Below are 72089 nucleotides of genomic sequence, written 5' to 3' on the forward strand. Positions count from 1 at the left end.
CGGGAGTGACCGCAGCACGTGCACCTCCCCCGGGGCGAGTCGACCAGGTCACTACGCCCGACGGAGCCGCTGGCCCTCAAGCGCCTTCGCCACGCCACCATGCCATCCAGGTGGCCGCCCCGCAATAGCGGGGACGTGGTACTGTCGTTGTTGGCACCGTGCCAAGTACGGCTACGGAGGCCATGGCGCGGGCTCAGCTGCTGCTAAGGTTTTCGCCAGCAGCCGAGCAGATGGACGAGTGGCGTGCCACCATCCCGAGTCTGCTCGTTTTCGCCGAGGCTGGGGGCTCACAGCGAGCTGGCCCGCCACGGCCTCCCCAAGCGATGACAACGGCTCATGATGTTGGTTGTACGGAAGGGGCCACCCCCACGGTGCAGTCCCCGCCATGGCAGCCATTGCAAGTGTAGCAGAATCAAGAACCTGATAACATCTTGATGGCCTCTTCTGACCCTCAAGCGCGTCCAGACCGGTGGCGAGCCCTGGAGGATAGGCAAAGGGGAGACGCGCACATTGTCATTGAGCGACGCCGCGACGACCACCGCCAGACCAATGGTTGCGATGGTCCTGATGTCGATGAGCCTGCGCTCGATATTGGCGGGTGCCTATCTTTCGAGGTTGGGTGCCCTTCCTTTACTCGTGAGCTGCGGCAAGTCCGTTGGCCGTTTGTCCGCACGTTCAAGCTAGAGATACCCGAGAAGTATGATGGAAGGCTGAACCCGGCAGAGTTTTTGAGCATTTACACCATCGCTGTTCAGGCTGCTGGGAGAAGAGATGAGAACGTGCCAACTACTTCCCTTTGGCCCTCAAGTCCAATGTGAGGTCCTGGCTGATGCACCTGCCGGGAAACTCCATTTCGTCATGGGCTGACCTGAGCCATGAGTTCATTGGTGCCTTCACTGGCGGCCATCAAGAACCAGGACGGCCCAGCGATTTGCAGCTTCTCCAATAGAAAGAAGGAGAGGATCTTCGGAAGTATTTGCAGAGATTCAGTAGAGTCCACAGAAACATCCCTAACATCCATCCGGCAGCTGTGATAGCCGCCTTCCAGTCCAATGTGCGCAACCGAAGGATCCGTTCCAAGATGAACGTGCGGTTGCCCAAGACTGTGAAGGAGCTCTACGCCTTGGTGGACAAGTGTGCTCGGATGGAGGAAGGTAGGAAACTCCCAGGAGAAGAGGATTGCATCAACATCGACTCAGAGGACGACGACGAATCCACCAGTCAGAAGAAGAGCAAGAAGCGCAATAAGAAGCACAAGAATAAGGTAGTGATGTTTGTTGAAGGATCGGGTACACCTAGTACCGGCAAGAAGGCTAAGGCCGAAGCCCCCGGCAAGGAAGCTGCCGTGTGCGTTGACTGCCGGGAGGCTGTGGCTGCCTAGAAGGCCGGGAAAGGTGATGACCACGACCTTCAAGAGTGTTATCAGGTTGAGCAGCTTGTTAAGAGGCAGAGAGCAGAATATGAGAAGCATGACAAGGAAAAGGGTCAGAACATCGCTGGCAGTAAGGGTCGAGGCGGTGAAGTAAATCACCACGGCAAACCCCTCCGGAACAGAGGAAAACCCACCAGAGATCGAGAGAAGGAAGCCTGTGATGATGAGAGTGATAGAGGGGATGACGAGGAAACTAGTGAGCAAGAGTTTTAGAAGGCCACTGACGCCCTGTGCATTGACGGGGGTGCATCCCTGCACACCTCTCACCGCCAACTCAAACGGTGGGCGCGTGAGGTCAATGTCGTGGAACCAGCACCAGAGGCCCGGAAACCACTCAAATGGTCACGCACGCCCATCATCTTTGACAAAGAGGATCATCCTGACCGTACCACTGTGGTAGGGTGTTTGCCATTGTTGGTCTCTCCAACAATTCGCAACCTCAAGGTCACAAAGATGTTGGTGGAAGGCGGGGCCGGGTTGAATATGATTTCCCCAAAGGTTATCAGCAAACTTCAGATAGCAGAGGAAGAGTTAAAGGTCACCGGCACGTTTCAAGGAGTTAATCCCGGCAGGAGTTATCCTAAGGGAAAGATCACGTTGCCTGTGACATTTGGAGGGGAGTTGAATTATCGGACTGAAAAGATTGTGTTCGACGTGGTCGAACTCCCCTTGTCGTACAATGGGATCCTTGGACGCACAGCCCTAGCTAGATTCATGGCAGCATCCCAATATGCCTACAACACCTTGAAGATTCCTGGGCTAGTTGGAGTCCTTTCCATCCCATCAGATGAGAAGGACACAATCATTTGCGTGGACAAGATGTACCGGGACGCAGTCGCGGCAGAGGCAGCGGCGGCAGCAGTTCCCGCCAAGGAGAACAAAGGAAAGAAGAAGGACGGCAAGGACACTGGCAAGGAATCTGGGAAGCGTACCTCTTCAGAGTACGCTGCGCCTATTGATGACTTGCCGGAGAGTTCCAAAAACAAAAGGTCCAAGGTTACTGCTCCACAAGTGAAGAAGGTCCCAGCAGGGCTGGCTGGCGTTGATGGTACCTTCACTATCAGCGCCACCCTTGATGACAAATAGGAAAGCGCGCTCGTTTCCTTCCTGCGGGCGAATATCGATGTGTTTGCCTGGCAACCATCTGATATCCCCGGTGTTCCTAGGGAGGTAATCAAGCACCACCTTGCTGTCTGCCCACATGCCCGACCCATCAAGCAAAAAGTCCGGAAGCAGGCCTTGGAGAGGCAGCAGTTTATTGCAAAGGAGATCAAGAAACTTGGAGCAGCTAGTTTGGTCAAAGGAGTGCTACATCCCACATGGTTAGCAAATCCAGTGGTGGTCCGGAAGGCTAACGAGAAATGGAGGCTTTGCATAGACTACACAGATCTCAACAAGGCTTGCCCGAAGGACCCATTTCCTTTGCCGCGCATCGATCAGATCGTGGATTCCACTTTGGGCTGCGATTTGCTTTCCTTTCTGGATGCATATTCTGGGTATCACCAGATCTTCATGTCCAACGAAGACGAAGAGAAGACCTCGTTCATCACCCCATGTGGTATGTACTATTTTATCCGCATGCCATTCGGATTAAAGAGTGCCGGGTCTACTTTTGCAAGGGCAGTCCAGATTGGTTCCGAGCCATAGCTGCACAGAAACATTGAAGCTTATATGGATGACATTTGTGAATCTGCGCAAGATCAACTTGAAGCTCAACCCGGAGAAGTGTGTTTGGTGTTCCCTTCGGCAAGCTACTTGGGTTCTTTGTGTCCCATCGGGGAATCGAAGCCAACCCTGACAAGATTAAAGCTATCGAGCAGATCCAAGTGCCAAGGACAGTCAAGGATGTGAGGCGTCTGACAGGGTGTGTTGTCGTGCTAAGCAGATTCATTTCCATGTCTGCCGAGCACGCCCTACCGTTCTTCAAAATCCTGAAGAAGGCAGGACCCATGAAGTGGACCCTAGAAGCAGATGCGGCCTTGCAAGAGTTGAAGGCCTACTTGTCCTCTGTGCCCACCTTGGTTGCTCCCAAGCCACAAGAGCCGTTGCTGTTATACTTAGCGGCAACCAACCAAGTGGTTAGCGCAACCTTGGTGGCGCGGCGGGAAGTGGACGAAGCAGAGAGTGAGCAAGGACCGACAAAGCCAGATAAGGATCAGGACAGAAGTGAGCACGGCAACGAGAGCAACCCCAAGGACACGGCAAGGAAGAAAGTGGTGCAGCGTCCAGTTTCGTCAGTTCCTTACTACAGGGGGATCGATCGAGGTACTCTGGCATGCAAAAGTTGATCTTTGGTCTCATCATGGACTCAAGGAAACTGCGCCACTAATTCCAAGCCCATGAGATCACGGTTGTCACTCGCTTCCCGTTACAAAGGATACTCCGAAACCCTGAGGCTACTGGCAGAATAGTGGAGTGGGCTTTGGAGTTATCCAGTTTTGGTCTGAAGTTTGAGAGCACATCAATGATCCAAAGCAGGGCATTGGCAGGGTTTATTGCGGAATGGACGCCAACCCCTGATGAGGAAGTGCCAGGAACAGTTATCCCCGGCAAGGAGGCGCCCCAAGAATGGATTATGTATTTCAATGGTGCCTTTTCCCTACAAGGTGTAGGGACTGGCGTTCTTCTCGTCGCCCCCTCCGGGGAGCACTTGAAGTACGTCGTTCAGATGCATTTTGCCCGGGAAGAGGCAACCAACAATACAGCAGAATGTGAAGGGCTCCTTGCTGGGCTCAGGATTGCCGCAGAGTTGGGAATCAAGAAGCTGATCATTCGAGGAGACTCACAGCTTGTGGTGAGACAAGTCAACAAGGATTACCAAAGTCCATTGATGGAGGCATACGTTGAGGAAGTGAGGAGATTGGAGGAGCTTTCTGATGGATTGCAAATAGAGCACGTACCCCGTGCGGAAAATAGCATTGCTGATCATCTGTCAAAGTGTGCTGCGCAAAAGCTTCCTGTGGAACCTGGGACTTTTGTTCTCCATCTTACTCAACCCTCCATATCCCCAGCAACAATGGCCCAGAAAAGGAGGGAGATGTACTCCGGTAAGCCTCTCCTGGTAGAGCCTTTCGCTCCTGGCAGGGACCCTACTGGAAACAACTCCTCACAACTTGCCGGACAGCGCCCTCCAGCCGGGCCCATGGTCCTCGCGAACGAGGAATGTGCCCCCGCAGTTGAGGAGGTGCCGCTAGTCCTTGTTGCCGAGCCCCAGGCTCCAACTTGGGCAAGGCACATTGTCCACTTCCTCCAAACCGGAGAACTCCCCAATGACCAAGATGAAGCTGAAAGAGTAGCCCGGAGGGCCAGTATGTATCAGTTTATCGAGGACACTCTGTACAGAAGGAGGCCCAACGGTGTGAAATTGAAGTGCATCTACTGGGAAGAAGGAAAGGAACTGCTGGCTAAGATACACAAAGGCATGTACGGCTCCCACATTGGATCAAGGGCATTGGTTGGGAAAGCATTCCGACAAGGATTCTATTGGCCCATAGCCCTCCAAGATGTGGTTAAGCTAGTCACCAAATGTAAAGCCTGCCAGTTCCATTCCAAGAACATCCACCTGCCTGCCCAAGCTCTTCAGACAATCCCTTTGTCATGGCCATTTTCGGTATGGGGGCTCGATATCCTCAGCCCTTTCCTCCGAGCAGTCGGGGGCTTTGAATTCTTGTTCGTTGCTATCGACAAGTTTACAAAGTGGCCGGAAGTGACTGCCGTCGGCAAGGTGACTGCTCAGTCAGCTATCAAGTTCTTGAAAGAACTGGTGTGCCATTTTGGAGTCCCGGCAAGGATCATTACCGACAACGGCACTTAGTTCACGAGCCGCGACTTCATGCAATATGTTCATACCCTCAGAAGCAAGATCTCATTTGCCTATGTTGCACATCCCAGAAGCAATGGGAAAGCTAAGAGGGCAAACGCTGAAGTGCTGCGGGGACTCAAGACAAGAACCTTTGATAAACTGTAGAAGCACGGAAGGCGGTGGATCGATGAGCTATCGGTAGTCCTTTGGTCCCTCAGAACGACACCAAATCGAGCTACCGGGCAGACTCCTTTCTCCCTGGTCTATGGGGCAGAAGCATTTATCCCCATGGAACTCATTTACGGGTCACCTCAAGTGCTTGCCTACGATGAAGTAGCGCAAGATCAGCACCGGCGTGACGACATTGTGCTACTCGAGGAGAACCGTCTCCGGGCTGCTTCGCGTGCTGCACGCTATCAGCAAGCCATGCATCGCTATCTTAGTCGCAGGGTTCATGCCGGTGTTTTGAGGAAGGCGACCTTGTCCTTAGGTGCGTTCAGTCCGCCAAGGGTACAAACAAGTCAACGCTGAAGTGGGAAGGCCCTTACCGGGCAGCACGAGTCACCAGACCTGGCGCACTCCGTCTGGAGACCGGAGATGGCATTCAATTGCAAAACTCATGGAATATTGAGCATCTCCGCAAGTTCTACCCATAAGGCTGCTACCTCTTGAGCACTGCGTTGGTTTCCCTTGAAGAGGAAAGGGTGATGCAGTAAAGTAGCGTAAGTATTTCCCTCAGTTTTTGAGAACCAATGTATCAATCCAATAGGAGACCACGCGCGAGTCCCACGCACCTACACAAACAAATAAGAACCTCACAACCAACGCGATAAAGGGGTTGTCAATCCCTTCACGATCACTTACGAGAGTGAGATCTGATAGATATGATAAGATAATATTTTTGGTATTTTTATGATAAAGACTAAAAGTAAAGAAAGCAAAATAAACGGCGCCAGAAATAGCTTGTTGACGGGAGATTAATATGATGGAAGATAGACCCGGGGGCCATAGGTTTCACTAGTGGCTTCTCTCAAGATAGCATAAATATTACGGTGGGTATACGAATTAATGTTGAGCAATTGATAGAATTGAGCATAGTTATGAGAATATCTAGGTATGATCATGTATATAGGCATCACGTCCGTGACAAGTAGACCGAAACGATTCTGCATCTACTACTATTACTCCACACATCGACCGCTATCCAGCATGCATCTAGAGTATTAAGTTCATAAGAACAGAGTAATGCTTTAAGTAAGATCACAGGATGTAGAGGGATAAACTCATGCAATATGATATAAACCCCATCTTTTTATCCTCGATGGCAACAATACAATACGTGCCTTGCTGCCCCTGCTGTCACTGGGAAAGGACACCGCAAGATTGAACCCAAAGCTAAGCAATTCTCCCATTGCAAGAAAGATCAATCTAGTAGGCCAAACCAAACTGATAATTCGAAGAGACTTGCAAAGATAACCAATCATACATAAAAGAATTCAGAGGAGATTCAAATATTGTTCATAGATAATCTTGATCATAAACCCACAATTCATCGGATCTCAACAAACACACAGCAAAAGAAGATTACATCGAATAGATCTCCAAGAAGATTGAGGAGAACTTTGTATTGAGATCCAAAGAGAGAGAAGAAGCCATCTAGCTAATAACTATGGACCCAAAGGTCTGAGGTAAACTACTCACACATCATCGGAGAGGCTATGGTGTTGATGTAGAAGCCCTCCGTGATCAATGCCCCCTCCGGCGGAGCGCCGGAAAAGGCCCCAAGATGGGATCTCATGGGTACAGAAGGTTCCGTCTCTGATGTTTCCAGGGTATATGGGTATATATAGGAGGAAGAAGTACGTCGGTAGAGCAACGAGGGGCCCACGAGGGTGGAGGGCGCGCCCAGGGGTAGGCGCGCCCCCTGCCTCGTGCCTTCCTTGTTGATTGCTTTACGTAGACTCCAAGTCCTCTGGATCACGTTTGTTCCAAAAATCATGTTCCCGAAGGTTTCATTCCGTTGGACTCCGTTTGATATCCTTTTCCTTCGAAACACTGAAATAGGCAACAAAACAACAATTTGGGCTGGGCCTCCGGTTAATAGGTTAGTCCCAAAAATAATATAAAAGTGTATAATAAAGCCCAATAAACATCCAAAACAGAATATAATATAGCATGGAACAATCAAAAATTATAGATACGTTGGAGACGTATCAAGCATCCCCAAGCTTAATTCCTGCTCGTCCTCGAGTAGGTAAATGATAAAAATAGAATATTTGATGTGGAATGCTACTTAGCATAATTTTCAATGTAATTCTCTTATTTGTGGTATGAATATTCAGATCCGAAAGATTCAAGATAAAAGTTTAATATTGACATAAAAATAATAATACTTCAAGCATACTAACTAAGCAATTATGTCTTCTCAAAATAACATGGCCAAAGAAAGTTATCCCTACAAAATCATATAGTCTGGCTATGCTCTATCTTCACTACACAAAATATTTAAATCATGCACAACCCTGATGACAAGCCAAGCAATTGTTTCATACTTTTGGTGTTCTCAAACTTTTTCAATCTTCACGCAATACATGAGCGTGACCATGGACATAGCACTATATGTGGAATAGAATGTTGGTTCTGGAGAAGAACAAAAAGGAGAAGATAGTCTCACATCAACTAGGCGTATCAACGGGCTATGGAGATGCCCATTAATATATATCAATGTGAGTGAGTAGGGATTGCCATGCAACGGATGCACTAGAGCTATAAGTATATGAAAGCTCAACAAAAGAAACTAAGTGGGTGTGCATCCAACTCGCTTGCTCAAGAAGACCTAGGGCATTTTGAGGAAGCCCATCATTGGAATATACAAGCCAAGTTCTATAATGAAAAATTCCCACTAGTATATGAAAGTAATATCATAGGAGACTCTCTATCATGAAGATCATGGTGCTACTTTGAAGCACAAGTGTGGAAAAGGATAGTAGCATTGTCCCTTCTCTCTATTTCTCTCATTATTTATTTGGGCCTTTTCTCTCTCTTTTTTATGGCCTCTTTTTTTTGTCCGGAGTCTCATCCCGACTTGTGGGGGAATCATAGTCTCCATCATCCTTTCCTCACTTGGGACAATGCTCTAATAATGATGATCATCACACTTTTATTTACTTACAACTCAAGAATTACAACTCAATACTTAGAACAAAAATATGACTATATGAATGCCTCCGGCGGTGTACCGGGATACGCAATGAATCAAGAGTGACATGTATGAAAATTATGAACGGTGGCTTTGCCACAAATACGATGCCAACTACATGATCATGCAAAGCAATTATGACAATGATGGAGCGTGTCATAGTAAAGGAAACGGTGGTAAGTTGCATGGCAATATATCTTGGAATGGCTATGGGAATGCGATGATAGGTAGGTATGGTGGCTATTTTGAGGAAGGTATATGGTGGGTGTATGATACCGGCGAAAAGTGTGCGGTATTAAAGAGGCTAGCAATGGTGGAAGGGTGAGAGTGCGTATAATCCATGGACTCAACATTAGTCATAAAGAACTCATATACTTGTTGCAAAAATCTACAAGTTATCAAAGCAAAGTATTACGCGCATGCTCCTAGGGGGATAGATTGGTAGGAAAAGACCATCGCTCGTCCCCGACCGCCACTCATAAGGAAGACAATCAATAAATAAATCATGCTCCGACTTCATCACATAACGGTTCACCATACGTGCATGCTACGGGAATCACAAACTTTAACACAAGTATTCTTAAAATTCATAACCACTCAACTATCATGACTCTAATATCACCATCTTCATATCTCAAAACAATTATCAAGCATCAAACTTCTCATAGTATTCAACACACTCATAAGAAAAAAAATACTAATCTTGTATGCTTATCATATTAGAATTAATTTTTAGGATTAAAGCAAATTACCATGCTGTTTTGTAGGACTCTCAAAATAATATAAGTGAAGCATGAGAGAACAATAGTTTCTATAAAACAAAACCACCGCCGTGCTCTAAAAGATGTAAGTAAAGCACTAGAGCAAAAACTATATAGCTCAAAAGATATAAGTGGAGCACATAGAGTATTCTAATAAATTCCGAATCATGTGTGTATCTCTAAAAAGGTGTGTACAGCAAGGATGATTGTGGTGAACTAAAATAAAATACTCAAATCATACAAGACACTCCAAGCAAAACACTTATCATGTGGTGAATAAAAATATAGCTCCAAGTAAAGTTACCGATGGACGAAGACGAAAGAGGGGATGCCTTCCGGGGCATCCCCAAGATTTGGCTTTTTGGTGTCCTTAGATTAACTTGGGGTGCCATGGGCATCCCCAAGCTTAGGCTCTTGCCACTCCTTGTTCCATAATCCATCAAATCATTACCCAAAACTTGAAAACTTCACAACACAAAACTCAACAGAAAATGTCGTGAGCTCCGTTAGCGAAAGAAAACAAAACAGCACTTCAAGGTACTTTATTGAACTCATTATTTATTTATATTGGTGTTAAACCTACTGTATTCCAACTTATCTATGGTTTATAAACTCTTTTACTAGCCATAGATTCATCAAAATAAGCAAACAACACACGAAAAACAGAATCTGTCAAAAACAGAACAGTCTGTAGTAATCTGTAACTAACGCAAACATATGGAACTCAAAAACTTCTACCAAACTAAGACGACCTAGAAAATTTGTTTATTGATCTACTGCAATTGGAATCAGTATTTTATCACGTTCTGGTGATTTTTAACAATTGTTTTCGTGAACAGAAAGTTTCTGGAATTTTCAGCAAGATCAAATAACTATCATCCAAGAAGATCCTATAGGTTTAACTTGGCACAAACACTAATTAAAACATAAAAACAAATCTAACGAGAGGCTAGATCAAATATTTATTCCTAAACAGAACCAAAAAGCAAAAAAATCTAAAATAAAATTGGGTTGCCTCCCAACAAGCGCTATCGTTTAACGCCCCTAGTGCTCACATCAAAGACAAGATTAAAGCACGAAGAGAGCATCATGAAACACGTGACAAACACATCTAAGTCTAACATACTTCCTATGTATAGGCATCTTATAGGCAAACAAATTATCATAGCAAGCAAAAACTAGCATATGCAAGGAAGCGGAAAGAAACAATAGCAATCTCAACATAACAAGAGGTGATTTAGTAACATGGAAATTTCTACAATCATATTTTCCTCTCTCATAATAATTACATGTGGGATCATAAGCAAATTCAACAAAATAGCTATCACATAAAATATTTTCAACACGATCCACATGCATGCAAAGTTGACACTCTTCCAAAATAGTGGGATTAACATTAACTAAAGTCATGACCTCTCCAAACCCACTTTTATCAAAAATACCATAAGATTGAACATTCTCCAAATATGTGGGATCTAAAGTTGACACTCTTCCAAACCCACTTTCAATATTATTGCAAACACTATTATCAATCTCATATTCATCATGGGGCTTAAATAAATTTTCAAGATCATAAGAAGAATCACCCCAATCATGATCATTGCAACAAGTAGTAGACATAGCAAAACTAGCATCCCCAAGCTTAGGGTTTTGCATATTATTAGCACAATTGACATCAAGAGAATTTATAGTAAAATCATTGCAATCATGCTTTTATTCAAGGAGCTATCGTGAATCTCTTCATAAATTTCTTCATCACAATTTTCAGATTCACGAATTTCAAGCAAAACCTCATAAAGATAATCTAGTGCACTCAAATCACTAGAAATTGGTTCATCATAATTAGATCTCTTAAAAAGATTAGCAAGGGGATGAGGATCCATAAAATTTTAGCAAGCGAAGATGCAAGCAAAAAGAAGGCACATGGAAAAAGAGGGAGAATAAAACGACAAAGGTGAAGTGGGGGAGAGGAAAACGAGAGGCAAATGGCAAATAATGTAATGCGAGGGATAAGAGTTTGTGATGGGTACTTGGTATGTCTTGACTTGTGCGTAGACTCCCCGGCAACGGCGCCAGAAATCCTTCTTGCTACCTCTTGAGCACTGCGTTGGTTTTCCCTTGAAGAGGAAAGGGTGATGCAGTAAAGTAGCGCAAGTATTTCCCTCAGTTTTTGAGAACCAAGGTATCAATCCAGTAGGAGACCACGCGCGAGTCCCACGCACCTACACAAACAAATAAGAACCTCACAACCAACGCGATAAAGGGGTTGTCAATCCCTTCACGGTCACTTACGAGAGTGAGGTCTGATAGATATGATAAGATAATATTTTTGGTATTTTTATGATAAAGACTAAAAGTAAAGAAAGCAAAATAAACGGCGCCAGAAATAGCTTGTTGACGGGAGATTAATATGATGGAAGATAGACCCGGGGGCCATAGGTTTCACTAGTGGCTTCTCTCAAGATAGCATAAATATTACGGTGGGTAAACGAATTAATGTTGAGCAATTGATAGAATTGAGCATAGTTATGAGAATATCTAGGTATGATCATGTATATAGGCATCACGTCCGTGACAAGTAGACCGAAACGATTCTGCATCTACTACTATTACTCCACACATCGACCGCTATCCAGCATGCATCTAGAGTATTAAGTTCATAAGAACAGAGTAATGCTTTAAGTAAGATGACATGATGTAGAGGGATAAACTCATGCAATATGATATAAACCCCATCTTTTTATCCTCGATGGCAACAATACAATACGTGCCTTGCTGCCCCTGCTGTCACTGGGAAAGGACACCGCAAGATTGAACCCAAAGCTAAGCAATTCTCCCATTGCAAGAAAGATCAATCTAGTAGGCCAAACCAAACTGATAATTCGAAGAGACTTGCAAAGATAACCAATCATACATAAAAGAATTCAGAGGAGATTCAAATATTGTTCATAGATAATCTTGATCATAAACCCACAATTCATCGGATCTCAACAAACACACAGCAAAAGAAGATTACATCGAATAGATCTCCAAGAAGATTGAGGAGAACTTTGTATTGAGATCCAAAGAGAGAGAAGAAGCCATCTAGCTAATAACTATGGACCCAAAGGTCTGAGGTAAACTACTCACAGATCATCGGAGAGGCTATGGTGTTGATGTAGAAGCCCTCCGTGATCAATGCCCCCTCCGGCGGAGCGCCGGAAAAGGCCCCAAGATGGGATCTCATGGGTACAGAAGGTTCCGTCTCTGATGTTTCCAGGGTATATGGGTATATATAGGAGGAAGAAGTACGTCGGTAGAGCAACGAGGGGCCCACGAGGGTGGAGGGCGCGCCCAGGGGTAGGCGCCCCCCCTGCCTCGTGCCTTCCTTGTTGATTGCTTTACGTAGACTCCAAGTCCTCTGGATCACGTTTGTTCCAAAAATCATGTTCCCGAAGGTTTCATTCCGTTGGACTCCGTTTGATATCCTTTTCCTTCGAAACACTGAAATAGGCAACAAAACAACAATTTGGGTTGGGCCTCCGGTTAATAGGTTAGTCCTAAAAATAATATAAAAGTGTATAAAAAGCCAAATAAACATCCAAAACAGAATATAATATAGCATGGAACAATCAAAAATTATAGATACGTTGGAGACGTATCAAGCATCCCCAAGCTTAATTCCTGCTCGTCCTCGAGTAGGTAAATGATAAAAATAGAATATTTGATGTGGAATGCTACTTAGCATAATTTTCAATGTAATTCTCTTATTTGTGGTATGAATATTCAGATCCGAAAGATTCAAGATAAAAGTTTAATATTGACATAAAAATAATAATACTTCAAGCATACTAACTAAGCAATTATGTCTTCTCAAAATAACATGGCCAAAGAAAGTTATCCCTACAAAATCATATAGTCTGGCTATGCTCTATCTTCACTACACAAAATATTCAAATCATGCACAACCCTGATGACAAGCCAAGCAATTGTTTCATACTTTTGGTGTTCTCAAAATTTTTCAATCTTCACGCAATACATGAGCGTGACCATGGACATAGCACTATATGTGGAATAGAATGGTGGTTGTGGAGAAGACAAAAAAGAAGAAGATAGTCTCACATCAACTAGGCGTATCAACGGGCTATGGAGATGCCCATTAATATATATCAATGTGAGTGAGTAGGGATTGCCATGCAACGGATGCACTAGAGCTATAAGTATATGAAAGCTCAACAAAAGAAACTAAGTGGGTGTGCATCCAACTCGCTTGCTCATGAAGACCTAGGGCATTTTGAGGAAGCCCATCATTGGAATATACAAGCCAAGTTCTATAATGAAAAATTCCCACTAGTATATGAAAGTAATATCATAGGAGACTCTCTATCATGAAGATCATGGTGCTACTTTGAAGCACAAGTGTGGAAAAGGATAGTAGCATTGTCCCTTCTCTCTTTTTCTCTCATTATTTATTTGGGCCTTTTCTCTCTTTTTTATGGCCTCTTTTTTTTGTCCGGAGTCTCATCCCGACTTGTGGGGGAATCATAGTCTCCATCATCCTTTCCTCACTTGGGACAATGCTCTAATAATGATGATCATCACACTTTTATTTACTTACAACTCAAGAATTACAACTCAATACTTAGAACAAAAATATGACTATATGAATGCCTCCGGCGGTGTACCGGGATACGCAATGAATCAAGAGTGACATGTATGAAAATTATGAACGGTGGCTTTGCCACAAATACGATGCCAACTACATGATCATGCAAAGCAATTATGACAATGATGGAGCGTGTCATAGTAAAGGAAACGGTGGTAAGTTGCATGGCAATATATCTCGGAATGGCTATGGAAATGCGATGATAGGTAGGTATGGTGGCTGTTTTGAGGAAGGTATATGGTGGGTGTATGATACCGGCGAAAAGTGTGCGGTATTAAAGAGGCTAGCAATGGTGGAAGGTGAGAGTGCGTATAATCCATGGACTCAACATTAGTCATAAAGAACTCATATACTTGTTGCAAAAATCTACAAGTTATCAAAGCAAAGTATTACGCGCATGCTCCTAGGGGGATAGATTGGTAGGAAAAGACCATCGCTCGTCCCCGACCGCCACTCATAAGGAAGACAATCAATAAATAAATCATGCTCCGACTTCATCACATAACGGTTCACCATACGTGCATGCTACGGGAATCACAAACTTTAACACAAGTATTCTTAAATTCATAACCACTCAACTATCATGACTCTAATATCACCATCTTCATATCTCAAAACAATTATCAAGCATCAAACTTCTCATAGTATTCAACACACTCATAAGAAAAATTTACTAATCTTGGATGCTTATCATATTAGAATTAATTTTTAGGATTAAAGCAAATTACCATGCTGTTTTGTAGGACTCTCAAAATAATATAAGTGAAGCATGAGAGAACAATAGTTTCTATAAAACAAAACCACCGCCGTGCTCTAAAAGATGTAAGTAAAGCACTAGAGCAAAAACTATATAGCTCAAAAGATATAAGTGGAGCACATAGAGTATTCTAATAAATTCCGAATCATGTGTGTATCTCTAAAAAGGTGTGTACAGCAAGAATGATTGTGGTGAACTAAAAGAAAATACTCAAATCATACAAGACGCTCCAAGCAAAACACTTATCATGTGGTGAATAAAAATATAGCTCCAAGTAAAGTTACCGATGGACGAAGACGAAAGAGGGGATGCCTTCCGGGGCATCCCCAAGCTTTGGCTTTTTGGTGTCCTTAGATTAACTTGGGGTGCCATGGGCATCCCCAAGCTTAGGCTCTTGCCACTCCTTGTTCCATAATCCATCAAATCACTACCCAAAACTTGAAAACTTCACAACACAAAACTCAACAGAAAATGTCGTGAGCTCCGTTAACGAAAGAAAACAAAACAGCACTTCAAGGTACTTTATTGAACTCATTATTCATTTATATTGGTGTTAAACCTACTGTATTCCAACTTATCTATGGTTTATAAACTCTTTTACTAGCCATAGATTCATCAAAATAAGCAAACAACACACGAAAAACAGAATCTGTCAAAAACAGAACAGTCTGTAGTAATCTGTAACTAACGCAAACATCTGGAACTCAAAAACTTCTACCAAAATAAGACGACCTAGAAATTTGTTTATTGATCTACTGCAATTGGAATCAGTATTTTATCACATTCTGGTGATTTTTAACAATTGTTTTCGTGAACATAAAGTTTCTGGAATTTTCAGCAAGATCAAATAACTATCATCCAAGAAGATCCTATAGGTTTAACTTGGCACAAACACTAATTAAAACATAAAACAAATCTAACCAGAGGCTAGATCAAATATTTATTCCTAAACAGAACCAAAAAGCAAAAAAATCTAAAATAAAATTGGGTTGCCTCCCAACAAGCGCTATCGTTTAACGCCCCTAGTGCTCACATCAAAGACAAGAATTAAAGCACGAAGAGAGCATCATGAAACATGTGACAAACACATCTAAGTCTAACATACTTCCTATGTATAGGCATCTTATAGGCAAACAAATTATCATAGCAAGCAAAAACTAGCATATGCAAGGAAGCGGAAAGAAACAATAGCAATCTCAACATAACAAGAGGTGATTTAGTAACATGGAAATTTCTACAATCATATTTTCCTCTCTCATAATAATTACATGTGGGATCATAAGCAAATTCAACAAAATAGCTATCACATAAAATATTTTCAACACGATCCACATGCATGCAAAGTTGACACTCTTCCAAAATAGTGGGATTAACATTAACTAAAGTCATGACCTCTCCAAACCCACTTTTATCAAAAATACCATAAGATTGAACATTCTCCAAATATGTGGGATCTAAAGTTGACATTCTTCCAAATCAACTTTCAATATTATTGCAAACACTATTATCAATCTCATATACATCATGGGGCTTAAATAAATTTTCAAGATCATAAGAAGAATCACCCCAATCATGATCACTGCAACAAGTAGTAGACATAGCAAAACTAGCCTCCCCAAGCTTAGGGTTTTGCATATTATTAGAACAATTGACATCAAGAGAATTTATAGTAAAATCATTGCGATCATGCTTTTCATTCAAGGAGCTATCGTGAATCTCTTCATAAATTTCTTCATCACAATTTTCAGATTCACGAATTTCAAGCAAAACCTCATAAAGATAATCTAGTGCACTCAAATCACTAGAAATTGGTTCATCATAATTAGATATCTTAAAAAGATTAGCATGGGGATGAGGATCCATAAAATTTTAGCAAGCGAAGATGCAAGCAAAAAGAAGGCACATGGAAAAAGAGGGAGAATAAAACGACAAAGGTGAAGTGGGGGAGAGGAAAACGAGAGGCAAATGGCAAATAATGTAATGCGAGGGATAAGAGTTTGTGATGGGTACTTGGTATGTCTTGACTTGTGCGTAGACTCCCCGGCAACGGCGCCAGAAATCCTTCTTGCTACCTCTTGAGCACTGCGTTGGTTTTCCCTTGAAGAGGAAAGGGTGATGCAGTAAAGTAGCGTAAGTATTTCCCTCAGTTTTTGAGAACCAAGGTATCAATCCAGTAGGAGACCACGCGCGAGTCCCACGCACCTACACAAACAAATAAGAACCTCACAACCAACGCGATAAAGGGGTTGTCAATCCCTTCACGGTCACTTACGAGAGTGAGATCTGATAGATATGATAAGATAATATTTTTGGTATTTTTATGATAAAGACTAAAAGTAAAGAAAGCAAAATAAACGGCGCCAGAAATAGCTTGTTGACGGGAGATTAATATGATGGAAGATAGACCCGGGGGCCATAGGTTTCACTAGTGGCTTCTCTCAAGATAGCATAAATATTACGGTGGGTAAAGGAATTACTGTCGAGCAATTGATAGAATTGAGCATAGTTATGAGAATATCTTGGTATGATCATGTATATAGGCATCACGTCCGTGAAAAGTAGACCGAAACGATTATGCATCTACTACTATTACTCCACACATCGACTGCTATCCAGCATGCATCTAGAGTATTAAGTTCATAAGAACAGAGTAATGCTTTAAGTAGGATGACATGATGTAGAGGGACAAACTCATGCAATATGATATAAACCCCATCTTTTTATCCTCGATGGCAACAATACAATACGTGCCTTGCTGCCCCTGCTGTCACTGGGAAAGGACACCGCAAGGTTGAACCCAAAGCTAAGCAATTCTCCCATTGCAAGAAAGATCAATCTAGTAGGCCAAACCAAACTCATAATTCGAAGAGACTTGCCAAGATAACCAATCATACATAAAAGAATTCAGAGGAGATTCAAATATTGTTCATAGATAATCTTGATCATAAACCCACAATTCATCGGATCTCGACAATCACACCGCAAAAGAAGATTACATCGAATAGATCTCCAAGAAGATCGAGGAGAACTTTGTATTGATATCCAAAGAGAGAGAAGAAGCCATCTAGCTAATAACTATGGACCCGAAGGTCTGAGGTAAACTACTCACACATCATCGGAGAGGCTATGGTGTTGATGTAGAAGCCCTCCGTGATCAATGCCCCCTCCGGCGGAGCGCCGGAAAAGGCCCCAAGATGGGATCTCACGGGTATAGAAGGTTGCGGTGGTGGAAATAGGGTTTTGGCTCCTCTCTGATGTTTCTAGGGTATATGGGTATATATAGGAGGAAGAGGTACGTCGGTGGAGCAATGAGGGGCCCACGAGGGTGGAGGGCGCGCCCCCCTGCCTCGTGCCTTCCTCGTTGATTGCTTTACGTAGACTCCAAGTCCTTTGGATCACATTTGTTTCGAAAATCACGTTCCCGAAGGTTTCATTCCGTTTGGACTCCGTTCGATATCCTTTTCCTTCGAAACACTGAAATAGGTAAAAAAAACAGCAATTTGGGCTGGGCCTCCGGTTAATAGGTTAGTCCCAAAAATAATATAAAAGTGTATAATAAAGCCCAATAAACACCCAAAACAGAATATAATATAGCATGGAACAATCAAAAATTATAGATACGTTGGAGACGTATCAAAGGCGCGGCTGTCGGGCCCTGCCCGGCAGCCACCCTTTTGTACAGGCCTTGCCTCAGCTGCATGTACCCCTTTTACAAAGCCAGGCGATGACCCTGAGCAACAGAGAAATAAATGAAGTGTTGGGGGCCCCCGACCAAGTTGCATGCATGCATTAGCATTTCAAGAGCATTGCATAAGCATTCCATGAGGATTTGCATATGCATATAGATAGGATCGCATCCTGCATCATTCTCATCTGCCTGAAGCTGCAGGTTCCTGCCGTGAACTTAGCTTCTACAAGGAGTTGGGGAGATGCACTAGCACTGTGATCCCTGGCAAGCCAAATAGATTAGTTCTACCTCTTGTCCATAAGTGTTCTGTAAGCTGAAACTTGTGCATGAGGAAACCCAACCGCTTTTTGAAACTTAGGTGCTCCCATCCTTGGCTCGAACGTTGCTTCAGCCAGGATGGTCGAAGTGGCCTTGGGTGAAAATAGATTGGCGGGGGGCTGGTCCCTTTGTTTTTTACCCAGTAGACTCAGTTCTCTGGCAACAAAATAAAAAGGGTGCCGGCAGGATAGCCTGCCGAGGAAAACTCGTTTGTTTAAACAAAGAGGCATTTGCACCTCTGCATCGGCATGTACATGCACGAGTTCCCAGCAAGGTTCATCTTTTCCATTAATATGCTAATCATACAAGTACAAGCCTTACAGAACACAGACATGGACTCGAGAGATTAGATTATTTGAACTAAAATTTGGCAAGTGCCTACAGATTTAAGATTGAAAAAAGATAAACGCTCCGTAAACTCATCTCCTTGTCCCTCTTATCCCAGGTAGTGCGGTGGGAAGAGAAGAATGTAGGCGACACGCTGGCACAACGCCACCCCGATCCCCGTCAGGAGCTGCCAAACACAGCCTGACAAGATCGGGAGTGGCAAGGCTACGAAGGAGGAAAACAGATGGAGCACCTTAGCGGCCCCCTGGTCACTGCTTACAGGACCAGGCAGAAGGCTCCAGCACAAGCACCGGCAGGAAAGGCCGTCAGGACCCAGCCAGCAGGCCGCCGGAGGAAGCGGAAGCGCCAGGAGGGCGACCCCGGCAACCGAGAAAATGATGATGACGGTGCCGGGGAAGGGAAGGGGAAGGCAGAGGGATGAGGCAACATGTCGCCAGTACGAGACGAACGCGTCGATGCAGTCGTACTCCGACTGGACGGCCTGCCTCCCGCCTTCTCAATCTTCCCTGGCTTCATCTTCATCAACACTGCTCCAGGGAGGCACCGACCTCGCAGCCTGGCGCCTTCTCTGGAGAGACAGCGAGCGACCAAGACGACCAGGGGGCTCGAAGCGCGTCATTCCCCACTTCGGCGGGCGGGAAGGCGAGCCTCTCGTGGACATCAACCCCAGGACCTCCGGAAGGGGCGGTGCTGCGATTACCAACGATCCCCAGCCCTGCCTCCCAGACAAGCTCCGAAGACGCCGAGGACCCGATCGCCCGGCCACGGGCAGCAGTAGCCCGGAGCTGGGCACCGCACTACTCAACAGACAGCCAATCGTGGCGGAAGGAGGAAGCGATTCCCCACAACGAGGAAGTTTCATATCTCCCGTGCCACGGGCGATTTGTCCACGGCGCCTTTTGCACACATGGACCGGGCTCACTCCCTAAGGGCCAACACAAACATTCGACAACTCTAAACACAAGCTGGAGCCCGGGGCTTGTCCCTAGACTCTTTTATTCAACATGACCAGCAAGAGGTAGAAGCCAGGGAAGAGAAGGGATGCGGAGATGGAGCTCAGCTCCCCCTTCGCCCCTCCTTATAAAGGCGGGCCGAGGAGGGAAGCCGCTCCCTCGACGAGCGACCACCGCCCTCCTTCGCCAATTCAAGAAGACCGGGCCCTCACCCTGATACTCTCCCGTGCCACGCACCTCCGTGACCTACCCTGCGCGATGCATGCAACATACGTGGATAAGGATGAGGACATGGTGGGAAGAGTGAATTGGCAGTTTCTACCCCGTGCGTTAAAGTCATTCACGGGCCATTCCAAGAGCGGCCCCACCACTATTGGCTTTACACGACGCGTGGAGAAACCAGAAACTGGCCCAGGCTCAAGATTAATGAAGAAGCAAAAAAGACTCCAAGAGACCAGCCTCTTCGGTGCCCCTGCCTGTGCACTTATTAGGGCCTACCCCGACGACGCTCGGCAGCGCGATCAGGGCAGGCCCGGGGGCTTCTGTTGGTGCAACAAACCCTGGCTCTATTGCCCAGACTTTGCACAGGCACGTGAACAAGATTGCAGCACCAAACCAAGTCAAAGCACAAGAGATCAAGATCTTCAAAGAACCAACATGCAGACAAAGAAGACCAAGACCAAGCTAAAGAAGCAGGACACCGCCAGGAGAAAATTCTCCCTTGCCGGGCAGCTGAGCCTGGCAAGGACGGGGGCTCCCCCCGGAAGAAGACCCCCACGCCTCCTCGGCAGGGCCTGGCGGGGCTCGCGGAGGCAAAACCACCTCACCAAGCTGTTTCACCACAACCCACGTCGTTGATTAATGCGGTGTCAAGCAGCAAAGTGACTAAGTGGCAGTCATTCGCCACATGGCGGCCTCTTTCTATAGGAAATACCTACAGGCGGCACCCGTCCTGCGACGTGTCGAACGAGCAGGCGTGGAGCTGGCAAAATTGCCCGGCAAGGCTTGCCGGACGAACGATGATGTGACGTTGAGCGGTGCATTTAATGCGCCTTGTTAGCCTGTGGAGTTAGGTATGATAGCACTGTTTGCTATCTTATCAGTGCATAATGGTTGTTTTGCCATTGTGGTGACCCCTTAACCTATAAAAGGAGGCTCATGGCAGCCATAGAAAGGGTTAGAAGGTCGAACACCCACACTCTCATACGCGCGTAGCCACTGCCTCCCCCGAGGCGCCCCTGCCGAGCAAGTGTACTACGCTCCACCACCATTCTTCCACCATCAATCCACCAAAGCAAGAGTAGGGTTTTACGCCTTGCGGCGGCCCGAACCTGGGTAAAATCGCCCGTGTGATTTCTGCCGTGCTGCCCCGCGTTCTTCTGCTCTTTGTGCAACGTGACATCCCCCCTGCCGAACCAGCAAGGGACCCTTTGTCCCATAGGTGGCCGTGGTTTCCAACGACAGCATCTATGTCTATCGTGCTGCGAAACTACCGCCTCTTCAACCTGCGCCTTGTTACCCCGAAATTTTAAGATATCTCTTTGTCTCGTTGTGCTCCGAAAACTCCCTCCATCTCAACCCGCGCCTTGCTATCCCAAAATTAGGACGCGCGCGAAAACTCCCACCTCCTGCGAAATCCCGACACGCGAAATGCTCATGATACCCCTGAACCGAAGAAAACGCCTAGCTCAGATCGGTGGGGGTACTTTTGTAACTTACCCTACATTTCGGACAAGCACGTCCCTAAGCCATGGTTCCCCCCTCCCATCCCATCCGCCCACTCATTCATACACCGAGGCCGCGAAAACCCGCGAAGCCCCACACCCACCTTCGTCCGCCACTCAGTCGGAGTCTCTTCCCCAAAGACGTCGTCCACAGCAACACCTCGACGTCCCTCATCCACCATACCGGATGAGGATCCGTCGTCGATCTCGTCATCCCACCGGTTCAGCCACCCCGTCCTCCACCTCCAAGGAGCTGCCTCGATGTTCCCCTCATCTTTCGCACCACCTCCATTCCCACACCGCCGTCTTCACCTGCACCACCGGAAGAGCACCATCATCACCGATTCCTCGGATGAAGCCGAGGCCTAATCGGCGCCACCAAAGAGGTTCTACACTAATTGCTGCATTTTCTTCTTGATTCGATCTCACGATGCTGTCGGCGCTTGGTCCCGAGCCGACATGGCGCGGCTCCATCTACGGCGGCGGCGCCGACCACTTCCTCCACGGCGTCCCTCCCTCGGGGGCAACGTCCACATCAGTAGGAGCTTCTACTGCTTTGGCTCTCGCTCGCGCTGCTGCTCTACTCTTGCTCTCGGTCCCCTGCCTGGTCTGCTCTTGCTCGCGCTGCTGCTCTCACTCTTGCTTGCGCTGCTGCTCTACTCTTGCGCGCGCTGCTACTACATGAGCAGCCTATCCTACTCTCGGTTGAGCCCCTGCAGCTGCTACCCAAGATGCTGCTACACGACTAGTTGCCCTGACTCTCGCACGTGCTGCTTCTGCTGCTACTGCTTTTCTGCTAGTAGTGCGTTCAGTTCGACAGTAAAATTCAGTTTCAACTACAAAATTCAGTTTCGATAGTTAAATTCAGTTCCGACAGTTAAGTTCAGAGATGAGTGGCTGATGTATTTTACATCTAGAACTTTGTGGTTATGTATTTTACATCATCTATTGGAGATGCTATTAGAATTCCACTCAGGTTTACGTTGTCTCTCTTGTCCTGCTTCAGCCTCGCCACCGTACAACTCACCGGAGCTGCTCCAACTATGAAACCCTCCATCACAGCGGAGCAGTACCCCCGGATGCATCTCTAGACGCCTAAGATCTTCTTACCCTCCTCTGACAGCCAAATCAGCCAGAGCATCCTCACCGACCAACCCAATCACGCTGAGATCGACATGGCTTCGCCGAAGAGGTTGTACACTTGTTGGATCGCTTTTTTACTCTACATGTTATATATATTGTCCACTGAGCACACATAGTAACGTGAAATACGATTAGTTTCTCCTACTATATGACAAGCAGTGAGGTACCAAGCAACTTAGCTATCTGTGATGGACTCTCTTGAACGCCATCATTATTTACTTCTGCGCGTTTGAGCCATGCATTTGTAGATGGGCCTGGGATTTGAGCTAGTAGGGCAGTGGCCTGGGTCCAAAGTAGTAGAAGTAGCACAAAAACATTTTTTAGTGTAGGCTTTTCCCTATTCAAGCCTGCCTACTAGAATCGCCAGTGCTTGAAAGGAAAAGTGAAGAAAAAACATAGGAATTGGAAAGTTTCCTATGGTACTAGTATTCATGCATTTGGTTCAAAGGAATGGAGCAAAGGAAAACTGTAGGATTTGTTACTTTAGTGTCTCCTTGAAAGAATAACCGTAGGAATTTTAATATCCACTTGTCCTCCTTTTCAAATTCCTATTCATGAAGCACAAGACTAAGAGATAGTAGCACAATATCGTTATAACCGTACATTTTCTTGTGGTTTGACTTAATCTCACCATGCTTCTTTGCATCTTGTGATCTTCCAATTCTTGTGAACCAAACACCCAGATTGGCAAAAATCTTGTGTTTTTAAATTCTCTGTTTTGCACGTGCATTCCTATCCTATTCCTGTGTATTTCCTATCCCTACATTGTTAGAATCCTCCAATTCAAACAAGCCCTTACAGAATTACTTCTGTTACACATATGTGTCAAAGAAAACCTTCTGTGGTTTGTCCTGCTCCTGCTGCGCTGTGTTCCAACCCAGCTCAGCTGCACCAACGACGGAAGGTTCACCACAGCAGGGATCCGCCCTCCAGACTGTTGGTCACACTGGTGCGCGCCGGTCCTAAACAAACGGTTTTTAACCCCTTTCCGCGACGGCATTTGGAACCGTCGCCAAGTGAGTGTGGGCGATACGGGGGTCCTTCCCACACGACCCAGAAACTGTCAGGGATAGGTCCCCTACAGTACTCCTACTCGTTTCTGCTCGCATTCGGTATTCTGTGGTGCTACGTTTACGATGCGCGGCCCATCACAAACGGTTCACTATTATAGAACGTGTATGATGCGCGGCCCATCACAAACGGTTCACCGTTAAGAAGATTAGCTAATCGTCGTACGAGTGTCGGACAGGATTACGAAATGTCCGACCGTCGTAACATCGTCGTACACGACAACTATCGCACATGCTATTCTATGGTGCAACGTTTACGATGCATACTTCATCAGAAACAGTTCATGGTTGCGAATCGTGTATGATAAGGCAACTAACAAAAACGTTTAGTTTGCCCGCACCGTTTGTGACATTGTCTGACATCGCACACGCTTTGCAAACAGCAACTGTGTGCATGCTTGCACATATTTTCTCTCTGTGAACCGTCTCAGATTAAGGTGGATATCGCAAACGTTTGTGTTTTACTAACCGTGTGTGCCGTAACAACCTGGAGAGCGTAATTTCACCATAATTTAATTGCTGCTTTTCCAAATTGTACCGGATTTGGATTTGAATTGGAATGTATGCTACAGCTTTATTCATATCTATCAGGTTCAAACAACCAATGCATTATTCGATTCATAGGTACATATGTTCAAGAATTACATAAGAACCAAATAAAGAATGATGAACCACAGTTGTATACTTGTACTATTAAAGACGGTAAAGAAAGAGGCGAATATATTCTGGTTGCTGGACAAGGTGAAGCGGAATGCCCATATTGTGCCCTCCTCCCTGCAGAAGGCACGCACGACTCTAGTCCAACCCCTTGTGATGGTCGACCGCCCATCCTTCACGTTCTTCATGAAAACATCTAGATAATCATCGTATTCTGGTAGAAATATTTTAACCTTTGCATGCCCACCAATCATGTAGTTTGAGAGCAATCTTGAGTAAACTGCTTTGGCAACCACTGCAAAGGAAAAAGATTCACACATTGTCATCTAACACAACTCATTATGGGCAGTAAAAAGAAGGCTGCAGAGTTCTTACTTACCATCCTGCAGTTCGCTGTTGTCTTGGATAAAGTGTAAACAAATAGTTTAATTGCCATCTTTGGACCCATTTTACTAACAATCTTTATCAGCTTCCTCACTTGATGTTGGTTCATCGATATCTCATTGCCCCATACGCAGAAAGGGTCAAAACGCGGATCTTTACCAATGACATATGTACCTAAAAGCACCAAGTTAATATTAGAAGCTAAACAGCAATTGCACAATGATGTAGTACAACACTCTTTTATAATATGTCTATATACATCCGTATGTGGTAGTCCATTTGAAATCTCTAAAAAGACAAATATTTAGGAACGGAGGTAGTATCTTATAACATCCAATATACTCACATATTAGATGAATTAACATCTTATATTATGGGCCAGAAGGAATTTAGTTCATTCTTACAAATTATCTGTTGTTGTATCCATGGGTTACAGTTAGTTTGAGCTAGTTCGGGCTCAAATAGCCCTAAAGTATATCTAAACATGAGGGCTAGTTTGAGCTAGTTGCATCTATAACCCACCCAAAAAACTAGTATCCAACCCAAGAGGTGCTAATAGGAGCTAGTTCTCCTAGTGCGTTTATTGTCAATGTAACCCTGCCATCCAAACAACTCTTTGGATGGAGTTAGTTCAGGGTTAGTAATGAGCTAGAAACTAACTCTAACCTCTAGCTAAGTTGAGTATCCAAACAGGGTTGTATTGTTGTTGTTGCTGCTGCTGCTCTTCTACGTATATCTTGACATTATTAGAACATTAATGTAACACTCTTCCTTGTTGCTATGTAGCCTAGGTTTGCATATTTAGACAATAAGTAAAGTGCATGTTACTATGTAGCCTCAGATACATTACATATGGCCCTAGTTAACCTAAGGAAAAATGGGTTGCAGATATATTCAGTTAAAAGTCCGATTCACCGATTAGTCCCTTATCAGCCGCCGGCCTATATGGTACTAGCTACCGATATCCTGAACAGTGAGCAGATATAAGCCATGGGATGAAACCAACCTCGATGGAAAACAGCAGTCGTTCCCAAAATTGTCCTGTGTAGGTACATCAAGAAGCATGTTAAGCACAACAGGCTAAACATCAACCAAAATTACACATGGCAGACAAAATAATCTCCAAAAGATAGCTTCAGTGTGCAGGTTTAAGCACGCTAGTAAAGCAAAACAAGTGGAAAGGTGTGCTAACTGCAACAGGCCAAACATTTAACAACAAGCAAACATGGTCATTCAAACTGTATTGTGCCGGTCTAAGTACACTGGTTATGGTTAAATAAAAATGGAAAGGTGTGTTAACTACAAGATGCAGCAACCAAATGTAGTCATTCATAGTGGTATTGTTGAAACTGGTACTGATGAAATTGAACTGCATAGTTCATACTTGCACATATAGAACATCACGTTGTGAATAACTGGAATAAACAAGGCATACTACGAACAACCAAAGATAGCATTTCAAACTGAACATATGCTAACTACAAACAACCAAACAATCAAAAAACTTTAAAAGAGGCATATGCTAGCTATAACAGGCTTAACAGGAAGCAAATATATGCATTCCTATTGGTATGTTTAAAACTGGATTGATGAAATGTATTGCACAGTAAATAATTGCACATATAGAGCATCACATTGTGAACAACTGAAATAAACAAGGCATACTGCCAACAACCAGATATAGCAATTAAAACTGGACATATTCTCACTACACTACAAAAGGGACTCGACAAAACAAATCATGGGTTCCCCCTCTGAACAGGCATGGCAAAACAAATCATGGGTTTCCTCACTTGTCACGGATGGGCTCGTTCCCGTGGGAAGAGCACGGACCCTGGATGCGCTCCATGTTGTCGCTGATGGGCTCCTTCCCCTTGGAAGAGCACGGCTGTAGGGTGCCCTCCCTGATGTCGCAGACGGACGCTTTCCCCTTGGAAGAGCAGATGGGCTCTTTCCCCTTGGAAGAGCCGGAGAGGGTGCCCTCCTCGTGGTCGTCGTCGATGAGATCTGACTTGGAAGCTGTGGATCCCAAGCCAGCGTCGCAGAACGTGTCCTTCAGAAATGACAAAAGGGGCTCGATGGCGATGTAGAATGGCAAATTGTTGACAGCGAGCCAGAGGAGATCAGCGGCGGGGCCATGGATGAGATCGACGGCGGTTGAACCCGAGAGGTTGGGGGTGGGCCACTTAACCTGTGACACAGCCCGCCTGAGGGTGTCGCTGTCTATGACCTCGATGTCGTAGCCGGAGGACGAGACATGCCCGCATACTCTAGCCTGCTGCTTGAGTGCCTGCCGCCAGTAATGGTCGCCATCTTCCTCGGCGACGTCGGGCGAAGAGACCGCTATACACCTCTTTTGGGCCAGTCGCTCCTCGAGATCCACGGGAAGCATAGCCGGGCTTAGGCTGCGAAGCTCTGGAGTGGGGGATGGGGATGGGGATCTGTGGGAAAGGGGGCATTTGGCAGGCGTCATCTAAGAAACTCAGGGCGGCCTGGGTATGGAGATCGGTGGGTAAGCTGCACGGGCAAACCGGCAGATGTTGATGATAATCCCCAAGTGTAGGGAATCATCGTAGCAATTCCCAAAGGTGGAAGTGATAAGTATGGAGTGTCGAACCCACAAGGAGCTAAAGGTAAGATCAATATTCTCTCAAGTCCTATCTGCCACTGATACGACTCTACGTACATCGAATGTTTACTTCCAACTAGAAACGAGAAATAAAACTACGTTGTGGGTATGAAGAGGATAACTTTGCATGATACCGGAGAGCTAAAATATAAAAGTAGGTGCTGTTATCATAAAGTTAGAATATATTACTAAATATTATAAATAGCGAGTGTGGAATATGATGGATCGGTGTGCGGAATTGTCCTAGCCAATTGTTAACAAGACCGGTGGTAGTCATTGCAATTTCATATGAGGGAGAGGCATAAGCTAACATACTTTCTCTTCTTGGATCATATGCACTTATGATTGGAACTCTAGCAAGCATCCGCAACTACTAAAGATCATTAAGGTAAAACCCAACCATAGCATTAAAGCATCAAGTCCCCTTTATCCCATACGCAACAACCCCCTTACTCGGGTTTATGCTTCTGTCACTCAAGCAACCCACTATAAGCGAATCATAAACATATTGCAACACCCTTTAGCGGGAATCCTTCACGCTTGCGCGACACGGAGGGCACAATAGGACAACACCAAAATAAAACATACAACTCATACCAATCTATATCATCAATCAACCCAATGACAAAGGATATGTACTCAAAACATCATAGGATGGCAACACATCATTGGATCATAATATGTGGCATAAAGCGCCATGTTCAAGTAGGGATTACACCGGGGTGTGGGAGAGTGGACCGCGTAAAAGAGATGAGGATGGTGATGATGGTGGTGATGTTGATGAAGACGATCACCGCGGCGATGATTCCCCTCCCGATGGCACTCCGGTGTCACCGAGTGAGAGGAGGAGAGGTTCTCCCCCTTGTGCTTCCTCCTCCATGGCCTCCCCCCTATATGGGGAGAGGTTCTCCCTCTGGTCCTTGGCCTTCAAGGCAATGATTGACCCTCCGGGATCCTCCTCCATGGCCTCCGGTGATTATGGCCCCCTCCAGCAGGGTGCCAGAGAGGGCCTAGATTGATTTCTCGTGGCTACAGAGACTTGCGGCGGCGGAACATCCGATATAGGTTATTTTCCGAAGGTTTTTGTATTTATAGGAGAGGATGGCGTCGAGAACAAGTCAGGGTGTCCCCGAGGCAGCCACGAGATAGGGGGGCGCGCCCCCACCCTCGTGGGGCCCACGGGACTCCCCTCCGGTAGATTTTTGCTCCAGTATTTTTTATATTTTCCAGAAAAATTCTCCGTTGATTTTCATCGCATTCCGAGAACTTTTATTTCTGCACAAAAACAACACCACGGTAGTTCTGCTGAAAATAGCGTCAGTCCAGGTTAGTTCTAATTAAATCATACCAAAATCATATAAAACTATTGTAAACATGGCATGAATACTTCATAAATTATAGATACGTTGTAGACGTATCAGTTGACAATGGAGGCCTTGCGACGGCGGTGGCGGCGGCGGTGGGGACTTTGCTAGGGTTTTGAGCAAGGGAGGGTGTGTGTGTGTGTGCGCGCGCGCACACGCTCGAGGAGGTTTTGGTGTGTGTGTGTGTGTGGAGGAGGGCGCGGGGTGTTTGAGGAAATGATGCGGGTACAGAAAATTTTACTACGCGGGAGTGAAATGCGAGGCTATTGAAAATTTTGATGATAGTGCATCGCACACGGTCCGGAGATAACAACCGTGTGTTATGAAACAGAAAAACCCTCGAGGCGGGAAGATATTTTCTAGTGATGCAGGCGGGATTGGGAACAAGAAACATCGCACACGGTCCGGAGATAACAACCGTGTGTTATGAAACAGAAAAACCCTCGAGCGGGCAGATATTTTTGAGAGGGGATCCTCATGGAGCCCAATGTACTGTGCGGATGTGTGCGTGACAGGTGCACCGGCGTGGCACACGGTTAGTTTGAGTGAACCGTGTCTGTTGCGTCATCCGACTTGTCTAATGTTCATAAATTTGGCGAAAAATGACGCGGTAGAGGGTCAGAACACGAACACACTTGCATGTGGACCAAATTTATGTATCAAAAGGGTGGTTTGATTTTCAAATACCAAATGCAACTTCGATGTGGCACCTCTCTTGCAAAGCGCACAGTATTGCTTGCCCCCCCTCGTGTCGGCATGAAGGGAATCCTAAGCTATGAATGCATGCCCCCTCCCCCTCAACCGAGGTTCACCTAGCAAAGTGCAAAGTAGCTAGCAGCCCCCCTCCTCCCTCGTGTTGTCATGAAGGGAATCCGAAGCTATGATTGCATGCCCCCCAACCGAGGATCACCGTAGCAAAGTGCGAAGTAGCTAGCAGCCCCCTCCCTCGTGTCGACACAAAGGGAATCCTAAGCTATGAATGCATGCCCCCCAACCAAGGTTCACCTAGCAAAGTGTGAAGTAGAGCTAGCAGCCCCCCTCCCTCATGTCGGCACGAAGGGATTCCTAAGCTATGAATGCATGCCCCCCCCCAACCGAGGTTCACCTAGCAAAGTGCGAAGTAGCTAGCAGCCCCCCTCCCTTGTGTCGGCACGAAGGGAATCCTAGCTAAGCTATGAATGCATGCCCTCCCCCCCCCCCAACTGAGGTTCGCCCTAGCAAAGTGCGAAGTAGCTAGCAGCCACCCCTCCCTCGTGTTGGCACGAAGGGAATCCTAAGCTATGAATGCACATGCCCCCCCCCCCGAACCGAGGTTCACCTAGCAAAGTGCGAAGTAGCTAGCAGACCCCCTCCCTCGTGTCGGCACGAAGGGAATCCTAAGCTATGAATGCATGCCCTCCCCCCCCCCAACCGAGGTTCACCCTAGCAAAGTGCAAAGTAGCTAGCAGCCACCCCTCCCTCGTGTCGGCACGAAGGGAATCCTAAGCTATGAATGTCTGCCCCCCCCCCAACCGAGGTTCACCTAGCAAAGTGCGAAGTAGCTAGTAGCCCCCCCCTCGTGTCGCCACGAAGGGAATCCTAAGCTATGAGCATGCCCCCTCCCCCCCAACCGAGGTTCACCTAGCAAAGTGCAAAGTAGCTAGCAGCCCCCCACCCCCCTCGTGTCGCCACGAAGGGAATCCTAATTAAGCTATGAATGCATGCCCCCCCAACCGAGGTTCACCTAGCAAAGTGCGATGTAGCAACCCCCCCCCCCCCCCCGCACACACACACTTTCAGTCGGCGGGCCAGAGAGGCATATATCTTACCAAGATGGATCGTAAAACGAAGCAAGAATAATCCTAATCCACCTTGGTCGTACAACCTCTCTCTTGTTGTTGCTCAAAGTGATGGTCGTCCATGCGACCCCGGAGATGGGCTAGCTCACCAATAATCACGCAAGTAGCTAGTCCCCGAAGACAACCACTGCATGCGTGTGGCCCAAACATATGTATGGAGAGGTGTGTTTTTGAGTAACAATGGAACAACTTTGATGTGGCACCATGATTTCGAACTAGAAATCCCCACACTGAGTGAGGGTTAGGTTGACGATGCATATGTATGTTACACCACACTTCAAGCCAACGACGGGGATTCATATATGCATGCATGTGTGCATAGTATATGCGCTCAAACTTAATTAGGTCTGAAGCTCACCATGACCTATACTACAATAACACGAACCAAATGAAGAATCCGCCATGGTAACCTATCTTGTTGTTGGGTCAAGGTGATCATGGATGTCCACGCGGGCCCACGAATATATAGGCTTGTCGCCGATAACCACGCGAGGGAGTGTATCGTTTGAAGGCGACCACTAAATGCATATGTATGGAGGTGATGCGTGCATGCATGTTTGAATACACAACATTGATCTGGCGCGTGTGTCAAAAATCATACACTAGCTCCCCACACAGAGCGAGATCGGTTCATGATGGTGTCATTGTACTAGCCACTTCGACTCGATGGGAGGGATTCATGCGTACACATGCATGAGTGTGTGCTCAAAGTGTATCATTGATGACCCACAAGTATAGGGGATCTATCGTAGCCCTTTCGATAAGTAAGAGTGTCGAACCCAATGAGGAGCAGAAGGAAATGATAAGCGGTTTTCAGCAAGGTGTTCTCTGCAAGCACTGAAATTATAGGTAACAGATAGTTTTGAGATAGGATAATTTGTAACGAGCAACAAGTAACAAAAGTAAATAAAGTGCAGCAAGGTGGCCCAATCCTTTTTGTAGCAAAGGACAAGCCTGGACAAACTCTTATATAGAGAAAAGCGCTCCCGAGGACACATGGGAGTTATCGTCAAGCTAGTTTTCATCACGTTCATATAATTCGCGTTCGGTACTTTGATGATTTGATATGTGGGTGGACCGGTGCTTGGGTGCTGCCCTTACTTGGACAAGCATCCCACTTATGATTAACCTCTATTGGAAGCATACGCAACTACAACAAAAGTATTAAGGTAAATCTAACCATAGCATGAAACATATGGATCCAAATCAGCCCCTTACGAAGCAACGCATAAACTAGGGTTTAAGCTTCTGTCACTCTAGCAACCCATCATCTACTTATTACTTCCCAATGCCTTCCTCTAGGCCCAAATAATGGTGAAGTGTTATGTAGTCAACGTTCACATAACACCACTAGAGGATAGACAACATACATCTCATCAAAATATCGAACGAATACCAAATTCACATGACTACTAATAGCAAGACTTCTCCCATGTCCTCAGGAACAAACGTAACTACTCACAAAGCATATTCATGTTCATAATCAGAGGAGTATTAATATGCATATAGGATCTGAACATATGATCTTCCACCAAATAAACCAACTAGCATCAACTACAAGGAGTAATCAACACTACTAGCAACCTACAGGTACCAATCCCAGACTTAGAGACAAGAATTGGATACAAGAGATGAACTAGGGTTTGAGAGGAGATGGTGCTGGTGAAGATGTTGATGGAGATTGCCCTCTCCCGATGAGAGGAGCGTTGGTGATGACGATGGCGATGATTTCCCCCTCCCGGAGGGAAGTGTCCCCGGCAGAACAGCTCTGCCGGAGCCCTAGATTGGTTCCGCCAAGGTTCCGCCTCGTGGCGGCGGAGTCTCGTCCCGAAAGCTTGCTTATGATTTTTCTTCGGACGAAAGACTTCATATAGCAGAAGATGGGCACCGGAGGGCCAACAGGGGGCCCATGAGGCAGGGGGGCGCGCCCCCCACCCTCGTGGACAGATGGTGGCCCCCCTGACGTATTCTTCCGCTCAATATTTTTTATTATTTCCAAAAATAACTTTCGTGGAGTTTCAGGACTTTTGGAGTTGTGCAGAATAGGTCTCTAATATTTGCTCCTTTTCCAGCCCAGAATTCCAGCTGCCGGCATTCTCCCTCCTTATGTAAACCTTGTAAAATAAGAGAGAATAGGCATAAGTATTGTGACATAATGTGTAATAACAGCCCATAATGCAATAAATATCGATATAAAAGCATGATGCAAAATGGACGTATCAACTCCCCCAAGCTTAGACCTCGCTTGTCCTCAAGCGGAAGCCGATAACGATAAATATGTCCACATGTTTAGAGGTAGAGGTGTCGATAAAATAAAATACGGACATGAGGGCATCATGATTATTCTCATAACAGCAACATATATGGATATTGTCATATGATTTCTTATGCTCAAGTAATAATCTATTCACAATGCAAAGTATGAATCAGAAACTTTATTGAGAACTAACAAACTATAATCTCAGTCATTGAAGCAATTGCAATTTATCATAACATCAGAAAGAGTCTATGTCAGAGCTTTCTAGCAAGTCCACATACTCAACTATCATTTAGTCTTTCATAATTGCTAACACTCACGCAATACTTGTGGTTACGGAGTTTTAATCGGACACAGAGAAAGATAGGGGCTTATAGTTTCGCCTCCCAACCTTTTACCTCAAGGGTAATGTCAACAATAATAATTCATGCTAACCTACATCCAATTAGATATATATATATCAGGATCTTTCCAACATCCTGTGCTTGCCAAAGGATAAAATGTAAAAAGGAAAGGTGAAGATCACCATGACTCTTGCATAAGGTAGAAGATAATAATAAAAGATAGGCCCTTCGCAGAGGGAAGCAGAGGTTGCCATGCGCTTTCAGGGTTGGATGCACAAAATCTTAATGCGAAAGAACGTCACTTTATATTGCCACTTGTGATATGAACCTTTATTATGCAGTCCGTCGCTTTTATTTCTTCCACATCACAAGATCGTATAAAGCTTATTTCCTCCACACCAATCAATCATACATATTTAGAGAGCAATTTTTATTGCTTGCACCGATGACAACTTACTTGAAGGATCTTACTCAATCCATAGGTAGGTATGGTGGACTCTCATGGCAAAACTGGTTTAAGGGTTTTTGGAAGCACAAGTAGTATCTCTACTTGGTGCAAAGAATTTGGCTAGCATGAGGGGGAAAGGCAAGCTCAACATGTTGGATGATCCATGACAATATACTTTATCTCAGATATAAGAAAACATAACCCATTACGTTGTCTTCCTTGTCCAACATCAACTCTTTAGCATGTCATATTTTAATGAGTGCTCCCAATCATAAAAGATGTCCAAGATAGTATATTTATATGTGAAACCTCTCTTTCTTTATTACTTCCTATTAATTGCAACGATGACCAAAGCTATGTTTGTCAACTCTCAACAACTTTTAATCATCATACTCTTCCTATGTGAAGTCATTACTCTCATAAGATCAATATGATCTCTTTGTTTCTTTTCTTTTCTCTTTTCTTTTATTCCCTCAAGATCATAGCAAGATAATCAAGCCCTTGACTCAACACTAATCTTTATTATATAGCTTACGGACTCGATTACATAGAGAGATCATAAAGCAAAACTCAAAACTAGATCATACCAAAACTTTATTCTACTAGATCAAGATACTACTAAAAGGACCAAACTAAGAAAAACGGTAAAGATAGGAGTGTGATGGTGATACGATACCGGGGCATCTCCCCCAAGCTTGGCAGTTGCCAAGGGGAGTGCCCATACCCATATGATTATGTCTCCTTTGCTGGTGAAGGGATTGTTGATGATGTAGGCTTGTCGTCCATCTTCCAAGGCATAGGCTCACCATCATAGAAGGATGATCGAGTCTCCGGGATCCTTAAATCTGCAGCCAAACTCATCCTCTTGAATCTATATTCATACTCACAGTTTTGGTTTTGCAGGTCATAGATTTGGGCTTGGAGGTGCTCGATTTTCTCGTGGAGCTTGAAGATGGCCTCCCCAATGTCCTTGGCATCCAGCTTGTGGTTGTTGGTGAACTCCGTGATCATTATGTGATTGGAGTCAAGTCCACGCTCCACCATCTCCTGGCACTTGAAAACTTGTTGCTCCATTGCTTCAAGCCTTGTCTCCATGCTTCCGGTCCTCCGTGGTCCCTCAACATCGCGGATGTGCAGCACCCCCTCATGCATCTCAATGGTTTGAGGGTGTTGCAGCACCTCCTCGAGGTAGGGATTGATGACCTTCTCGAAGAACTTGTCCTTGGGGGCACTCAGAGACGTCATGATGATCTAGATCTGTCAGAAAAACAGCTCGAAACAAGAACAGACGATATTTGCGTGATATAGGAGACAAAAACCTTCGGGAGATTATATAATGAATTTTTACCGACCAAAATACGTATCGTGCAAGAAAACGGAGTTCGGAGAGCGCACGAGGTGCCCACGAGGCAGGGGGAGCCCAGGGGGGTAGGGCGCGCCCTCCACCCTCGTGGAGCCCTCGTGTCCTTCCCGGACTGCTTCTTATTTTTCTATTTTTCTAAATATTCCAAAACGGATGAAAAATTGCCTTTAGAACTGTTTTGGAGTCGGTTTACTTACCGTACCACATACCTATTCCTTTTCGGAGTCTGAAACGTTCCAGAAAGTGTCCCTTATGTATTCCTCCGGGGTTACGGTTTCAATAACATTGGTTTCCACATTTATGGGATTACCTGAGATACAATGTTTGATTCTTTGACCATTCACCACCTTCGGGTTTGTGCCTTCGAAGTTGTTGATTTTTATGGCACCGGAACGATAGACCTCCTCGATAACGTAAGGGCCTTCCCATTTAGAGAGAAGTTTTCCTGCAAAAAATCTTAAACGAGAGTTGTATAGCAATACATAATCACCTACATTAAACTCACGCTTTTGTATCCTTTTGTCATGCCATCTTTTAACTTTTTCTTTAAACAATTTGGCATTCTCATAGGCTTGGGTTCTCCATTCATCAAGTGAGCTAATGTCAAATAACCTCTTCTCACCGGCAAGTTTGAAATCATAATTGAGCTCTTTAATAGCCCAATATGCCTTATGTTCTAGTTCGAGAGGTAAGTGACATGCTTTTCCATAAACCATTTTATACGGAGACATACCCATAGGATTTTTATATGCAGTTCTATAGGCCCATAATGCATCATCAAGTTTCTTGGACCAATTCTTTCTAGATCTATTAACAGTCTTTTGCAAAATTAATTTGAGCTCTCTATTGCTCAATTCTACTTGACCACTAGACTGTGGGTGATAAGGAGATGCAATTCTATGATTAACATCATACTTAGCAAGCATTTTACGGAAAGCACCATGAATAAAATGTGAACCACCATCAGTCATTAAATATCTAGGGACTCCAAACCTCGGAAAAATAACTTCTTTAAGCATTTTAATAGAAGTGTTATGATCAGCACTACTAGTTGGAATAGCTTCTACCCACTTAGTAACGTAATCAACAGCAACTAAAATATGTGTGTATCCATTAGAGGCAGGAAAAGGTCCCATATAATCAAAGCCCCAAACATCAAATGGTTCAATAACAAGTGAATAATTCATAGGCATTTCTTGACGTCTACTAATATTACCAATTCTTTGACATTCATCACAAGATAAGACAAACTTACGGGCATCCTTGAAGAGAGTAGGCCAATAAAAACCGGATTGCAATACCTTATGTGCAGTTCTATCTCCAGCGTGGTGTCCTCCATAAGCCTCGGAGTGACACTTGCGTAGGATCTGTTCCTGTTCATGCTCAGGTACACAACGTCTAATAACACCATCTACTCCTTCTTTATAAAGATGTGGGTCATCCCAAAAGTAATGTCTCAAATCATAGAAAAACTTTTTCTTTTGCTGGTATGTGAAACTAGGTGGTATAAATTTAGCAACAATGTAATTAGCATAATCAGCATACCATGGAGCAGTACGAGAAGCATTTATGACATTTAATTGTTCATCAGGAAAGCTATCATCAATAGGTAGTGGGTCATCAAGAACATTTTCTAACCTAGACAAGTTGTCTGCAACGGGGTTCTCAGCTCCCTTTCTATCAATAATATGCAAATCAAATTCTTGTAGCAAGAGAACCCATCTAATAAGTCTAGGTTTAGCATCTTTCTTTTCCATAAGATATTTAATAGCAGCATGATCAGTGTGAATAGTTACTTTAGAATCAACAATATAAGGTCTGAACTTATCACAAGCAAATACAACTGCTAAGAATTCTTTTTCAGTAGTAGCATAATTTCTTTGAGCATTGTCTAGAGTTTTACTAGCATATTGAATAACATTTAATTTCTTATCAACTCTTTGCCCTAGAACAGCACCTACAGCATAATCACTAGCATCACACATAATTTCAAAGGGTAAATTCCAATCAGGTGGCTGAACAATAGGTGCAGAGATCAATGCTTTCTTAAGTATTTCAAATGCTTCTACACAATCATCATCAAAGACAAATGGTATATCTTTTTGTAATAAATTAGTCAGAGGCCGAGAAATTTTTGAGAAGTCCTTAATGAACCTCCTATAAAAACCGGCGTGACCAAGGAAACTTCTTATACCTTTGATGTCCTTGGGACATGGCATCTTTTCAATAGCATCAACCTTGGCTTTATCAACTTCAATACCTCTTTCAGAAACTTTATGCCCCAAGACAATACCTTCATTAACCATAAAGTGGCACTTTTCCCAATTCAAGACAAGATTAGTTTCTTCACATCTCTGCAAAACTCGATCAAGGTTGCTCAAGCAATCATCAAAAGAGGATCCATAGACGGAGAAATCGTCCATGAAAACCTCACAAATCTTTTCACAAAAGTCAGAGAATATAGCCATCATGCATCTTTGAAAGGTAGCAGGTGCATTACATAAACCAAAAGGCATACGTCTATAAGCAAAAGTACCGAAAGGGCAAGTAAAAGTGGTCTTTGATTGATCATCGGCTGACACAGGTATTTGAGAGAAACCAGAATAACCATCTAGAAAGCAAAAATGTGTATGTTTGGATAATCTTTCTAGCATTTGATCGATAAAAGGTAAGGGGTAATGATCTTTTTAGTAGCCTTATTTAATTTGCGGAAATCAATTACCATCCTATAACCTGTAATAATTCTTTGCGGAATCAATTCATCTTTATCATTAGGAACGACAGTAATACCTCCCTTCTTAGGGACACAATGGACAGGACTTACCCACTGACTATCAGCAACGGGATAAATTATACCTGCCTCAAGGAGCTTTAGTATTTCCTTTCTTACCACTTCTTTCATCTTAGGATTCAGCCGTCGTTGATGATCACGAACTGGTTTGGCATCTTTCTCCAAATTTATTTTATGTTGACATAGAGTGGGACTAATGCCCTTAAGATCATCAAGAGTATATCCAATAGCAGCACGGTGCTTCTTCAGAGTTTTCAATAATCTCTCTTCTTCATGCTCTGAAAGGTTAGCACTAATAATAACAGGATATATCTTTTTCTCATCAAGATAAGCATATTTAAGAGTATCAGGCAACGGTTTAAGCTCAAACACGGGATCACCCTTGGGTGGAGGAGGATCCCCTAGGATTTCAACAGGCAAATTGTGTTTCAGGATAGGTTCCTGTTTAAAGAATACTTCATCTATTTCCCTTCTTTCATTCATAAACATATCATTTTCATGGTCTAGCAAATATTGTTCTAAAGGATCACTAGGAGGTACGGCAATAGAAGCAAGACCAATAATTTCATCCTTACTAGGCAATTCCTCTTCACGGTGTTGTCTACTAAATTTAGAGAAATTAAACTCATGAGACATATCACCCAACCAATAGTAACAACATCCTTTTCGCAGTCTATCCTAGCATTAACAGTGTTCAAGAAGGGTCTACCAAATATAATGGGACAAAAGCTATCTTGTGGGGAACCAAGAACAAGAAAATCAGCAGGATATTTAGTTTTCCCACACAAGACTTCAACATCTCTAACAATTCCCATTGGTGAAATAGTATCTCTATTGGCAAGTTTAATTGTGACATCAATATCTTCTATCTCAGCAGGTGCAATATCATGCATAATTTCTTTGTATAAGTCAATAGGTATTGCACTAGCACTAGCACCCATATCACATAAGCCATGATAACAATGATCTCCTATTTTAACAGAAATAACAGGCATGCCTACCACAGGTCTATGTTTATCTTTAGCACAAGGTTTGGCAATTCTAGCAGTTTCATCACAGAAATGAATAACATGCCCATCAATATTATCAGACAAGAGATCTTTAACAATAGCAATATTAGGTTCAACTTTAATTTGCTCAGGAGGTGTATAAGTTCTAATATTGCTTTTACGAACCACAGTTGAAGCTTTAGCATGATCCTTTATCCTAACAGGGAAAGGTGGTTTCTCAACATAAGAAGTAGGAACAATAGGATCATTATAAGTGATAGTCTTTTCTTCAACTTTAATAGGTGCAGCTACTTTTACTTCTATGGGAGGATGATATTTAAACCACTTCTCCTTAGGGAGATCAACATGAGCAGCAAAAGATTCACAGAAAGAAGCTACTATCTCAGAGTCAAGTCCATATTTAGTGCTAAATTTACGGAAAACATCGGTATCCATAAAAGATTTAACACAATCAAACTTAGGTGTCATACCTGACTCCTTACCTTCGTCGAGATCCCAATCTTCAGAGTTGCGTTTAATTCTTTCCAATAAATCCCATTTGAATTCAATAGTCTTCATCATAAAAGAGCCAGCACAAGAAGTATCGAGCATGGTGCGATTGTTATCAGAAAGCCGAGCATAAAAATTTTGAATAATCATTTCTCTTGAGAGCTCATGATTGGGGCATGAATATAACATTGATTTAAGCCTCCCCCAAGCTTGAGCGATGCTTTCTCCTTCGCGAGGCCAAAAATTATATATATAATTGCGATCACGATGAACAAGATGCATAGGATAAAATTTCTGATGAAATTCCAATTTCAATCGTTTGTAGTTCCATGATCCCGTATCATCACATAGCCTATACCATGTCAATGCATCTCCCTTCAAAGATAAAGGGAAGACCTTCTTCTTAATAACATCACCGGGTATACCTGCAAGCTTAAATAATCCACAAACTTCATCCACATATATTAGGTGCTCATCAGGATGCTTTGTTCCATCTCCTGCAAAAGGATTAGCTAGCAGTTTTTCTAACATACCCGAAGGAATTTCAAAGTAGACATTTTCATTTTCAGTAGGTTCAGTAGGTTGAGGAGCAACTCTTTGCTCTACTGGTCGGGGTGAAGATACCCCGAACAAGCCCCTCAGAGGATTACTTTCCATAGTAACAAGTGACAGTAAATTTCAGCACACTATATAAATTTTTCCTTACCAAATTCCACCTACCAAAGGCGCTTCACTCCCCGGCAACGGCGCCAGAAAAGAGTCTTGATGACCCACAAGTATAGGGGATCTATCGTAGTCCTTTCGATAAGTAAGAGTGTCGAACCCAACGAGGAGCAGAAGGAAATGATAAGCGGTTTTCAGCAAGGTATTCTCTGCAAGCACTGAAATTATAGGTAACAGATAGTTTTGTGATAGGATAATTTGTAACGAGCAACAAGTAACAAAAGTAAATAAAGTGCAGCAAGGTGGCCCAATCCTTTTTGTAGCAAAGGACAAGCCTGGACAAACTCTTATATAGAGAAAAGCGCTCCCGAGGACACATGGGAATTATCGTCAAGCTAGTTTTCATCACGTTCATATGATTCGCGTTCGGTACTTTGATAATTTGATATGTGGGTGGACCGGTGCTTGGGTGCTGCCCTTACTTGGACAAGCATCCCACTTATGATTAACCTCTATTGCAAGCATCCGCAACTACAACAAAAGTATTAAGGTAAACCTAACCATAGCATGAAACATATGGATCCAAATCAGCCCCTTACGAAGCAACGCATAAACTAGGGTTTAAGCTTCTGTCACTCTAGCAACCCATCATCTACTTATTACTTCCCAATGCCTTCCTCTAGGCCCAAATAATGGTGAAGTGTTATGTAGTCGACGTTCACATAACACCACTAGAGGATAGACAACATACATCTCATCAAAATATCGAACGAATACCAAATTCACATGACTACTAATAGCAAGACTTCTCCCATGTCCTCAGGAACAAACGTAACTACTCACAAAGCATATTCATGTTCATAATCAGAGGAGTATTAATATGCATATAGGATCTGAACATATGATCTTCCACCAAATAAACCAACTAGCATCAACTACAAGGAGTAATCAACACTACTAGCAACCTACAGGTACCAATCCCAGACTTAGAGACAAGAATTGGATACAAGAGATGAACTAGGGTTTGAGAGGAGATGGTGCTGGTGAAGATGTTGATGGAGATTGCCCTCTCCCGATGAGAGGAGCGTTGGTGATGACGATGGCGATGATTTCCCCCTCCCGGAGGGAAGTGTCCCCGGCAGAACAGCTCTGCCGGAGCCCTAGATTGGTTCCGCCAAGGTTCCGCCTCGTGGCGGCGGAGTCTCGTCCCGAAAGCTTGCTTATGATTTTTCTTCGGACGAAAGACTTCATATAGCAGAAGATGGGCACCGGAGGGCCAACAGGGGGCCCACGAGGCAGGGGGCGCGCCCAGGGGGTAGGGCGCGCCCCCCACCCTCGTGGCAGGTGGAGGGCCCCCTGACGTATTTCTTCCGCTCAATATTTTTTATTATTTCCAAAAATAACTTTCGTGGAGTTTCAGGACTTTTGCAGTTGTGCCGAATAGGTCTCTAATATTTGCTCCTTTTCCAGCCCAGAATTCCAGCTGCCGGCATTTTCCCTCCTTATGTAAACCTTGTAAAATAAGAGAAAATAGGCATAGGTATTGTGACATAATGTGTAATAACAGCCCATAATGCAATAAATATCGATATAAAAGCATGATGCAAAATGGACGTATCAATCATGCATGTCATCCCAGAGCAAAAATAATAATCCCCTCCTAAGTCAAATTAACCTCTCTTGTTGTCAGGCAAAAAGAAGTGATGGACCAAGCGGGCCCATAGATGGAAAGCATCGATATCGCTGATAACCGCTTAAGTGGGTGTGAGAGGACAACCACCACCACTTTGCATGTGGTCCAAACATATATATGTTGAATACCCAAAATGCACAACTTTGATGTGCCACATGCCTCAAAAACCGTAAACCAAGCACCCACACAGAGCGAGGTTCATATCAAGCGTACTACATATGATGGTCCCCTTCCCCCCTCTTCACCGCATACTATATGCTCTTGCCGTAATATATGTACAACCCAAAAGAATCCTCATAGATGGTGAAATTAATTAACCTCTCCTGATGTAGGTCAAAGTGATGTATGCATGCATGCATCGACGATGGCCTCGTGGGCCCATAGATGGAAGCGTCACACGTGAGTGTCCTAGCTAGGATATATATATGCATGTGGCCCAAAAAGGTGTTGTGTGATGTTTGAATAACCAATTTCACAATTTTGATGTGGCACGTGCCTCGGTAACCAAAAAGTCCCGACACTGAGTGAGGTGTACTTGTTCACGGACGCATACGTATAGTATATATGCTAGTCCCCTCCCACCTCTTCCACGCGTACTATATACCACCATAACACAAACAAAAAAGATTCTACCTTGCTGGTCAAATTAACCTCACTGCCGGCTGTTCGTCAAAGTGATGGACGATGACCTCGCGGGCCCACAGAAAGCGTCACACGCGAGTATCGAGTGTCTTGTAGGACAACCATCGACTGCATGTGGCCAAAACATTTATGTATGAAAGGGTTGTGTAATGTTTTAAATAATGATTTCACGACTCTGATGTGGCACCAGCCTGCCTAACAAAACGGCCAACCCACACGGTGGCTCACAACTCATAGTGTACTGCGAGCCACCCGCCACCCCCAGACGCACACACCCACACACACACCGCGAATCCACCGCAACTACGATGCATGTTAAATTAATTATCCCGCAGTGAACATACATGTTACCAAAGCAGGGACGTTTTAATTTCAAAAAAATCACAGAGATCATTAAGACGTTTTAGTACATTGATTGATTGATTTTCTATGGGTATAATGTGCAAAAATCAAATTTGAGCTACATGCACACGTGACAGTGCACCTAAATGGATTGCAAAAACACATGTGTCTCACTGGGTGCATGTTTACTCCCCGTGCAACAAATTTCAAACATTGAGAATCTTGATTTTTAAATTCTAGTACATCCAAAACTTATTTGAAGTTCATGAAACTTATCGTGTTGTCATATGGACACCAATACAAAGTGGCATTGTACTTTTTTGTCAAATTTGAGACCAGTTTTGATATAATCTTTATCTAATTACAGACGGGAGATTATTAATAATTGGGAACCAATATCCCAATCAGATTATTTATTCGAACCGTGAGCGTTAGACCAACAGTGGATACGTGCCATGCTTCGGCTAAGCAATAAAGCGGCAGCATTAATCATCCAAATAGAAAAACAATATACGTGGCGCCGCGCGACCCGTGTGGCGTGAGAGCAGGCGTGAGTTGACGGGACGCATGCGAGCAGTCCGCCGCGCAGGCAGACGAGGAGGCATGCGTGCAGGTGTGTGAATTGACGGAGGTGTGCTCGCTGCACAGTGTCATCAGGAGGCGTGCGAGTAGCTGTGTGAAACTTTGGTAGGCATGCCAGCAGTCCGGTGCGAAGGCCCCGGGAGGTGAGCCATCGGTTTGACCGCCGCCCGCCTCTCTCCCACAACTCCCACTACTCCATATTAATGGTGCGCCCGAGCGGCCGCACCCCCCATCCTCGCTACGCACACACAATCCTCTCTCTCCGCTTGCATCCTCGACACCGCTCTCAGTCCTCAAAGCCGTCAGTGTATGAGGATGCCGCCGAAGTGCCCCATCGGAGGGGGTGGCAATGCAAGGGCTGCTAAAGCACCGGAGCATGGCGTGGAGATGGAGACAGAGGTTGTCGTCACCGTCGGCATGTCACAAAAACTCTCACCCCGCCCGCCACCCCCTCGGCCCCTCCGGTACGTTCCCCATTCACACCTGCACAAGCTCCGCCACGTCTATGCCATGGCACTGCCTATCGTGGCGGTAAACACTTAGCTCGACGCCTGCCGCCGCCGCCAGGTTGCCAGCAAAGCCCACCGCATTTCGCCACTTCCGCTTGCCGCCGCCTATCACCATCGACTTTCTCGACGCTGCTCGTGGTCGACCCAGCTCCGCTCGGTTGGGGAATCTGCCGTACTGAGGGTTCTTTCTCATGGACGACAAGGTAACTAATTTAACGAGATATTATCTCATCTCTTATCCCAGTTCATCTACCTCCTTTAATCACCTGGCAGAAATCGCCGTGAATTCATTTTTATTCTAGCTGATTTGAGGGTTTTCTTCCATTCATAGAATGTACATTGCGCCGACACTTCAGGACTTGGCGACCGCCGCCAGAGATTCCATCTCATCATACCAGATAACTTGAGGACGCGCACGGTATGTTCAATCTCACCCTAAATCGGTTGGCATGGCCTACTTTCCTGAACATATTCTAAGTATTGCTACATTTGGATAAAAGGTGCCACATGCACCATATACGTCAAAGGGGATTTTCCCCCTCTTCTTTCTATATTAGGCAAATTAATGATGTATTGTTCTTTCGATTACTCTCATATTTCCATGAAATCGTGTTTACCCTATCTGTTTAATTATAGACTTTTGTCCTTCGATTTCAACTGTTGTATAGTTCTTTCAATTTGGGCCCATATTTGCATGTTACCATATTTTCTTTAACAATCCTACCATTTTCTGCAGGACATCCCTCGCTATGCAACAGATTATGTAGTGCACAATTTTTCCCTTTACATACATCAAGGCTCCACGAATGTCATACTGCACACAAACCATGGATTTACAATCGTTGCTACTGTAAGACGTGATGAACGTGGTGACTCCTATTTTGGCACTGGCTTTTGGAATGAAATTGCAAAGTTTTATGTACTGAAAGCTGGCACTAAAATTGCACTGCACATAGAAGGGCCTGGTCATGAGATATATGCTAACTTCCCCGACAAAATCATTCGTCCAGACTTTGTTCGAAGTAAGTTTTCTTTTCAACTGTCTGCATTTGTTGACTTACCCAGCAATGTCAAATGAATTGTGCAGTATTTAAGCAACAAATTGTTATTCCCTTTTCTTACTATATTCCTACCTAATAACTTCTAGTTATCAATACACTTTGCTATTGCCCTATTTTAACTAAATATTCCATGTCCTCCCATTTCTATCAGAAAGCGCCGCTGACAAGGAGACTCCGGAGGTGGAGAACGGGGCTGCCAACAAGCGGAGGCAGGGCGAGCTAGAACTGCAAGCAACTCTAGTAGGCCTAGACTTAATCAGCAGCCTCCCCGATGTTATTTTGAGAGTCATCATCTCCCTCCTCCCAATCAAATATGGGGCGCGGACAACCCTCCTTTCCCGGCGGTGACGCCCCCTATGGAACTCCAGCCCTCTCGACCTCATCGACACCCACAAGCTCTGCCATGGCTATCGCAAAAGCTTGGATGCATTCTCCAAGATCCTCGGCAGTCACCTTGGGCCAACCAAAGGCCTTAGAATGGGCAAGTTCCATTCCAACGGCAAGGACCAAGCCAAGCTTGACGACTGGTTGCGATCCCCCGCCCTAGATCAGCTCGAGGAGCTCACCTTTGATGATGGGCATATGCGGTCGCTGCCAACGTCCGAACTCTGCCTCGCGCCCACACTCCGCGTCGCCAAGTTCAGGAACTGCCATTTCCCGCCCCTTAATGACGCGCCCGCTCTTATTCTACCACGACTGAAGCACCTCGAGCTCGTCGTCGTCTGCCTCTCAAAGGGTGACATGGAGCGCCTGCTCCGTGGATGTACTGCACTCGAGTACCTTCGTCTTCAGGCGATCAATGGGTTGAGTACCTTCCACATCACCTCCATGACTCTCCGGACTATTTATGTGTGTTGCTGGTGCGGCAGGAAGACATCAAAAAAGGTGGACCATGGTATGGTCATCCAGGACACACCTGCACTTGAGAGATTACTTGTAGTTGATCAAGAAGGTCCAACAAGAATCAATGTCATTTTTGCGCCGAAATTGACAGTGGTGGGCTACTCGTCTGACAAATACTACGAACTTGTTATTGGATCCACACCCATTCAGGTACAACAGCCGCCTTCTACCTCTCCTTCTACAAATTAAAATTATTTCTAATTTTAAAGATGTTTGTTCGTCTGTCATTCAGAAAATGATTCCGACAAGCTTGACCCCGAAACTATGCACAGTGAAGGTCTTGGCACTAGAATCTATTGGGCCCGACCTGGAGCAAGTTGTCAGTTTCCTGAGATGCTTTCCGTGCCAGTAGAAGCTATATATCGAGGTGATGTTCCTTTCCTGTTAAATGTTAACCATAAGGGATTTCAATTTGTGACAACTTTTTCCAAGTTTACAATGACAATGTACTACAATTTCTGAAGGTTCTTTTGGAGGATTTCAGTACATACATGCCCCCCCAATATTGGTTGCTTGATCCATATGGTTACATTCAATAAGCATTTCTCCTTTGGATTCATCTGTACTAGTTTTCTTAGGGAACTTTTCATCCACTCCAACCTCTTGTGAAGAAGGCTACATTTTTTAGAATGTAATCAAATGCCCGTGTTAATCATGTCAGATCGAAGATGGCATGTTAGTGCATTTTACAAATCCTGCAAACCAAATAGCTAGGCCTGTAGTAATGTTCAAAACTGCATGTAGGCACTAACACGTTTTCTTCTTTTGCAGATAAGATTAGACCCGGTGGTGGATAATGTGATACAATATAACAATGACATCGAATGCCTAGATCTGCATCTCTTAGAAATTACTTTGAACTCCTACCGAGGGACCTCACTGGAGATTATATTCGCCAGGTTCTTTGTTCTCAGAGCAAGGGTGCTGAAGGAAATGAGGTTTTCCCTACATTTATTTCGCAAAAGTGAATGGTCTGTTGATCAGTGCCGGCGCCTGCGGCAGAACGGAGTAGGCTCCAAAAATTCTGAATTTCATTTTGGAACTTCAGATGACAGAGTAATCGGAAATCATCGGGTCAACCCCATACATGACTTCTCAGTGGCCGACCCCTTTGCAAAAAATTTGAGGTTTCGAAGCCAGACTTAGAAGTGGTGATATTAGTTTGAAGCTCTCTGATATCCATGTTCAGCGCATCAGCGCGAGCGTTTGCAGCTGATGAGCTGAATTTCATTTCTAATATCAGTTTGAACCTTGTAATCTTCGAATTTGAGACATATAACTCTGGAATTTGAACCTTGTAACATTTCGAGCTTTTGTGGTAGAATCGTTGAAATGGCATCGTATGAGACTCGTATATTGCTAGCACTATTTTGACCTTAATATGCAATGGTCTTAGATTTCATTAACCATTCTCGAATCAGTTTACCTTGTCGATCTCACGGCACACGATCTGTATAGCTAACTCGACTGACATTATTGCACACAGTTGGTTTCTTCCACCGTGTGCACTGTAGAGTGCGGAATTAATTATCGCACTTGAGTGTCCATCATCACCCTTCTATGTAACTTTGACCTCATCACCCAAGGGTAAACTTATGACCGAAGTCATTCCACACACTTCATTTTTTCAAAGCTTTTTGCCAATAAACGCCCACGATTTGTCCCTCTTCTAGCCGACGTGGGGCCAAACTAGCCGGGCGGGAAGCTTGCGCGGTAAACAGCGCGGTAGCGCGGGAACAGGCTCACCGATGATACATTTGGCGCCTCTTCGAGCCCATGCCTGGGGTGTGGTGTTGTCAAGCGTGCACTGGATTCTGGAATCCTCCGCTATGAACGCCGTGACAAGACGTGACGATTACAGGCCGGCCGGCCCCCATTTATTACAGCGGCCATTTAACCTACCCTTGTGTCTCTTCAACCTTTCGATCACGCCCCACCATTGCAAGAAGCACACCCACCACGAGAAATTCTTAGAGGGTATCCTGCGTGGCTCCAATGGCGCTCCGAGCGGCTGCCGACAATGAGCAGCAGTTCACCATGCGTGCTGTGGTGGACACCCACAGAAGGTTCATGGACCTCTCGGTGGTGTACACCAATGACCCGGTCTGGGCGGAGCACTCCATCCACATCATGGAGGTGTTGCTTGCCGAGGAGAAGTACAAGGTGGTCGGGTTTGACCTCGAGTACACTCGCGCTCGTGTCGGGTCTCGTCCCAAGGTCGCCGTCTCCCAGATGTGTGTGCGCCACCACGTCCTTGTCTACCACTACTGCCTGGTGTCAGTGTCAAAACCGGCGGATCTCGGGTAGGGGGTCCAGAACTGTGCGTCTAAGGCGGCTGGTAACAGGAGGCGGGGGATACAATGTTTACCCAGGTTCGGGCCCTCTCGATGGAGGTAATACCCTACTTCCTGCTTGATTGATCTTGATGATATGAGTATTACAAGATTTGATCTACCACGATATCGTAGAGGCAAAACCCTAGAAGCTAGCCTATGGTTATGATTGTTGTTGTCCTACGGACTAAACCCTCCGGTTTATATAGACACCAGAGGGGGCTAGGGTTACACAGAGTCGGTTACAAGGGAGGAGATCTACATATCCGAATTGCCAAGCTTGCCTTCCACGCAAAGGAGAGTCCCATACGGACACGGGACAAAGTCTTCAATCTTGTATCTTCATAGTCCAACAGTCCGGCCAAACTATATAGTCCGGCAGTTCGAGGACCCCCTAATCCAGGACTCCCTCACTAGCCCCTGAACCATTCTTCAATGACGATGAGTCCGGCGCGCAGATTGTCTTCGGCATTGCAAGGCGGGTTCTTCCTCCGAATACTCCATTAGAAGATTTTGAACACAAGGATTGTGTCCGGCTCTGCAAAACAAATTCCACATACCACCGTAGAGAGTATAATATTCCCACGAATCTAATCTGCTGACAAATTTTCATAGCGTGACGTTCTACCGTGGTCTGGTTATGACGAACCGTTCTTCCCAGCCTGCCACTGTACGTGTTACGAGGCGGTTTTATTGGCACGTCTTGTTGAAGCAGAGATCATGTTCCTTTTATCATGGGATTCTCATCAATATGGGTGTGGGCAACCCAATCGCGCCCGTGGGTATGACTCCTCGATTTTAGGCAAGTTCCAAACGGTCACGCGAAGGACGCTTGATATTCACCCTCTTCATAAAGGGGCCAAGGCCTGTCCTTTTCTTCTCGCGCTCGATCCTTGCCTTCCCCACCTCGAATTCCAACACCCGAGGCTCCAGCTGAGCGCTTCGGACATTCAATCATGTCCGGATCCAACCTTCAAGGTCGGTGGATAGCCTCCTCTGTCACAGAGGAGGACATCAAGAAGCTAAGAGGAGCCAGGTATCTGACCGCCAAAATCTCGCATAGGCTGCCTGCTCCAGGGCAAGTCATCCCTACTCCCGAACCCAACGAGAGTGTCGTATTTGTTTCCCACTTCCTCCGAGGGCTAGGTTTTAGTCTTGATCCCTTCATTAGAGGGCTTATGTTCTATTACGGGCCCGATTTCCATGATCTGGCTCCGAATTCCATCCTTCACATCTCGTCGTTCATCGTCGTGTGTGAGGCCTTCCTCCGCATCACCCCACACTTCGGCTTATGGCTCAAGACCTTCAATGTGAAGCCGAAGATGATCGATGGGCGACACGCAGAATGCGGAGGTGCCATAATAAGCAAAGGCGCTGATGCTCCATGGCCAAAGGGTTCCTTCCCGGAGATGTCCAACTTATGGCAGCGGGAGTGGTTTTACATCACGGCCCCCCGAAGTACTAAGTGGGCAGCTGCCCCCGCCTTCCGTTCGCCCCCCCCCCCCCCTGCCACAACTGGCGTCATGGGTCAACAAGGGGCTGGACTGGGGGCCAGTTAATGATGTGCCGATATTGCAGAGTCGCATCCAAGATCTCCTCGAGAGAGATGTTAGCCTTGTCAAGGTAATGCAAGTCATGCTAGTTCGTCGGGTCCTGCCATCCCAACGTCGACCTCTCCGTATGTGGGAGTTCAACCCGGAGGACAGCGAACTATTCAGCAATTCTTTGGCATGACGCTTGAAGGGATGTATGGATTGTTCTTCAAACCACGAATAAAGTGTTCGGACACCACCGAGGATGCGGGTCTAAACTGCAATCGTCCAGATACCCAGGTAAGTAATTCTGCGGCCAAACACGCTGTCTTTTTATTTATCACAACATCATTCTGAAAAGTCGCTCTTTGACCAGGTGTGGATAAAAAGGCGAAGATGATCAGGTGTTCGGCTCCCCTTCCCGAAGGCTCACTGGATCCTGTACTAGCCAGGATGCTTGAGTATGCACCTCACCAGGTGCCATCAGAGGAAGATAAAGGGAGGAATAAAGAAGCCGAAAGCGGGCCTCGCGCATTACTCATCCGAACCGGGGGAGTTAGTGTCTTCGTGAAGGAGGATAACCGGGGAGAAGAATCTAAAATTCCCTCTCCCCCAGGACGGAAGAGGACCGCCTCTGAAGATTTGGAAACGAGGGTTTCCAAATGAGGAAAGAAACCTTCGCCAGGGGGTCCTGCCCCGGAGGGCATCCTTACCGCACAGTGCCCGCAAGGGGATCAGCCCTCCACCGAGCTGTAAGTGACCAAGAGTACTTTTGGTAAATATATCCTGCTTCATTTCTAAGGACAATAATCGAGACGTATGTCTTGCAGTTCGGATCGTAGCCCTTCTCGACAGAGTTCGTCTTCGGGGGATCTTCTTCTGGAGATGATGGAGAGCGAAACGCCTCCCCCTGTGGTGTCGTCGCGGAGAATTTCTCCTGATCCGCCATGGCCGGAAGGTAACCCTTCGGCCACCCGAAGTCCAGAGGATTCAGCTCCTAAGGAGAGCAACAGAAAGAGTCCGGGACTGTCTGGTGCACAACCGGACGTACTGATGGGACTTCTGGAGCAAGCGGCTATCTCAGAGGCGCATCGTACTTTAATGGGTACGGTGGTTGAGAGGATCTCATCCGCCGAAAGTGGGTTGCATGAGGCTTTTATGAGCCTGCTAAGAGGTTTTGTGGTACGCAAAGTAATATATATATTTTTTGACGGTACCGCACACGCTAGGTGTGCCCTTATGCAGACAGTAGCCCCCGAGACTCTGGTTGCTGTCCAAAGGCGGCAAACAGAGGATCATAGTCCCAGGTAATGATCATGCTGCTTTTATGTGCAGACGGCTGAGGGTCCGGTGGCTAGCCGGACTGGTGAGTTTGCCGAACTGAAGCGGCAACTTGATGTAGCAGATGCCAACATCATGCTTGTAAACAAGCGGCTTGACAAGGCACAGGGTATGTATTCTCCGATGGTTAACAGATATTTAAGAGGAGCATGATGCTAGTATCTATAATATGTTGTGATTCCAGATGGAGGTGCCGCCGTGGAGACCCTTTGGGTGGAGCTTGCCCGAGCCAAGGAACAAGCCAGGAGAAGTGATGCGGCCGCCCTAAAGGCGGTCGAAGAATTAAGAGCCGAACAGGCTGCTCATCGCCAGAGCAAAGATAAAATAGCCAAGATGGCTGTTGAGCTGAAGGATGCCGCCGACCGATATGAGCTTCTTGAAAAGGAAAGCCAAGAGAAAGCGGCGGACCTGAAGAAAGCCATGGTAGCAGCCAAGGAGACCCGCTCTGAAATCAGAGTGGCGAAGGAGGAGCTTCGTCAAGCCGGAGATATAACGGCTGGGAGGCCCTTTTTGTTGCGGACGAAGTTCGCAGATCCGAAGTATGCCCCTCTGGATCAATTATGGAGTGCTGCAGACGCGTACTTGGACTTGGCAGCGAGTGCTGCTGATGCGACTGAGTATTTCAAAGATCAAAAATATCATGAAGTGGAAAAGTTGTTCTGGTCGCAGTTCAGTGCTCCAACGCGTGCGCTGCAGTTAAATGAGCAAATGGCTGAGTGGGCTGAGCTCCATAGGTTGTCCGGGCTTGCCATGAGGTCTGTCGTGGATCATCTTTGGCCGGAAGGACCAAGGCCGAATAGTTATTTTGGTTTAGTGCAACGATTCCTTGGTGTTGTGCCGCATATCGATGCTGCAAAGAGGTCGGCGTGCATAGAGGGTGCGCGGATGGCTCTTGCCCGTGTTAAGACATACTGGGCAGAGATGGAGGCCACCGCTATTGCAACCCAGAGTTCGGCCCTAGGCCGGGTATCGGCCGAGCACTATTTTTAAGAAGTCCTAGAAGGCGCTTGTTTAATAAAGGCTCAGTGCTCGAAGAGTATCATGTTCTAGTGACATGTATCCCAATTGTAAAAACAATGCTATTATGATTATAAAGGTTGTGTTTATACTTTTTCCTGAAAGTATTATGATGCCTCCTGTGCGGCCGTTTATGTATGTATATAACCTGAAAGTTTGCAGTCGTCGGCTTCAGCCCCCACGCATATAATGCGGGGGTGTTCGGAAAAGCCATTAAGGAGGTGATAGCGCGGCGAACAAGGGAATCGGACTATATTGCTTTAACACTTTCACTTAGCCATAGGAGTTTGACGGTGGGGCTACTATATAGCCCCTGGTACTTCCGCGTCTAGCCGGATACGGCGCGCGTACATACATGACCGGGAAACCAGTCCTTCGTTAATGCGGAGGAATCGCAAAGATTCTGATGAGTCATCGAGTGGTTGACCAGTCTCGCGCTTTATCATGATAGTCAGTTTTCGGCTTTCTCTACTGAGGTGCTTGTCCGGATGAACCAGGGCACAATCGCAGTAGTTCTCCCGGTGCCACCTTAGCCGATAGAGCGGAACGTAAGGTAGCAAAACACGGGTGCCGGGCAAACCCAACTATTGACCAAAGACATGATTCGGAGCTGATGCATATAAGGCCAAACTCGCGACACCGAACACTCCCTAAGGTATTCGGTCTTTACAACATATATCGGGCTGAGTAACGCCCTTGATAATGAACCCTGAATTTCCAGGTACGTGCATTAGTCTGGCGTGGCGAAATGCCAATAACGCCAGCATCCCTCTCGGTTGTGTTTAGTATCCAGAGGGTGTGAAGCAACAAGAGACAGTAAGAAAGGTTTACACAGGGTCTTAATCTAAAAAGAAACCTTTGAGCGGGGCCCTGCTGCACGTCTGCGCCTGTGTCTCCGTTGTGCCGTATCCTGGAAGGGTGTAGCACGATTATCATCTATAAAAGAGAAAAACTTAGGTGAAAGTATTCGTGCGAAAAATTGGTTATTCTTAATAAACCATTAAAATTCAATCTAAAATAAGGGCAACCCGAACTGTAGTTCTTTTTACATGCGGGAAGCCCCTAGCGCCACTTATGGGGATATATCCATCAACCCAATCTCAGGTTTATCTGAGCTGTTACAGCCAGTGTTGCGTCAGACTCGTCTAGCCGTGTCCACGGTCTTGACGACAGATCATTTATTCTGGTTGGAGAGGCCAGTCAGTGTTCGGCTACTAAAGCCGCCACACATTCTTCCGTACGCAAGGAACGATCTGCGTTTCCGCTAACTATGATGGTGCCACGTGGACCGGGCATCTTAAGCTTAAGATAAGCATAATGCCGTACTGCCTTAAAACGAGCGAAGGCTGTTCTTCCGAGTAGTGCTTGATAGCTGCTTCGGAATGGAGCGATGTCGAAGGTTAACTTTTCACTTCGGAAGTTGTCGGGAGAACCTAATACAACCTCTAGTACTAGAGAGCCCGTGCAGCGGGCCTCTGGGCCTGGTATTACTCCTTTAAAGGTAGTATTGCTTTGGTTAATTCTTGTCGGGTCTATCCCCATTTTGCGGACTGTGTCCTGATATATCAGATTGAGACTACTGCCGCCGTCCATAAGGACTCGGGTGAGATGGTATCCGTTAATTATTGGGTCCAGCACCAAGGCCGCAGATCCTCCGTGCCGGATACTAGTCGGGTGATCCCTACGATCGAAAGTGATCGGGCAGGCCGACCAAGGGTTGAACTTGGGGTGACGGGCTCCACGGCGCATACGTCTCGGAGTGCGCGTTTGCTCCACCTCTTCGTTACGTGAATCATGTTCACTGTTTTGACCTCTGGTGGGAATTTTTTCTGTCCCCCATTGTTTTGCCGGTGAGGCTCATCCTCGTCTTCACTTGGTGTCTCCCTCCCCTTGTGCTCGGCGTTTAGCTTGCCAGCTTGCTTGAAGACCCAGCATTCTCTGTTGGTGTGATTTGCAGGTTTGTCGGAGGTGCCATGAATCTGACATAATCTGTCTAGAATCTTGTTTAGGCTGGACGGACCATCTCAGTTGCCTTTAAATAGCTTTTTCCGTTGACCGGGTTGAGAGCCCCTGAATCCGGCATTTACCGCCGTGTTGTCTAGGCTGTCTTCATTGCTTCGACGGTTGCTTTTATGGCGTCGCGGTTTCCCATTACCATCCCAGACTTCGGATGTGCCTGGGTCGCTGGTGCCGCTACGGGCCAGCCAACTATCTTCGCCCGCGCAAAAGCGGGTCATAAGGCATGTTAAGGCTGCCATTGTCCTCGGTTTTTCCTGACCGAGGTGTCTGGCGAGCCATTCGTCCCGGACACTGTTTGAAAGCTGCTAAGGCTTCGGCGTCCGGGCAGTTGACAATTTGATTCTTCTTAGTGAGGAATCTGTTCCAAAGCTTTCGGGCTGACTCTCCGGGCTATTGAATTATATGACTTAAATCGTCTGCATCCGGAGGCCGGACATAGGTCCCTTGAAAATTAGCCCGAAAAGCATCCTCAAGCTCTTCCCAACTTCCAATTGAGTTTTCGGGGAGTCTCTTCAGCCAATGCCGAGCTGGTCCTTTCAACTTGAGGGGTAAGTATTTGATGGCGTGGAGATCATCTCCACGAGCCATATGGATATGAAGGATAAAGTCCTCGATCCAGACCCCAGGGTTTGTCGTTCCGTCGTACGCCTCTATGTTCACGGGTTTGAATCCCTCTGGAAATTCGTGATCTAGCACCTCATCGGTGAAGCATAGGGGGTGCGCGGCACCCCTGTACTTGGATGTGTCATGACGTTCTGACGGTTGTAGTGTTCGGTTTTGATTCTGTGTCGGAGCGCGCTTCCTAGATCCGTAGATGGACCTGGTCATACCGACATCATTAGCCGCCCTATCGCGGCCACGGGGTGGTCGATCCGGCTGATCGGCCATTTTCTTTTTTGGCTGTGTGGGCTCTAAAGCCTCGTCATTGAAGTCAGGTAGCAGCTTGCGCTTTGGATAGCTCTTTGTGTGGCGACTGCCACCGTACTTTTCTGCAGTGTCGAGCACTTTGTTCCATCTACTGTTGAGTGTATTTTGCGCGGCCTTGAGCCTTTGCTTCTGCTTCTTTAGACTCCACGCGGTGGCAAGAAGCCTTCTATGGAGGTTCTCTTGCTCCAAGTGCCTTTCCGGGATGATGTGTGCATCGTCGTCCAGTCTATTCTCCTCTCCGGAGACAGGTTGATTAGCTTTACCCTCGGCGTCACCATTGTCGGACAGCGGCTCCGTAATGTGTTCGCTGTCCGCTGGTTCCCCCTGCTCTGTCGCTGGGTCCATGTGGTCGTTTCCTCTGGAGTCGTCCAGGATATTATTCTTTCTTGCGCTGTTACCGCTATTTTTGCCGAGGCGGGGTTTGGAGCGGCGCCTACGTTGTCGCTTTGGTTGCTTCTCGAGGGAACTGTCCTTCGCTGCTTCTTCCCATTCCTCGTCGTTGTTTTCTTTGGTGGTGTCCACCATGTATATATCGTATGAAGAGGTGGCAGTCCAGCGCCCTATGGGCGGCGGTTCCTGTTCTTCTCCTGCATCGTCGTCCATACCGTCGATGTCTTCGGAGCCGAAATCGAGCATGTCGGTTAAGTCGTCGACAGTGGCTACCAAGTGGGTGGTGGGTGGGGAATGAATTTGTTCGTCGTCCGCCTCCCACTCAAGCCGGACATAGTTCGGCCAAGGGTCTCCAGACAAGGAGAGAGACCTTAATGAATTTAACACGTCGCCCAGTGGCGAGTGTTGAAAGATATCCGCGGAGGAAAACTCCATGATCGGTGCCCAATCAGATTCGATAGGCACGGACGCAGGCGGTTCGGAGCCCGTGGCCGGGGACGAATCCGAGGATCCGGCAACACAGGTCTCGTAGGAGGTGAAGTCAGTATTCGACTCTATCGCCGCTGAGTGTGGAGCCTCCGTGACGGGGTCCATCCACCCGTCCTCGGATGGCACAATATGCTCCGGATTGAGGGCCGGAGTAGCTGCAGGTGTGATCTCCCGAACATTGTCCGATGGCAGAGCTAAGTCAGGCTCGTCGTGACTGTGCGGCGCACCTGACATGGGCTCGAATCCGGTGAAGATCAAGTCTCCGTGGATGTCGGCAGTATAGTTCAAGTTTCCAAACCTGACCTGATGGCCAGGGGCGTAGCTCTCGATCTGCTCCAGATGGCCAAGCGAGTTGGCCCGCAGTATGAAGCCGCTGAATATGAAGATCTGTCCGGGGAGGAAAGCCTCACCCTGGATCGCATTGTTGTTCATGATCGAAGGAGCCATCAAGCCTTTATCGCGACGGCACAGTGGAACTCTCAATGAAAGCACCAATGTCGCTGTCAAAACCGGCGGATCTCGGGTAGGGGTCCCGAACTGTGCGTCTAAGGTGGATCGTAACAGGAGGCGGGGGACACAATGTTTACCCAGGTTCGGGCCCTCTCGATGGCGGTAATACCCTACTTCCTTCTTGATTGATCTTGATGATATGAGTATTACAAGATTTGATCTACCATGAGATCGTAGAGGCTAAACCCTAGAAGCTAGCCTATGGTTATGATCGTTGTTGTCCTACGGACTAAACCCTCCGATTTATATAGACACCGGAGGGGGCTAGGGTTACACAGAGTCGGTTACAAGGAAGCAGATCTACATATCCAAATTGCCAAGCTTGCCTTCCACGCAAAGGAGAGTCCCATCCGGACACGGGACGAAGTCTTCAATCTTGTATCTTCATAGTCCAACAGTCCGGCCAAAGTATATAGTCCGGCAGTCCGAGGACCCCCTAATCCAGGACTCCCTCACTTGGCCACAAGGCCTTGCGAGCGTTTCGCCAGGTTTGTCAACAGCCCCCACTACATGTTCGCTACGGTGGACATCACCAACGATGTAAAGGCGCTCGAGAATTCGTGCATCGCCTGCCAGAATCTTGTCGACATCCAGGGCCAATACAAGGTCAGGGGCAGCAAGGAGCGTGAGAAGGACTCACTGGTTCACCTCGCCGAGGCCATCATCAACGCCTACTATAGAGACATGAAGGATTCGTGCAACAAGGACAAGCGCGCCTGGCACTCGGCTTGGATGGAGAAACTCGACAAAGCTCACGTCGTGTACGCGGCCAAGGAGGCGTACACGAGCTATGACATGTACAGGCGGATTGTTGACATGAGGAAGTCCCTCCTTCCCCAAAACGGCCAGGGATCCAGCCGGAAGCAGAGCAATGGCAAGCGTCGTCGCAACAATAAGTAGATGATTAGATCATCGTTTCTCCTACTTTAGTATGCATGTAATTGCGTTCTTTGGTGTGTGGAAATGTTATGTGTGTAGTCACTTGTGTAATTGAATGCTTAATTTGGTTATGCAATGCAGTCTTTTTAAGTATATATGTTGATGCTCCGTAGACAGAGCGTAAATGTTGTGCGGACAAAGAAAATCACATCGCACACGGAGAAAAAATGGAACCCGTCGGTGATGATTTCATCAATCACTCACAATTGTATACCAGCAATCGTTTGCTCACAACACATATGTCTTATTAGAAGCAATCGTCTGCGTTATTATCGGTCTTCACACACATTTCTGATTACAGACCTGTTTGCCGCGTATCACACACATCTTGTTATATTGAACCGTTTCTGTTCTCTTGCCTAATCACAAACAGTTCATCCGAGTGAACCGTATGTTGTACATCGCACACACCTTGATCGGGCTGACCGTTTCTTTTGTGTTGCCTAATCACAAACAGTTCATCCGAGTAAACCGTATGCTATACATCGCACACACCTTCATCTGGCTACCCGTTTCTTTTGTTCCTCCTCATCGCAAATGGTTAATTGAGCTAAACCGTATGCCCTGCATCGCACACGCAACTAAAATCTGAACCGTGTTTGATGCATCCTCCATCGAAAATGTTTTGCACCTTTTTTGACGGTTATTTTACACCATCGTTTGCGATTATGGCATCGCACACAGTTTCATCGAAGGGTCTCTGGTCGTAGTGTCGCATTAGCAGCATCCTGCAGTAGTGTCATATCATGCATATGGTGCCTTGCATTGCTTACTTTATACATAAAATATGCCATCTGCTTAGTTTAGACATGCATTGTGTGAATGCCATCTGTTTAGTTTCTATATCATATATGTGAATCATGCAATGCCATCTTGTTTAGCCAGGCATAATATATGTGAATTTTGCAATGCCATCCTGGTTAGCCAGTCATCTTATATGTGAATTATATCATGCCATCCTTTTTTATTACATATTAAATTTGTCAAGAATTTTAGTACATTCAGTTACTCTTCCTATGCATCAGCCATTCGACACGGTCATGGAAAAATCATGAGTGAAAACAAGGTCTTCAGAGCACACAATGCTATCTAACGAAGCACATGTCTTGTTGGTTACGGATAGCTCCTCAGAAGAGGATTCAGAGACAGATGACCAGTCCTATCCCCCCCCCCCCGAGGTGCATGCATGCTCTAACTTGGCAGGGTTATATTGTTCATATCGTGCATATGGTGTCTTGCATTGGCATGTCATTTGCTTAGTTTAGACATTCTTTGCGTGAATGCCACCTGTTTAGTGTCTAATTACCATATATGTGAATTTTGCAATGCCATCTTGTTGCAAGATATTATGTATGTGAATTATGCAATGATATCTTGTTGCAAGGCATTATGTATGTGAATTATGCAATGCCATGCTGTTTATCCAAGCGTCCTATATGTGAATTATATCGTGCCATCCTTTTTTGTATTACTCATTCCATTTGTCGACAATGTTTGTATATTCAACTGCTCTTCCTGTGCATCAACCATTTGAATTGGTGATGGAAATATCTGGAGTGAAAACAAGGTCTTCAGAGCAGACAATGATACCTGCTGAAGCAGATATCTTGCTGGTTACAAATAGCTCCTCAGAGGAGGATTCAGAGGCAGATGACCAGTCCTATTTTCCCCCTGAGGTGTATGGTCAAACTTGGCAGGATTATATTACTCATATCATGCATATGTTGTCCTGCAATGCTTAGTTTTTACATCATATACACAATATTGAATGCCATCTGCTTAGTTGACACATCATATATGCAATTGCCCTCTGCTCACTTGCTTAGTATATAATCATATATTTGAATTATATCATGCCATGATGTTTACATAGACAGCATGTATCTGAATTATGGCATGCGAACCCATTTTCTAAAGACATAATATAGTTATATCATCTCATCCTGTTTACATAGTCATCATATTTTGAATTATGTCATTCTATCCGTGAATTATATCATGCCATCATGTTTCCATCGATGGCATGTTTGTGAATTATGGCATGCCAACCACTTTAATAAACACATCGTATAGTTATATCATGTCATCCTGTTTACATAGTCATCATATTTTGAAGTATGTCATTCTATCCTGTGTAGTTAGCCATCATACATGTGAAATTGTGTCATGCTATCCTGTTTAATTAGCCATCATATATGTGAAATTATGTCATGCTATCCTGTTTGGTTAGACAACATAAATGTGAATTATTTCATGCCCTGTTTTCTTCCCTACTATCCATTGCACCTGTCTATCTTACAATGTCTGTACATTCAATTACTTTTCTTGTTTATCAGCCATTTGAATTGGAGGGGGTGATGGTAGTATCTATGGGATTAAAAACACGGTCTTCAGAAAAGATCATGCTACCTGTCGATGCAGATAGAACCCCGGTTGTACTTGCCCAAGAACCAACCCCGCCACACATAACCCAGACTCACGCAGATTGTACCCCTACCCAGTTGGACAAAGAATGAGCTACACCCCTTCTAACCCCAACCCCAGCAGATAGTAACCCAGTTCTAGTTGACGCAGCACCGTCTCCACCACAGAGCACCCAAACACGAGCAGTTAGTAAGGCAACTGCAGTGCCCAAAGTACGAGGACCACCACTCTGAACCCCAAGTCAATGCTTGAAGGAGAATAAGAATTGTTCTCAGGTTCCGTAGCTATGGTTCATACTCCTTTGCTCTTGCATCACTGTATTTACTCATACCAACTAATTTCAAATTTGAAGGATGCAATTGAAACTCCAATGGCGCAACAGGTATGTTTTAAACCTGTTTCTTTAACGTGTTTGCTGTTGTAACTTGCTCTATGTTGATTTCAGTTTCAATTGAATAAACAGTTATGTTTTCATGCCATGCACATTACAAGTGTTGTTATTGTTGTGTAGTTTCCCGCACTTATATTCTGTTTATGCTGCTTTGTTTAAGTAGATATGATTTGAATTGTCTCTATCTTGATTTGGCAACATAAACTCGAATGATATAGACCATACAGTGACCATAATTCATAGATATATGTTTGTTTCATGCTATTATCATGTCCACCTTACTACTGAACTAGTTTACCAAAATGAGTTTCATATACAACATGGTATGCCTGTGATGTGTCTGTTTGTTTCTCTTTCAGAATGCGGACAAAATATTGGAGAAGAGTGCCCCGTTACGCAATGGTAAAGGAAGTAATGCAAATAAGGTTCAAGATAGTGAGACATCCCTGTTGGTCTCCAAAAAAGCTAATAAAAACTATATTGGAGACACTGAGACAACCCCAAAGTCCTATCTTGATGTAGTGTTCGAGTTACTGGCCACTACTGCTGGCACCAGCTCTTCGAACTTGCTGCCTAAATCAGTTCGGCTTATTGAGTTTCAACTTCAAGTTGAAAGACATCGATCAAATGTTCTGCGACAGGAAGCCGAAGGACTGGGGAAGTCCCTGCAGAATTCAGATGCATACTTTCTGGTGAAACAGCAAGCACTAGAAGATTCAAGCGCCAAACAAGAGAAAGCTAATAAGCTTGCTAAGCATCTTGCCAGCATGGTGGAAACCCAGGATATTGTTTCTTGAGCTCTTGTGAAGTGGTTCAGTGCTGGACTTGTTTTGCTGCACCATTTATTTGCACTGGTTGCCAACTTTGACAACCAGTGTATGTAATATGCTGCTTTGTTCCCCATATTTGCACTGGTGGCAAACTTTGATGCCCAGTGGATGTAATATGTGTAATAGTCGTGATGGCCTAGATTAAGTTGCTTGCTTATTTATTTCCTTGTTGTCTTGTTTATTTGTTTTCTTATAGTCAGTGCAGTTCTTTTTCCGCGGTTTGCTAGTGGCCGCAATAACCTATTTTTTTAAAACTAGGCCACAATAACCATGGGCTAAATATCTACTATAGTGACCATGGGCCTCCTACGGGTCATAGTTCTACGGGCTGTAGAAACAATGGGCCTTCTACGGGCCGTAGAATCAATGGGCCTTCTACGGGCTGTATGATCGATTGGCCAAACATGGGCCAATAATGGACCGCATTATGGGCCGTAAATGGGCTAAAGTTCAAATCGTCCGTTCATGGGCCGACCATAATGGGCCGTCGTTAATCGGCCGTATTTGATTACGCTATGAAAATGGCCCAACGGATTAACGGGACACAAACGGGCCGACATTAACCACGGGCTGAATTTGGCCCACAACCAGAACAGGTCAGTAACAGGCCATAAGTAATCAAATACTGCAAATCATCCCAAAAATAAATGGGCCCTAAGAAGGCCGAAAGAGAACACGGGCTGGAAACGGCCCAATGGAATAATGAGCCGTTAATGGGTATAAAGGGATACACTGTTCATTACGGGCCAGTTTCACCACGGGTCGTTAATGGGCTAAGAGTTACAAAGGGCTTCATACGGGCCGAAAGACGTCATGGGCCATACATGGGCTAGAAGTTCCAACGGGCTGGAATCATATTGGACGGCCCAGATGACGCTACTGGGCGTAATTCGGATAGGCCATAATGGGTCGTGAGTCAGCAGGCTGTAAATGGGCTATATGTGAACAAGCCATTAACAGGCTTTCCGTGGGTCGGCCCGCTACCTTTTGACTAAGTCAAACGGTTGGCCTTTTCACTGGAATGGACCTATGTTGGGCCATGCCACGTGTCGACGTATCATAGGCGCCTCTTGTCCAATGAGTGGATGACATCTGTCCCAACGCTAAGCCAACACGTGGATCCTCCGGTGAATGAGAATTTTACACGTGGAAAATCCCCATTGGTGGGGCTGTTAACGGGTTATCGGATCCAAACCAGAACCCGATAGCTTAATGGCGACCCGTTATGGTGGATACCACGTGTCGGTTACCCTTGACGAAAACAGTTCTATGACGCGCCATTTATCGTCATGGAAGTGGACACTTCCGTGATGATAATTTTGGTATTGTCATGGAACACTTCTACGATAGCACAGGTATGACTATCTCTGTCATAAAATCTTCATGGATGTACATGCATGACAGAAAACGTGACCTACTGTGACAAAGACGTATCATCACGGAAGTGGTTCTTTTTGTAGTGACATCCGAAAAGGCGGCAGAGGCCATGGAGAACCTGCTTCCTCATGAGATCGCCGAGCGGGAGCTGGAGATGCAGGAGGTGGCGGAGATCGAGGAGAGCTGGGAGGAGGAGTTGCGCGTGGCCGAGGTCGAGGTAGAGAAGAGTTTGTCCATCGAGGAATCGGTGGTGGAGTACCAACGCGAGCTCTGGCACATCCACTACTACGAGTACTACAACCTTGAGGGTGGCGCCGAGGACGAGGACGAGGATGCGGTCGACTTCAGCAGGGGGACGCAGAGTCCACCAACGGCGGCATGTCGCCAGGATAAGTCATCGACGTCTCATCTTACATCGGTGAGGCATAGGCCAGCGCGGCGACGGCTTTGTTAAAATTATGTGTACTTAGGCTTTGTTTATAATGTTGGTCTTTTGTTAGAGCAATGTTTAGGTCAACTAGCTCTGTTTAATTACTAAAATTGCTTGATTTAGTAAGTGTGGTCTGTGTGCTGTAGTCTCTTTTGTGTGCCCAAATTAGCAAGCGATGTTAAATTATGCAATGACGTGGATGATGACAGTACACAGGGAAATTTCCACCAAAATTTGAATGATCAAACTCATCAAATTATGCAATGACGTGGATGATGACAGTACACAGGGAAATTTCCACCAAAATTTGAATGATCAAACTCATCCCATGCACGTAAAGCAATAGAATCGTTTGCGATGCACACATTCGTTCAAAGTGAATGGTGTTCGGCGGCACCGTGCGCAAAGTTTCCCTCCACCTTTCGAATTTTTTTGCCTGCTGCTGAAATATCTACCCCCTCCCCACCCCCTTTTCTCCCCGACCACAAGTCACATTTCCCCTGTTTCCTCCTTCCTTCCTTCCGAAGCTATAGCCGCTTCCTCGCTTGCTTCCTTGCTCTCACCGTCTCGCATCCGACCGCCAGGGTCGCCATGGTCTTCTTCAATGACCTCTCCAGCAGTTCCTCCTCCGACAACTCTTTCACCACCCGGGTATGCCTCTCTCCTCTCTCTCTCTCGTGTTATGATTTGGAATGAAGGATTTTAAGCCGGTGGTCGATTTGAGTCATTTCTTCCACTTGTAGCTCCCTAGGACCATCAGTTGCAACGAATGGAGTGGGGTGGCTGAAGATCTGTCTGCTTGTTGTCACCAACAATCTCCATGCGTGAAGTTAGTTGCGTTTGAATCTGTGGACAGTGGGAGGAAGTTTCTAGCATGTGCAGAGAAGGTTAGACCCACTTTCGTTGTTACAAATTGATACGTCTCCAACGTATCTATAATTTATGAAGTATTCATGCCATATTTACAACAATTTTATATGTTTTTGGTATGATTTGCATGGAACTAACCGGGATTGACGTTGTTTTCAGCAGAACTACCGTGGTGTTGTTTTTTGTGCAGAAGTGTAACTTCTCCAAATGAGCTAAAACTTTTTGACGATTTTTTTGGAACAAAAGAGACCCCCGAAGCTTCATGGGAGAGCCAGAAGAGCCACGAGGAGGGCACAACCCACCAGGGCACGCCTGAGGGGGCCGGCTTGCCCCGATGGGTTGTGCTCACATCGAGGCCCATCTTCGCGTGAAACCGACGCCAAAAAATCCTATAAATAGAGAAACCATCAGAAATAACCCTAGATTAGAAGTTCCGCCGTCGCAAGCCTCTGTAGCCACGAAAACCAATCTAGACCCCATTCCGGCACTCCGCCGGAGGGGGAAATCATCACCGATGGCCATCTTCATCATCCCGGCGGCCACCATGATGAGGAGGGAGTAGTCCACCCTCGGGGCCGAGGGTTTGTACCAGTAGCTATGTGCTTAATCTCTCTCTCTCTCTCGTGTTCTTGAGATGGCACGATCTTGATGTATCGCGGGCTTTGTTAATATAGTTGGATCATATGGTGTTTTCTCCCTCTCTATCTTGTTGTGATGCATTGAGCTTTCCCATTGAGATTTTGTTTTACCGGATTGAATACTTTTATGGATTTGAGAGCACTTGATATATGTCTTGCATATAAATACCCGTGGTGACAATGGGGTATTTTATTGATTCACTTGAGATATGTTTTGGCACTCAACTCGCGGATTCCTAAGGTGACATTGGGGTAATCTATCCATAGGGGTTGATGCACGTTCTCGTCTTTTGTTTCTCCGGTAGAAATCTTGGGGCACTCTTTGAGGTTCTTTGTGTTGGATTGAGTAGTATGAATCGGAATTTGCTTTGGTGTTATTCTAGTACGAACTCTTGATAGATCGATCGAAAATGATAACTTGTGTCATTTTAGTACGAACTCTTGATAGATCGATCGGAAAGAATAACTTGGTGTTATTTTAGTACGAACTCTTGGATAGATCAATCAGAAAGAATAGCTACAAACAATTTCTTCTTATGTTCTCCGCTAGATAGGAACTTTGGAGTGATTATTCATCGCACGTTAAGGGATGGTTATGTGATCCAATTATATTAGCATTGTTGAGAGATTGCACTAGCGAAAGTACGGACCCTAGGCCTCATTTTCAAGCATTGCAATACCGTTTGTGCTCCATTTTCTCATTTGCTACCTGGCTAATTTTTATTGTTCCTATTATAAAAATCAATATCTACTATCATTACTACACTTGTATCACCATCTCTTCACCGAACTAGTGCACCTATACAAATTACCATTGTATTTGGTGTGTTGGGGAGACAAGAGACTCTTTGTTATTTGGTTGCAGGGTTGTTTGAGAAAGACCATCTTCGTCCTACGCCTCCCACGGATTGATAAACCTTAGGTCATCCACTTGAGGGAAAATTGCTACTGTCCTACAAAACTCTATGCTTGGAGGCCCAACACGAGTCTACAAGAATATAAAGTTGCATAGTAGACATCAAGCTCTTTTCTGGCGCTGTTGCCGGGGAGGTGAGTGCTTGAAGTTATATCTTTAGGTCTTGCAATCGAATCTTTTAGTTTCTTGTTTTATCACTAGTTTGGTTTACAAAAAGAAAACTGCAAAAAATGGAGTTGAGGTTGCATCATATTATTCATCTTTATAATGTCTTTCGTGAAAATGATGGAAATGAAAATTGTGCTCAATTGATACAAGGAGAATTCAAAAAAAAGTTTGGCATAAATGATGAGCATGATTGCAATGTTGTTGGTATGAACTCTTTGAATATCCATGATGCTAATGATATGCAAAGCCATAAGCTTGGGGATGCTATGTCTGATGAAGATGATATTTTTAGTCCCCCAAGTTTTGATGAGAATATTTATTATGATGAAAGCATGCCTCCTATTTATGATGATTATATTGATGAAAGTGGGTTTGGAAGAGTGCCAACTCTAGGTACAAATGATCCCACTATTTTGGAGGGTGTTGAATCTTATTCTAATAATTACGAAAGTGGATTTGGAGAGGTCATGACTTTATTTAGTGATGAATCCACTATTTTGGAAGAGGTTTCAATTGATTATGACAACAAAGTTGCTATCTATGATGATTATAGTGATGACATATATGTTATAGAGAATAATGATAACCATGAAACTTGTCATCATGATTTTAATTTTCAATCACATGATAGTTATTGTGTTGAGTTTGCTCCCACTACTATTGATGAGAATAAATTTGCTTATGTGGAGAGTAATAAAATTTCTATGCTTGTGGATCACGAAAAGAATGCTTTATGTGATGATTATATTGTTGAATTAATTCATGATACTACTGAAAATTATTATGAGAGGGGAACATATGCTTTTACATATTGCAATAATATCAAGTTTTCTCTCTATGAGTTGAAATCTTGAAGTTATGCTTGTTTTGCCTTCCTATGCTAGTTGATTATTGTTCCCATAAATTGTTTACTCACAAAATTCCTATGCATACGAAGTGGGTTAGACTTAAATGTGCTAGTCATATTATTCATGATGCTCTCTTTGTGTTTCAATTCTTATCTTTTACGTGAGCATCAATGAAATCATCATGCCTAGCTAAAAGGCATTAAATAAAACCACTTGTTGGGAGACAACCCAATATTTATACCTACTATTTTGTGTGTTCACATGATTAAGCTATAGTAGTAATCATGTTTTATAGCTTTTGTTTCAATAAAGTGCCAAGTAAAGCATTTGGGATAGTGTGGATGATAGTTGACTTGATTCTATGCAAAAACAGAAACTTTTGCACTAAGTCCATGAATTTTAAAAATTCACTGGAACGTGCTTTTGATCTGATTTTTTATAGATAATTTATATACAAATTGCCAACGTTTTCCTAATTTTTCGGAATTTTTGAAGTTACAGAAGTATGGTTGGAGTACAGATTACTACAGACTGTTCTGTTTTTGACAGATTCTGTTTTCAATGCATAGTTTGCTTGTTATCTAGTTTCTATGGCTTATATTGCTCAATATAAATTGTGTAAATGATAAGGTACATTAGGCATTGTGTGAGAACAATTACGAGTCTTGTCTTTGACAGTACCGAAGTGAATAATTTGTCTTTATCATACTAACCTATCTCACGAAGTTCTGTTAAGTTTTGTGTGATTGAAGTTTTCAAGTTTTGGGTGAGATATCGATATGAGGAGAATAAGGAGTGAAAAGACCCTAAGATTGGGGATGCCCAAGGCACCCCAAGGTGATATTCAAGGAATATCCAAGCAACTAAGCTTGGGGATGCCACAGAAGGCATCCCCTCTTTCATCTCCAGCAATATCGGTAACCTTACTTGAGGTTATATTTCTATTCGCCACATGATATGAGTTTTGCTTGGAGCGTCATTTTATTTTGTTTTGATGCTTCATGTTATTTATAATAATTTTTTGTATATTTTATTTCAATAAAAGTGGCAAGGATAGCCTTTATCATGCTTATTTTGCAAGTATATGAGTTGTTGTTTCAAAACAGAAAGTTTGTCGTTCTTGCAAAAATTCCCGAGAAAAGTCAGAATATGATAAAATGTTGAAATTTTTTGCACAATAATCTATGATAAATTTTCTTCAGTGTGGTAAATTTTCAGAATTTTTTGATTTAAATAAGTATGGATACTTCTTCATCCATTACAGACTGTCCTGTTTTGGCAGATTGCTGTTATGTTTGCATTGTTTGCATATGTTTGCTTGTTTAATGATTCTATTTGAGGATAGGAGTATTAAATATGCAGAGGTATTTAGTATGCAATGTTGAATAATAATTTTAGTGATTTGCTACAGTAGAGAATGATAAGGTTTTGCATTGATTATAATAACTTATCTCACGAGTTCTTGTTGAGTTTTGTGTGGATGAAGTTTTTGAGATTTAGGGAAACCCTGATATAAAAGGAATTAAGGAGACACAAAAGCTCAAGCTTGGGGATGCCCAAGGCATCCCAAGATAATATTTCAAGAAGTCTCAAGCATCTAAGCTTGGGGATGCCCCAGTAAGCATCCCACCTTTCTTCATCAACAATTATCAGTTAGTACCGGTTGAGCCTAAGTTTCTGCTTCTTCACATGATGTGTGCTATTCTTAGAATGTCATTTTATTTTATTTTTTACTTTCTGTTTTAATAAGATACTTAGATCTGAAAGTTTTTAAATAAAATAGAGTCTTCAAATAGCTACCCATTTACATAGCTACTCGCTTGATCTTCACTTGTATCTTTTTGAGTAGTTTGTCATTTACTCTTGTGCTTCACGTATATCCTATGAGTAAATTGTTGAATTAATTGAATATCATGATGTTGAAAATATATGTTCCTATCATGCCTAGTAGTAGCTTCACATTGGGTTTAGAAAGTGAAATCTTTTGAAGGTTGACAATCACAATATTGGTCATACAAGCAATTCATGAATGATTAGTATAAGGAAGAGAAATTTCACATGCAAATATATTATCTTGGACATCTTCTATGATTGTGAATACGCATTAATTATTTTCAAACTTGAGCAAATTAGTTGCAGTTGGACAAGGAAGACAACGTAATGAGTTATGTTTGGGTATATTTGCATAGAAGTTATATTGTTATGGATCCTCCAACATGTGGTGTTTGCCTAGGATCTTTTGCTAGACAAAAACTCATACTAAGTAGAGATACTACTTGCGCATCCAAAAACCCTTAAACCCAGTTTCTTGCCATGAGTGTCCACCATACCTACCTATGGATCGAATAAGATCCTTCAAGTAAGTTATCATCGGTGCATAAAGCAATAAAAATTGCTCCTAAATATGTTTGATCTTTTATTGTAAGGGAAAATTGAGCGTTGTACGAACTTGTGATGGCATAATAATAAAAGTGACGGACTGCATAATAAAGGTTGCTATCATAAGGGGTAATATAATGTGACATTCCTTTGCATTCAGAGCTTGGTCATCCAAATAAAAAGCGCATGACAACCTCTGCTTCCCTCCGCGAAGGGCCTATCTTTTACTTTTCAGTATTTAGTTTTATGCAAAGAGTCAATAGTATGAATTCTCATTTCAACCTCAACTATTCTATAGTTGGCAAGCATCATGTGGTGGGGAAAGATCTAGGCACATATGACCAGTCAAATATATTTGATCATGATTTATTATTGTTGACAATTATCTCTATGATAAATGAGTTGGGAGGCAAAATATTAAGCCCCTATCTTTCTCTGTGTTCGATGGATGCCATTTGTTCTAAGAATATGCTTTGAGTACTAGCAATCATGGAAGACTATATGATGATTGAGTATGTGGAGCTCTTACTTGGACTTTGTTGAATAAGTTGAATTGTAATTGTTTCATGACTAAGAATATAGGTTGTTGAGTTTCAAGAGAATTCATGGTTTGAACCTTAACATGTGAATTGGTTGCTACTTTATCATGATGAGTTTTATGAGAAAGAGTTGATGTTATGATGCTAGGAGAAGTGATTGAAATTATCATTGATCAAACTTATGCACTATGCTAGCATTCACGCTTCATAAATTATTTCTTTTATCATTTACCTACTCGAGGACGAGTAGGAATTAAGCTTGGGGATGATGATACGTCTCCAACGTATCTATAATTTATTAAGTATTCATGCCATATTTACAACAATTTTATATGGTTTTGGTATGATTTGCATGGAACTAACCCGGACTGACACTGTTTTCAGTAGAACTACTGTGGTGTTTTTTGTGTGCAGAAATGAAAGTTCTCCAAATGAGCTGAAACTTTTTGATGATTTTTTGGAACAAAAGAGACCCTCGAAGCTTCATGGGAAGGACAGAAGAGCCACAAGGAGGGCACAACCCACCAGGGCATGCCTGAGGGGCCCGGCTTGCCCCGAAGGGTTGTGCTCACCTCGAGGCCCATCTTCGTGTGAAACCGACGCCAAAAAAATCCTATAAATAGAGAAACCATCAGAAATAACCCTAGATCAGAAGTTCCGCCGCTGCAAGCCTCTATAGCCACGAAAAACCAATCTAGACCCCATTCCGGCACTCCGCCAGAAGGGGAAATCATCACTGGTGGCCATCTTCATCATCCCGGCGGCCACCATGATGATGAGGGAGTAGTCCACCCTCGGGGCTGAGGGTTTGTACCAGTAGCTATGTGTTTAATCTCTCTCTCTCTCTTGTGTTCTTGAGATGGCACGATCTTGATGTATCGCGGACTTTGTTAATATAGTTGGATCATATGGTGTTTCTCCCTCTCTATCTTGTTGTGATGCATTGAGTTTTCCCTTTCAGATTTCGTTTTATTGGATTAAATACTTTTATGGATTTGAGAGCACTTGATATATGTCTTGCATATGAATACCCGTGGTGACAATGGGGTATTATATTGATTCACTTGAGATATGTTTTGGCACTCAACTCGCGGATTCCCGAGGTGACATTGGGGTAATATATGCATAGGGGTTGATGCACGTTCTCATCTTTTGTTTCTCTGGTAGAAATCTTAGGGCACTCTTTGAGGTTCTTTGTGTTGGATTGAGTATTATGTATAGGAATTTGCTTTGGTGTTATTCTAGTACGAACTCTTGATAGATCGATCAAAAATAATAACTTGTGTTATTTTCATACGAACTCTTGATAGATCGATCGGAAAGAATAACTTGGTGTTATTTTAGTACGAACTCTTGGATAGATCGATCGGAAAGAATAGCTACAAACAATTTCTTTTTATGTTCTCCGCTAGATAGGAACTTTGGAGTGATTCTTCATCGCACGTTGAGGGATGGTTATGTGATCCAATTATATTAGCATTGTTGAGAGATTGCACTAGCGAAAGTACGGACCATATGTTGGAAATATGCCCTAGAGGCAATAATAAAATGGTTATTATTGTATTTCCTTGTTCATGATAATTGTCTATTGTTCATGCTATAATTGTATTAACTGGAAACCGTAATACATGTGTGAATACATAGACCACAACATGTCCCTAGTAAGCCTCTAGTTGACTAGCTCATTGATCAATAGATGGTTATGGTTTCCTGACCATGGACATTGGATGTCATTGATAACGGGATCACATCATTAGGAGAATGATGTGATGGACAAGACCCAATCCTAAGCATAGCACAAGATCGTGTAGTTCGTTTGCAAGAGCTTTTCTAATGTCAAGTATCGTTTCCTTAGACCATGACATTGTGCAACTCCCGGATACCGTAGGAATGCTTTGGGTGTATCAAACGTCACAACGTAACTGGGTGGCTATAAAGGTGCACTACAGGTATCTCCGAAAGTGTGTGTTTGGTTGGCACGAATCGAGACTGGGATTTGTCACTCCGTATGACGGAGAGGTATCTCTAGGCCCACTCGGTAATGCATCATCATAATGAGCTCAATGTGACTAAGGAGTTAGCCACGGGATCATGCGTTACGGAACGAGTAAAGAGACTTGCCGGTAACAAGATTGAACGAGGTATTGGGATACCGACGATCGAATCTCGGGCAAGCAACATGCCGATAGACAAAGGGAATTGTATACGGGATTGATTGAACCCCCGACATCGTGGTTCATCCAATGCGATCATCGTGGAACATGTGAGAGCCAATATGGGTATCCAGATCCCGCTATTAGTTATTGGCCGGAGAGGTGTCTCGGTCATGTCTGCATGGTTCCCGAACCCGTAGGGTCTACACACTTAAGGTTCGGTGACGCTTGAGTTGTTATGGGAAATAGTATTTGGTTACCGAAGGTTGTTCGGAGTCCCGGATGAGATCCCGGACATCACGAGGAGTTCCGGAATGGTCCGGCGGTGAAGATCGATATATTGGACGAAGGGTATTGGAGTCCGGAAGTGTTCCGGGGGTACCAGGCTATGGACAGCATGACCGAAAGGTGTTTCGGGAGCCCCGGCAAGTGTTGGAGGGCCTCATGGGCCAAAGGGGAAGGGGCAAACCAGCCCACTAAGGGGTGGTGCGCCCCCCACACCCTTTCCCACGTTACTTGGGGAGGTGGGGCGCCTCCACCTGGCTTGGGAGGCAAGCCTCCACCTGCTTGGCTTGGGGGCAAGTCTCCCTAGGATTTTCCCTAGGGAGATCCAATCTGCTTGGCCGCCGCCCCTAGGGGAAACCCTAGGGCTCCTCCCCCTCTCCCCTTGCCCCTATATATAGTGGAGGGGTGGGAAGGCAGCCACACCTCTTCCCTGGCGCAGCCCTCCCTCCTCATCCAACTCCTCCTCCGCCTCCGTAGTACTTAGCGAAGGTCTGCCGGAGAACCACGAGCTCCATCGCCACCACGCCGTCGTGCT

The sequence above is a fragment of the Triticum aestivum genome, chromosome 2D, assembly GCF_018294505.1.
Source record: "Triticum aestivum cultivar Chinese Spring chromosome 2D, IWGSC CS RefSeq v2.1, whole genome shotgun sequence".
Classification (NCBI taxonomy): Eukaryota; Viridiplantae; Streptophyta; class Magnoliopsida; order Poales; family Poaceae; genus Triticum; species Triticum aestivum.